This window comes from Coenobita brevimanus, chromosome 1 (assembly GCF_032717465.1).
Source record: "Coenobita brevimanus isolate Jiangsu-jjx chromosome 1, ASM3271746v2, whole genome shotgun sequence".
NCBI lineage: Eukaryota > Metazoa > Arthropoda > Malacostraca > Decapoda > Coenobitidae > Coenobita > Coenobita brevimanus.
This window is the reverse complement of record NC_136954.1, coordinates 415285-487373: the sequence shown is the minus strand read 5'-3', so window position 1 is coordinate 487373 and position 72089 is coordinate 415285. Positions and strand designations below refer to the sequence as shown.

The window sequence follows — 72089 nt, the reverse complement described above, 5'->3', positions numbered from 1 at the left end:
TTGTGAACCGCTCTTGAGGGGTGATCGTTGACTCCCGTACGCCGTCGTGCGGCGCTGTCTCCCAGCAGCCGTTTGTGAATCCCGGGCCAGCTCTCCACAGCAGCCGTACCAGCCGAGGGACGGGCCCGTCGTTTCTATCTGAGGGAGTGCCCTGGTCTGCCCACCAGGAGGTCGAGGCTCCTCCGCCCTAGACTACCCGGCCGACGACCCTCCCTCCGCCACGACCTGGACCGGGGCTGTGCCATCTGTGACGACCAAGACCGGGCTTCCCCTCTTGGGCTTCCACCTGCTGCTGCTGGAGAGCTGGGCGAGTCTTTTTCACCCTTTCCATCAGGGGCGTGGGGGTCGAGGGCAGCGTCGGGGCGTTTCCACCTGAGCTCGTCGACGCCTCCTCCATCGGAGCCGCGCTGTTTACCCGGCTCTAGTCCCGTCCTACCCTCTTTCGACCATCGTGCTGCCGGCCTCACCATCCACCGTCAAGCCCCGCCCTGACTCGTCGATCATCGGGCAGCCGATCTCACCACCAACCATCGCACCTTCCCCTGCCTCTGCCCCTTTCCCTCGTTCGCCAGTTTGCTGTCCCCGCTACGCTCTCATTGGAGAGCTTGTTCCTGCAGCTTCCCTGACGGGCTCTTTGGTTGGCCGTGCCCCAACAAATGCGGGGCGAATATTCCACAACAACAACAAGTGTCCAGGCCTTAAGCTATATACTAATCCCTCAACCTCGAGAAGTCCCCCCTCACTTTAATCACATCTGGTGATAGCAAGGAAATGAAGTTGGGGGCGTCCACACTTGAAAGCGTTAGAGGTGTTTGAGCCAGCAAGCTTCCTAATGTTGTATTTTAGCTAGTCAGCGATGTTCGTAGGTCGGCTGTAACGATAATTGCTTTCAAGGTAACTCAGCTTTCTGTTCTGCTTGGCTTTTTTCAGCAGTACACTGATGAATCTTAAAGAAGGGCACTCACTTAACACCTAGTATATTACCGTGAACTTTCTAACAATGTGTGTAGATCTGCTGTAGTTTTAATGGTTTCTGAGATAAACCGAGAATTGATGTGCTCCACCACCCTACTGTTTGGCTTAGTGTTCTCGCTCGGTTAGCTCAAACGAACAATGGTACCCAAGACGTTCTCGAGCTGAAGGGAAATCGTACATATTTAACAAGGACAATTACAGTAAAACGATGTTAACAGATGGCTCAACAAATATAAGATGTTCACCGACAAAGACAATTAAAGTATGAAAGTTTTCTTCCGTAACACCAAAGCAAACACAAAGCAGACTAAACAGCGATCATCCAGAACAAGTAAAAAGACATAAAACACGAGGACATCCCTATTCATTTTTATCTGATTAGCTTCCAGTGTTCCCATGTGAGGGATTGTGCCAGAAGGGTACTAAGCGTACTACCATCCGCCTATCAGCTCATATAGTCGCGAAGCTCATAGATCCCTACCCCGGGGTTCCTTTCTTTATGAGAAGCCGCGATAGCGAAACTGGTATTGTTTTCAGTTTGTGTGTGTGTGTGTGTGTGTGTGTGTGTGTGTGTGTGTGTGTGTGTCTGTTAGCACGATAACTTCGCAACCGCTCAAGATAACATCACAAAATTTTACAGGTGTGTAGTAGAGGAAAAAATCGATCACAGGTTCGAAACTGGTCCAAGTAACTCAAGGTCTGTCTGTCTGTTACCACGGTAACTTTGCAACAGCTCAAGATATCACCACAAAATTCAGGTGAGTAGTAGGGATGAAAATATCATAAGAGTATTGTTTTCAGTTTGTTTGTGTGTCTGTTACCACGATAACTTCGCAACCGCTCAAGATATCATCACAAAATATTAACAGGTGTGTAGTGGTGATGAAAATCTCCTACGAGTTCGAAATTGGTGAAAGTAGGTCAAGGTCAAGGTCATATTCCGAGCCGTGCTAGATATGTATGGGGTCGAGGTTGGTGTGATTCCCCCTTTGGGGGGGGGCTCTAGTTAACTTTTTAAAACACCCAGTACCATCCTATACTGAGGACGCTGGACGCATATGGGTTAACAAAACTGACATATCTGCCAGTACTTAACACATTAGCTCCCAGGGTTCCTGTGTAAAGGATGGTGTCGGAAGGGTACTGAGTGTACTGTCCGCTGCATATCGGCTCATAGTCGCGAAGCTCATAGGTCCCTACCTTGAGGTTCCCTTCTTTATTAACTTTTGAAAATGTCCAGTGTCGTCCTATTCTCAGGACACTGGGAGCAAGTGGGTTACACCAAAGAAGCAAACCTAACCTCTTAAACTCCAGGACGTCATTTGCAGGTTCTTTTATTGCTTATACTAGTCTAATATGCAGGTATTTGCCTCACGAGATCACCTCTGATGTTATGAGTTAATGAAAACCATATGAAATTCTTCCAATCCGAAAAGTCATTCCTAAGTAAATAGGCTTGTCTGAAGAGTGTTAGATGAAATGAAAAAGATGCCATCGTCAAACAGGAGGCAGGAAATATTAATGTCGTTAACTGCACAGGTATCGATAGACTATGAAGGAAAATATATACCGGTAACTAAAGCCGAATAGGGAAATAATAGAGGAAATAGCTGCAGATGAACAGGGAGGATTCTGGAAGAGAGTAGACTGTGTACATCATATATTTATCTTAAGGTGTTTAGGGGAAAAGTTTCTAGAGAAGGGAAAGAAATTGTATAATGCCTTCATGGATGTGGAGAAAGCATATGACAAAGTGGGTGGACAGGGAATGCGGAAAACATCAGAAATATATGGAGTAAATGGGAAGCCGTTGAATGCCGTGAAGAGTATGTATGAGGGCGCTAGGGCTGCAGTGCGTGTGAATGGTGAACTGGATGAATTTTTCAGCCTGAATGTTGGACTGAAACAAGGATATGCCATGTCGCCAAGGTTGTTTAATTTGTTAGTGGATGGAGTTACAAAAGAGATACTACGTATGGCAGTAAATGTTGGAGCAGCCCTAAATGAGAGAGGTTCAGCTTTTGGAAACTTCCTGTCTGGTTGTCTGCAGATGATACTGTATTGTTTAGTGAAGACGAAGGGAAACTGCAAGTTTTGGCGAATGAGTTTGGAAGAAAATGTAAGAAACGGAATCTAAATGTGAAGATAAGGAAGAGTAAAGTAGTTGTGGTGTTCAAGAAAAATGAAGCCAATGACTGCACAGTGAGGCTGGATAATAAGGAAGCGGAAAATGTGAGTGCATATAAGTACTTGGCTAGTGTGACAAGTAAGGATGGAAGTTTGAAGGATGAAGTGCTTGAAAAGGTACAGCAAGGAAGAATGGTTCCTGGTTTATTAAAAGTGGTAATACGAAACAGGGAATCGAGCATGGAAGTAAAAAAAAATAATAATAATTAAATTTAAAAAGTCTCTGCATGACGGTACGCCATTGCGGTCCCCACTCTAAAGTATGGAAGCAAAGGTTGGACCCTGTTAGAAGGACACAAGTCGCGAGAGCAATGGAAATGAGCTAGTTGAGAGGAGCATGTGGAGCTACATGGAGAGACAAGCCGGCAAAAAAGGAAATGAGGGAGCATTGTGGTGTGAACGTGGATGTGATAGAAAGCGTTAGGCGAAATGCAGTGAGGTGGTTTGGTCATATGGAGAAAATGAAGAGTGAGGGTGTATGTGAGTGAGGTGGAGGAGGGGAGAGGGACGGAGAGACCGAGAATGAGGTGGAGGGATGGAGGGGAGAGGGACGGAGAGACCGAGAATGAGATGAAGGGATGGAGTAGAGCGGTATATGAGAGAGGCGGGCGAAAGCTGGGGGGAGAGCAACGAAATGTGAGAGGATAGGGCGACATGGGGGCGATTTGTTTGTGGCCATACGGATTAAAGCGTCTGACAAAGAACTGAAGCCAACAGCCCAGATAAAGCATACTGTATAAGATATTTCCTCAAAAATAAATGAATAACGAAAAGTGGATTCTCCAGTGCAGTGCGGCCTCGTCTTCAATCTCAGGTACTCCAGTAAGGGCGACGCATCTCCGTTACCTCTCTTCATGCCTCCTACCTCGCCTCCCCTAAACTCCTTTCTCATTTTTGCCATTACCTACGCAAGGAACGTGAGACCACCAAGCAGAGTACATGCAGTATGCGCCACACATATCATCCCCTGTCCTTATCAAAGAATACTCAGAAAAGTGGCAATGTTTTGAAGTCGAATGATCGGTGAAGTTTTGCACACACACACACACACACACACACACACACACACACACACACACACACACACACACACACACACACACACACACACACACACACACACACACACACACAAACTGTATTTCCGTCTCTGGCCTCACCGTTACTCAAACATAAATAACTTTCAGGGCGTTAAGAAAATGTGTGATGTTTTAGTGATTATGTGATGAGAAGCATTCACAAATATCACACACAGCACCCTCCACTTTCACTTTCTACCAGTCACGTCACTCATTCCTTTGTTCTGCTGTATTTTACAATCCTCCACATTGCCTGATATCTCATTCTGGTTCTGTATCTATTGTCTGTCCATTCAGCTATTTCTCATCCCTTTCCTTTGGTGCCAAAGCTTTTTCACAACACTAATGATGTGAGGAAATCTTTGGTAATAATACTGTTGGGGTTCCCTGTACCAGCCCTAAGCCATTTTTACACCTTTCCTCTACTTCTGTTTCTATACCCTCTCAACCTGCTCCCATCTTCTTCACCCTCGTTGTTTTCTGCTTTTTTAGTAGGTCCTTCTAACGTTCATTGTTACCAAAGCGCCTTTGCCCCAAATGCAAGGACAAGCTTTGAGCCAGACTTGGGGTTTGAGTTGGTGTAAGTTGGACTTGAGAAGCGCCCACCAGAAACTGACATGCAGAAACAAGGTTTGAATCTCTCACATAGCCGCGTTTATGTGAGGACTTTTTAACACTTGCTTGATGATCCCAAGAATGGATTGTAGACCAGTTCCATCCTTAATGTGCCCCTACTGGCTGGAGAAGGAAGTGGGCGGAGTAATGACGGAATCAAAGAGAAAATAAGATGGTAATAAATCAAAATACCCATACATATCGTTGTTACTAGCGTACACAATAGGTGTTTGTACGCCATATAAAAGAAAATATGACAGCTTCCCAGAGTGTCACTATTAGAATTATGCTAATGAGTTGTCATAACACCATGAAGTGAGATAAATGTTCAGCTTACCTTTTCAGTCAAAAGATAACTAAAAACCGGAGGCAAAGGATGCAATACTCATTATTAAGAAATAATTACTGGGAAATAGTTGGAAGTACCATCTTTACCTTATAACAATCCATCGAGACTCACGGACTTTGAATTTCTTTCCGGACTGTTTTTTCTTCCTACTTCAGCCATAACTGATCATCTTTTTTTCAATTAAGGTTCAAACAAGCATTCAATTATATCATCGTTCTATGTCACTGTGACTTATCTGTGCGAAATTCTAATTTTAAAATATTATTTAACTTTCACTTTTGTCAGCCATCTTTGCAGTATCAGCTATTTACCCTGGACACAGGACACTCCACCCTGTCTCTGATGCCCAGTGTGACCGCGCATCCTTTGTGCGCAGGACTGGATAAGCCCAGTCCTGGCTCCAGGGCAGGACCGCTTGAGACTAATCATGACCGGTCTGACTTTCTGAAGCTATCTTGCCAGAACAGCCATGGGACTAGTCTTGACCGGTCTTCACCGGTCTGAAAGCCTCACGAAAACGTGGCTATGCCGAGCCAAAGCTCTCAAATCCAGGGTGCCTCTGAGTGGGCTTGAGTCGGACTTAAGCCTTGTGGACCTGTTATTTAACGATTTTGTTGGGTAGATTCGCTTCTAAAATGATAAGTACTTATCAACAAACCCCAGTACAAAAAGTGACAGTGTCTGCATAAGATCCTTAGCAAAGAATAATTTAAAGCTCTACAAAATATTTGGATGTCAGGAAAATATATAGGCTGCGATTTGTACACTGGTACAAATGTTAAAAAGATAATTTTCCATCGTTTGATGATACTACTGACGAGTGTTGCTGGCACTGCTTTATGATATCCATGCAAGTTATTCTATCGTACGGCTGGCAGCGCCTACGGGATGCTATCACCATTTTCAAACCCACAGAGTAATGACAGCATCACCGAAGCTTTTCGCCTTAATACAAGACCAAGATCTAAAGATCAACAGGTCTGCTCAGTTCCTCCTAGTACGCAGGTCAGTGACGTCACACGGCTGCGTAGGGATGAAAGGGGGTTACCTACAAACAAAACAGCAGTGAAAACGGGAAACTTTAAAAGAACTGATAAAGAAGTAAAGAAACTGTGCCAGGCTGAAATGTGCTTGGAAAAATGTTTTGGGAATATTGTATATCAGCACATTATGTGTGGATCTAGTAAGTACTGAAGGTGAGCTGAATTAGTCCACGTCGCATATTTCCCAGCTGTAAGCCATTCCTGCTAAGGTTTCATTCATTCATTCATTCATTGCCAGACGCCATAATCCCACACGGGGTGGCCAAGGACTTAGAGTTATTTGTTTTACAGGGAGGGGCACTAATCCTCCACCAACCCACTTGACACGTAGGGAGCATGTATGGTTTCGATACATGGATACCACCCAGCATTGTAAATGGTTTCTTGGCTTAGAGGAAGGACAAGCAGGCGAATCCTGTTGTCATAGGCGGTTGAGTAAGAATTTCCACTCATCCTCTGCCAGGAACTCTGAGTTATTTGTTTTACAGGGAGGGGTACTAATCCTCCACCACCCACTTGGCACGTAGGGAGCACGCATGGTTTGGATATATGGATATCACCCAGCGTTGTCTGTTATTGATCAATCTCGTGCAACTAGAATTGCCACTTATCCCTCTAAGAAGAAGTTGCGAACTGGACACCAATTAATGGAGATCCGTCGATTAGTTTATAAGCCAGAGTCTCGTTCGTTATCGGAATTAACCAGACAAATCGCTCCACCAACTAAGAACGCCCATGCACCACCACCCACCGAATCGAGAAAGAGCTCTCAATCTGTCAATCTTTCCGGTGTCCGGGCCTGGTGAGATTTCCCGTGTCCTGATGAGATTTCCCGCGTTGAGTCAAATTAAGCCGCAGGCTCCACTCCTGCTAAGGTTTCAATTCCCAGAATAAGTTCATTTACCGGTACTTCCATTAATACTCACCAAATTTTTAAAGCCTCATTTAACTAAGAGTAACCTGATATACTAATCTATTCAACATTACCCTGACCCTTGTGGAAAAAACAGTGTTCTCCTCGACTATAGTTCAGATATATGTGTCCGCGACCACTGCAACCATCACCGACCCATTAGATAATAGTGTCGGAGGCGATTATGTTATTTACACACGGGAGTTAATGACCACTTGGTGGGAATAGGAGCTGAATGGGGGTGGAGAGGCAAGGGGAGAGGGATGAATGAGAGGGTCGGAGAGAAAGGGACACGAGGAGGAGGAAGGAGAGAATCAGGAAACAGGAAAGGAAGACGAAATGGGGAAGTGAATGAGCGAATATAGGAAGAAAGGAGAGAAGGGAGAGGCAGGAAAAGACAATAAAAAGAGGGGGGAGAAGAGAAAACGGGGAGGAGAGAAGAGAAAGGGAAGGCAGGGAGGGAAGGAAAGAAAAACGATGGAAGGAGAGAAGGGAGAGTTGAGGGGTGGGATGGAAGGAAAAGAGGGTCAGGAAGGGATTTGTAGTTGGTGCAAATTGCGGGTGTTTATGACTGGTTGAACCCTTAACCCGTTCGGTAGTCAGTCCTTTTGTTTTCTTAAGTTTTGCTGCCAGCTAACATATTTTATTCGGCTTAGAGAGAATATTTCGTAGTGAAGGGTTTAACCGAGTCACTGAGATGACAATTATTATACCTGTTTTGACTACTTAGACCGGGTCCTATACCGTCAGCTTACACGATGTACTAAGTGATTCTGCACTTAATAACATGCCAAAGGATTTCTCGTAATCTATAAAAAAAAAAAAAATACTTTAGGCGATAAATATAACCAAATGTGCGTTTGCTGGGCGTTCCAGGCTGATGTGGCACATAAAGTTTTATGTCCGAAGGAGGGTTGGGGTTTATTACTCAGTGCCTCTCCCGGACGAACTGGTCACTCTTGCCTTAAATGTCTGGAGTAACCTGACCCCGGCCATGGTGGGGCAATAACGGTCAGGATGATAGATCCATGTTCTGTGTACCACATCTCATCAGCTCGCCTCCTCTCTCTGCTATCGCTGTTTCAGAGGTAACAAATCTACTGAACTGCCGGCTTGCATCACTCCTCCATTTTGACTGATGCGTAACACGCGTCTGGCGGATCAGTATCATTCTATTTCTACCCACCTCTCTAATGCAAGAGTTAATCGATGTTGTTGGTCCCTTATGCTGCAACATGTCAACTGTGGAACTGTCATCGTCAGTATCTCCCTATACCTATAAACTCTAGACTTTAGACATGTTCAGGCATTACGAAACGAAGAAATCTTAAATTTGATTCTGTTTATTTTATTATCTCATTTTATTGCTGGTTTCCAGCCTTACATTCTTTTCCCTGAGAAACTTTTTCTGTAAGAATATATATATATATATATATACATATATATATATATATATATATATATATATATATATATATATATATATATATATATATATATATACAGCTTGACCCAGGACTTGAGTCTACGACTGGTTTTAGTAAAAAAATATTACATCAACACGAGTCCAATTCTCAATTAACTATGGAGCCTCAGTTACTGACCACTTTACGGGTTATTTGCGAGGGAGACCATTTCCGCCCATGAGGTCATAAGTAACTAACTCAGTAACGGTTGACATTTGAATTCATGTTAATATAGCATTTTTACTCAGGGAAAGAGAAAGAAGTAGAACACCTCCTGAATTTAGTGCTGGAAGTCCCGGTACTCCCTGTACTCATATATGAGACCACCAAAGAATAGACAAGTTACTTCTTAGGTGTGTTGATGATTGTTCGGCGCAATAAATATCACTTATCACGGTATAAAAATGGTGATGTGAAAAGGAAGAAGGCAGAACATATATATTTAGTCAAACATTGTTTATAGATTTATATACTAGTATGTACAAAATGTTGTCTTCCTTTCAGTAGAAAATACCTGTATCGAGCATTTCCAAAGTTGTTACCATTTGTGATTTACATACTAATTTGGTCTCATAAAACTGTGAACAGATGGTGACTGAATCTATTCACCAAATGAATAAGCATCTTCAAAAACTTTGGAGGTGCCTGTCTGTTGAGCCTGTTTGCTAAGTCAAGCATGTGAAAGCCTGACAACTAATAGGCTACTAATGTTAGTAAAGCTAAGCCAAAATTGATTTTTATAAGTAAATAATAATTATTATCATATCATCATTACCGCAGTGTAAATAACGTTGTTACTGTTTCGCAGCAGCATGAAGCTTCCGCATGACGAAGTGCTGTCCATCCGAAACTCGGAGCAACGGATAAGCATCAGCTGCTGGATCTATCAACAGTGGTGTTCCTCAGGGCTCTGTCCTATCACCAACTCTCTTCCTTTTATTCATCAATGATCTCCTAAGCTGTACATCTAACCCTATCCACTCATACGCTGATGACTCCACCCTTCACCTTTCCATTCGGCTTCCGCAACGCCCATCTCAACAGTTACTTCAACAAACAAGGGATGAGGCTATGGCACACCTAATGTCTGACTTGGCTCGTATCTCTGACTGGGGTAAAAATAATATGATTGGTTTTAATGCATCTAAGACTCAGTTCTTACACCTATCAATTTGACAAAATCTTCCACAGGTATACCCACTAACGTTTAATAATATTCAGCTTAATCCTGCATCATCCTTGAACATGCTTGGGGTTTCATTTACTCGGGACTTATCTTCGAAAGATCATATTACATCTCTTGTAAAATCTGCTTCCAAGAGATTGGGTGTGCTAAGCCGACTCCGTTCTTTCTTTACCCCTGCACAATTGTTGGCTCTATACAGGGGTTTTATCCTCCCCTGTGTGGAGTACAACTCTCATGTGTGGGGAGGCTCCCCACATACAGCTCTTCTCAATAGGGTGGAGTCAAAGGCTTTTCGTCTCATTAACTCTCCTCCTCTTACTGACTCCCTTCAACCTCTGTCTCTTCGCCGCACTGTTGCATCTTTATCTCTTTTCTATCGCTACGTTAATGGTCACTGCTCCTCTGAATTGTCTGCTTGCATTCCTCCACCTCTACGACGAGCGCGTACCACCCATCTGGCAGCAAACTCTCATCCCTTTTCTGTCCAACTTTCTAATGCAAGAGTTAACCGTTACTCCCAGTCTTTCATTTATGCAACAGGTCAGCTCTGGAACTGTCTCCCTCTGTCTGTATTTCCTGCTGCCTATGATCTCCAGTCTTTCAAACGCAGTGTGTCCAGGCATCTCAAAATGATCGGATCTTGAATCTGGCTCTCTATTTTATTTTGTTTTTCTCTTGGAGGGAACTGTTTTACGGGCTCATGGCCTTTGGTTCCTTCTTCCTCGCATAAAAAAAAAAAAAAAGCAACCATACTGCTAATATAATCTCGTTGTTTGGCGAACTGCATTGCAATATGTAACAGTGTAAAACCAGCTTAATTATGTGTGATGCATTCATAGCGCACTTTACGCCTACAGTACTCTTAGACAAATGTAATAAACTGACTCAATAACCTTGATTCTACAAATGATTTAGTAGATGACATTTGATGACACAGACTAGATGACTCACGCATAGGGGTGGAAATTATAGTGATTTTCTTGCTTACAGAAGCCCTAGCTAGTCTTTTCTTCTCTCCTGCTCCTCCTTTCCTTGTTCCCTACAGTATCCAGCTGCCAACATCACCCTACTCTTTGCTTTCGCTCTTCCTTTTCATCTCCCTTTTTCATTCTAATCCCTTAACCCCCATCTCTTCCTCCAAGCCTCCCCTCCCATTCCACTCTTGCACTCCGACCCTTATCTCAATTAACGAGATTTATGGTTCACTGCAACATTAATTGCAAAGGGCTAGAATGGCCTGCATTGTGTCCGCAACGTGCCATAAGTGAGGGTGGGAGCGACAGGGAGATCGAGTTGGCAATGGGAGAAGGGGGCAAGGAAAGGGACTTACATTTTCACAGACAGTGAACGGTCATTATGATCTGCTTCCTTCCAGTCCTTCCCCCCAACTTCCCTTCCTCCCTCCGTCTCCTTTCTTACATAGGGGAGCTGGTGGTGTAAGTTAACACATCCAGCCTGGAAATAAAAAAAAAAAAAAGTGGATTTTCGGGTTTGTCATATCATGGACGAAGTTTGTTGCACTTATGTCACTGTACACTCAACAGAAAAATTAGACCTAGATGCAAAGTCGATTGTATCGTGTCGTATTCTAAAGGAAGAATGTAACTTGATGAAAATTAATTGCCTTATCCCGTCAACTGCGAAAGGTGGTGTGCAGAGGAGGGACCGTGATGCGGCATGTAAAGATGGCAAAGTAAGTGACCCTCAAGAAATTTGATTAAATGTACATCAAAGGCTTTGAAAATGCAATACACATTTACCTAATATTTTTTTCATAACTTCCCATGGTCTCGGAAATACTGTGGTCTGAAATTGCAATTATGGCGGGAAACCGACAACTTAGCTCCCATGATGGTGTGAAGGTTGGGGATGGGGCCTTAGCATGGACGATACCCAGGTGTCGTATTTTTTATTATTGATTTTTTTCACCTAATGTAACACCTAGGTAGGATGTAGTCATACTGAGGACAGCATACTTCGTTTTTAGAGTGGTATCAGTAATATTTACCTCGTTGATAAAATAAAAGCATAATAGCTCCGGAAGTTCAGCAACTTGTTGGGTTGAGGACGTGATGCCCCGCTCTAGTGATAATGTGTTTGCGTGCACTTCTAATACTTTGTTTTTCACGTAACTACAACACCTTGGTTGAATGTATTCATTACAGTAAACATCTTAATTCTTTGTTAGCATTGTAATCAGTACTATTTACCTAGCTGCGATTATATAAGCAACGTTAGCATGGATGGTGGGATATAGACTGGTGTGAGAACTTGGTCTCCAACAGCGATATAATTTGTTTAATTTATATGATGTACTTACAACGTATTTGTTTATGTTCGGGAGAGCGTTTTTTTTTTTTTTTTTTTTTTAAATAAGCTATGGAAATACAAGTATTAGTTTCCATGACAAGAGGGATGGGGGGGGGACTGGGTGATGGGCCAAAAAGTCGTCCTACAATGAATACTGCATTAAGTCCTGAGGTCCGTGTACAGTACAGTGAAATTTATTCATATAATAACTCTCCCGTCCCTTTGCTATAACCTTTACCTCATACCTTTTGTCTCCTCATCACTAACCTGCACCCACCACCTCACACCTGCACCCAAACCTTCACACAGACATCCCTCAACCAGCACTCTGTTCTTACTTCATTATTTCCTCTACCCTGCACCGCTCATCGAGACACGCCACCAAGAACATGGTAGTTAAGAAGGAAGGAGGAAGGACTAGAGAGCGAAGGAAAAAAGGTAGAAGGGAAAAATGGATCAAGCATGGAGAGTGTGGGGTGGTGATGGGAACTGCCACCTCCATATTTATTTATGAGGAAGAAGGAAGGGAGAGAGAGAAGGGGGAAAGACGGAGGTACGAAGAAAGTGGTCAAGGACGGAGGATGTGGATGGGATTGGGACTGCCACCTCCTCCGCATTTTTTTGTTTTTAAATCTTCCTAGTTACTATCTTGCATCCATTGTGCCACCTCTCCATGCCTTCCCCTATGCTACACGAACATCTGATAGCGCCAGTGACTTGACTATCACATTAATGTGATGGTTTGAATAGTAATGCACATATGACATAATATTTGTAGGTTTTTGCACGACATAATATTTGTAGGTTTAATGTAAAAAGATCTGTGTTCATATCCATGTACTTAATAGCATATAGAATTTCAGACCCAGAATTTTTAGATGATGAACTAAAAATGATTCAGAGTATTGGAAAGAAGCTAAAATATCCACAAAGCATACTAACCCAGTGCCACAATACAGCCAAGAAACGATTCCTTGAAGGGAAAACTAATAAGTCAGATCGCCAGAATATTCGAAGAACCCTTGTCCTCCCCTTCCATGAAAATTTTCTTGATGTTCGCATACTGAGGAAACTCAATGTACAAGTAGTATTCAAATATGAGAACACCATTAAAAAAAACCTCATCAAGAACAGCGCTTTCAGTAATTCAGGCGTTGTTTACAAAATCCCGTGTAAAAGCTGTAACCAGTTTTACATAGGACAATGTGGAAAAGATTTGGAAACTAGAATCTCACAACATAAATACAGTGTAAGGACAGCCCAACAGAGTAGTGGTTTATTTCAGCACAAAGCATCCAGTGATCACCATATTGACTGGACAGGCTCTAAGATTCTAGCAAGATCAAAAAGCTTCGACGAAAGAAATGTAATAGAATCTTGTCTAATTTCTGGCACATATGAAAAGAATGTAAACATGAGCTATGGTCATTTTAAGTGTGATAAATTGTTAACTGAATTAATTTTAAAGCAGTATCCCCCAGACTAACACGTGATTGTTCCCTGTCATCTCCTGGTGGTGTAGTCACACCTGTGTGGGACACACCAAGCATTAATCCTCTAGGTCTTAAGTTAAGCAGCAGTATTTATCCCTTCCTCCCTCCCCCCTCTCCCCTTCCCACTTCCCCTCCTCCCCTCCCCCTTCCCCCTCCCTCCCCCTTCCCCCTCCCTCCCCCTCCCCTTTCCTCCCCTCCTACTCCCCCCTCCTTTGTCACGTGCATCCCTAAGGTCATCCTTTGTTGTGTGCCACTTCCTGCTGCAGGTGACCATAAGTTAAGCCGCAGGTAAAAATTCGGATCATCCTTTGTTCTGTGTGCCACTCCCTGCTGCGGGTGTAAATAAAGGACATCTACCCTTTACGTTTCTGTCTCACTCTGTCTGAAGATGTAATATACGAAAGTACTCACCAGCGCTCCTTTCATTTCTCCTGTGGTTATTTTGCATACTCATCTTCACGGTGAAGTCTATGCATATATATATATATGTATATATATATATGCATATATATATATATGTATATATATATATATATATATATATATATATATATATATATATATATATATATATATATATATATATATATATATATATATATATATATATATATATATATATATATATATATATATATATATATATATATGTAATAAATTCACATTAGAGTCACTCTTTCAAAGTATTATTCCTACTGCTATATCCATCAGCACAAGCCTTGAGTTGTCGGGATATTTTCATCAGTAATGCATAGTAAGCAACTGCTGTCCTGTCAATGCGACCTTGCCACATACATGGGATGGCTGGAGGAGGGTGGATCACTACTTCAGACTGCAGCAGTAAATAACGACTCGTCCTGGGGCGTAATATGTGTGTGTCTAACCGGTCAGTAGTTGATAAGCCACTTTTTGTTGTTGTCCTTCATGTCTGTGTTGAAGATTTTAGTGATTAGTTTGCTTCGGGGGATGGCATGTGACTATAGTAATGTCTATAGTTGTGAAAAGTATAAATTGTGCGAGTTTCACGGAATTCATATTGTCAGCTGCGTGTTGTGTGAGATTGATTAGTAAGGTACTTGTGCAGTTTGGTCCACTAAAGCCATGTTGTGAGGGAGTTAGGGGGACATAAGGTGCGCTTAGTAAAGTATTAGGCATTCATTTTTCTTGGATGGTGCACAGAGTACTGCTATAAACTGTATGGAGGAGGGTTTGTTTGATCCTTGTCGGATTAAAGATGCTGTGATGATTGCTGCTTGTTTCTAGAAGTTGGGAATGTTACAATGTGCGCTATCAGTAGTTGCTGATGTTTGTCACTGCCTGGATGCCGTGTGGTCCTGAGTGTTACAAGTGCAAGTTGTTGATGTCATTCTTCCCTGCACTTCTGAGTTCTTTGTTTTCTTAACAATGTCACATGTCTCTTTTGGAGAGAAAGGGGTTACGTTGTGGTCGAGTGGAAAGGAAAGTCTATGCAGAGATTTTTTTTTCTTGACTCGGTGTGTGTTGATGTAATCTGACTTAGGTTTGCATATTGGTCTACGATTATATTTGTTTGTTCATATGAGAAGAGATGTGCCGGGTGTTGGTGGTGAAGGTAGCATGGGTCCTAGAGGTTCTTGTTTGTGATTTAATAATGTCATTAGGTGTTTTCAAGAGCCGGGAGAGGTCAGGGGAGTGATTGAGTGTTGCTACAAAGGGTTTCCAGTTTCCTGTTTTCTTTGTGTTAATGTTAATTTCACTGTTTAATTGCTGGTGCCTTGTGAAGATGTCTCATGTTTGAGGGAAAGGAGAGTTTTGTTGAAATGAGCTGCTGTACTGTATGTTGTATGAGGTGATCAATCTCCGGTGCTTCACAGCCTGCTACCAAGGCCCAGTAGTCCTCCTACATACCATACACCTCTTCATGTCACCACTTCGGTGCTAACACCCACCGTCCATACTGAATACATGCTAGGGCTCGTTTCGTCGTTTCGTTTTTAAAGACTCCAACATGCTTGCATGCATCGGCTTTGGTCACCTAATGGCGGCTTTCCATGCTGCACGATCCATTGCAGCCTCCCTGTTCAGTCCCTTAACCCTAAGGTCACACTTAATGACCTCATCTCATGTCTTTCTCTGTCGACCCCTCATAACCCCACCCCCAGTATTAACACTTCTCACCTTCCTCACCCAATTATCATCCCCCATCCTCTCCACATGTCCAAACCATCTCAATCTACCTCTCCTCATCACAACACCAATACACTCCAGTCCCATCCTACCTCTCAACTCTTTCATCGTAAACCCAGCCCCCCTGGACCTTGCACGCAGGGACACACTACACATCCACCTAATCATTGTCATTTCTGTACGTCTGAGCCGGCGAATATCCTCCTCCTTTACTGCCCAGGTCTCACTACCATACAGCATTACACTCCTAACACATGCTGCATACAAAGACCCCTTAGCAGGTAGGGAGAGCCCCCTCAATGTAAGAAGAGGCAAGAGCTCCCTGAACTTCTTCCAACCACTTCTCACCTTAACCACAGAGCTAGCTCCAGCCCCGCCTCCAGCTCACAACATATCTCCCAAATAACAAAACTCTTCCACACACTCAAGAGATTCACCAGCAAGTTCAATCCTTTCACGCCTGACAGTCTCCACCTGCTCTCCCCGACACGCCGTACACATAAAATCAGCATTATCTCGCAGTCTACCTCTGATACCACTACGTCTCTTGAGCACCCATTTATCACAAACGCCGCACTAGATAGAATTACTTCCCACGCCCTTGTGGCAAACTGCACATGGCCACTCTGCAGCGTCTTTGACAGTACCGCCACCAACCCTAGATATCATCACTTTTGTTTTATCTGCATTTACCCTTAAGCCCTTGTGCCCCATACCATCTCTTCACTTCCTAAACCTTTCCTCCGCCTCCCTTTCGTTCTCTGCAATCAACACCAAATCATCAGCATACAACATCTCCCACGGGAGTCCGTTTCTAAAGTCATGTGAGAGGGCTTCAAGTACCATGATAAACAACATGGGACTCAAAACTGACCCCTGATGCACACCAACATTCACGGAAGACTCATCACTCAAATCTCCATTTACTTTTACCTGGGTGTGAGCACCCACATACATAGCCATAACCACCCTAACCAGCCACTCCTCCAAGCCAAGCTTTCTCATTGCCCACTTCACCACCTCTCTAGGGACTCTGTCAAAGGCCTTTTCCAAATCAACAAAAACAAAATAAAAATCCCTTCTCCTACCAATATATTTTTCCTGAAACTGTCGAACAATGAATATGGCATCAGTGGTCCCCCTACCTGGCATAAACTCAAACTGCATCTCATCAATATTCACTCTTTCTCTAATCATACCTTCTAAAACTCTCTCCATTACCTTCATTATCTGATCTAAAAGCTTTATACCTCTATAATTTCCTCTTTCCAGGACATCACCCTTCCCTTTATACACATTTGCAATTACATTCTTCAGCCAATCATCTGGGACAACACACTCGTAAATGATCCTATTTATCAGGTCAGTGACTAACCTCACCCTTATATCTCCTGAGGCCTTCAACATTTCAGCAGTCAACCCAGACACACCTGCTGGCTTCCCCACCTTCATCCTGCCTATTGCCTCACTCACAGTAGCAGCAGCAATCAAAGGCCAAGGGCCAGACACTGGATCTGCTGGCTCCAAACCTTCCCTGTCCCAGTCAAACTCCTCATTCAACAACCGGCTATAATGCACCTTCCATGCATCCTTAAATATCCCCACTGTTCACCACTACCCTTCCTTCATCATTCTTCACACACTGCTCACTTATATTATCCTGATTATCCCTCTTCATCTGATTTGCCGCCTTAAATATCATATTTTTCCTTTCCCCATGATTTAGGTTATCAAGTAAAAGTCTCTGACTCAGACTTCGCCCTGTATACCTCTCTTCTAGCCCTACGCTTGGCAGCCAAATATTCCTCTTTGCTACCACCCTTCTTCCATTCCCGGAAAAGCCTTCTTTTCTCCTTAACTGCAGCTTCTACACCCTCATCCCACCACCAAGTTACTTTATGTCTTAGTGGTTCTCTTGTTCAACCGCATGTTACATCAGTAACTCTCAAGAGATTGTTCTTGAGGGCTCTGTACTGTTCATTAACGCCTCTGTCTGCAGCTCCCTGTTCAGCCACAACTCTCCTCAACTCGCTATAGAAGGCATCCCTTACTACTTGGTTTTTCAGCTTCCATATTTTCCTCCTAGGTACATAAGTCCTCTTTTTCATCACTCGTTCTTTAAGCACCACATCACAAATCAATAGTTTGTGCTGCTGCACACATTCCTCACTTCCTATAACTAAAACATCCCTCACCAACATCCTATCAGCCCTCATAACCAGGAAATAATCTATCTGACTGCTATTTCCTTCAGACTCATACGTAATTAACCTACTGTCTCTTTTCCTAAAATATGTGTTTCACATAATCATCTCCACTGCCTCCCCAAACTCGAGTATCCTTTCCCCTTCCGCATTCCTTATACCATACGCATATCCCCCATGTACTCCTTCATAACCTTGTGCTGCTTCACCTACATAACAATTTAAGTCCCCTCCCAAAACCACTGTCTCATCATCCCGCATACCACCTACTATACGTATTAAATCATCCCAAAATCTCTCTGCTTCATCCAATCCTGCCTGTAGAGCATATGCCGATATAACTGCAGCTATCTTTCTACCGAATAGAATTTTCACTACCAATGTCCTATCGCATACTTATATAACATTCATAACATATTCCACCCATTTCTCTGCAACCATCACACCAACACCCCCATATCCGTCTGTCCCGCCCTGCCAAAACAAGTTATATGAAGTCCAGTGGCTGTCTCATACAAGACTGGTGTATTGGTATTAGCGGGGGTAATTTTACGACATGAAGGCGGGACTTCTGGTAGATCAGGAAAGTCTGTTTTTATGAAATTCAAATCCTTCAACTGTTCCCTGCCCCAGCGGGGGATTTGAACCTGGGTCCGGTAGGACTGCAGGCCACCTCTTTTCCGCCTGAGCCTCGGAAACATGTCGCTGATTTGCCTTTACTATGAGCTTGTTAAATTTCATAAAGTGCATGTTGATGATGATGGGTGTGATTTTCAGTGGAATGAAGTAATGTTCTGTTCTATGGGCGAATAGCCTGCATTCTTGTAGTTTGGGTAAGTGGTGTGTGCTCACTCTGGTTTGGAGTGAATTCTTGTGGCAATGATGACGAAGGTGGTCTGAAGGGAGTTTGAGTTCCATTCGACAAGTGGCGGCGTGTAAATATTTGGGCGAACCCAGTGTGTGTCGGAGGAGGAGCAAGAGAGCAGTGCACTAGTGTAATGTGAGGCGTCCTTGAGAATATATATGATGTTGTTGACTTGTAATGTCCAGGCCTCAGATGTTTTCTTGCCCGAAAGTGAAAGTAGTGTAGGGTGTAAACTCATAAACAGCAAACAAATGTCTTTTTTTTTCTTTTCTTTTTTTTTTAAGCCATTACCACTTTAGTTGTAATACCGTGGCAGTCTTCATAATATCATATCTAAAAAAAAAACATCTTTGCCCTCTAAAGAGTTAACTGAGTAAGGAATATTCTATTGGAAGTAAACACAGTACTCACAGACTGTGTACTGTACACAAATTTGTGTTGTGATAAGAACCTCCAGGTTATCCCACAGATTCAGCTAAAAAAAAAAAAAAAAAAAAATGAGGTCATTGGAGTTTTAATTTACTGTTAATTCACAAAGCACAGATGTTTCGCTTTAGTGATTCTGGCTAAAGCCACACGATTTTATACAGTTTAGAGAACTTTACGTTTCAAAAGGTATTCTCATTTCTATTATAGTGTGAGTTTTACGCCAGGTACCCCTTTTTTGGATAAGGGCTATGGCGTTGCCCCTGGGTAGAGGACTTTTGGTTTGGAGCGTGTAGCATTTTATGACCGGATGCCCTTCCTGATGTCTACCAATGACCCTTGGGTGGATTCGATCCTCCGACCCTTCGGTCAGAACGGAGCGCTCTAACCCACTGAGCCACGGCTGCTACACTGCTTTATTTTGGTTACGTTGAACACTTCTTTATATATATGTAGCAAAAGAGAGGATGTCAGAATAAAGGAGGATCATAATATAACTTACGTCGGCACATGCATCTTCAGCTGAAAATACATCCTGTAACTTTTAAAGCATAACAACTAAGAAAATGAATGGATCGCTAAATTCAGGTCATTAAAGGAATAACATTTCTTTTTACGTTTTATTACAACAATATCTGCAAAACAAAGAAAGCATATTCTCACAAAAATCAAACCTTGCGAGGTTTCCAAAAGTTGCCTGAGCATGTAACTCTTTCAGCTACTTTTTTCATAAAAAGTTTTGAATTTCTTATAAGAATCATGCTATCCTTATTTGCAGAATAATTATATTAACACCTCTCCAGAGCTTAAGTTTGAAAAAAAATGAGGTGTTTGTGCGTGCATTCCGTTAGAATTAAAAAAACTGAAGCAGCGATACAATGCAATAGGTAAAGTGAAGAATCTCAGAGTTCCTCCCTCTCTCTGTATGGCCCTTTGCGGTAAGTTTCCGGCACCTCTTCATCCTCCGTAGTTTTCCTATAGAAGCCTTTCTTGAACATGAGCTCGTTGCACTCATCCCGAGTCAGCTCTGCCAGGCGGATGCGTTCAACAGCCTGTGGGTGTTTGACAAACATCAGCTTTGCCTCGGGAACAGCGGGAAATATCGAATAATTGACGCTAACTTTACTGGGATAAGATTGTCGTCAGGAGCAACTGTTCTAGACCATTAAAAATATAAATGTCCTGTTCTTAGTTTTTAGAGAAAAGATATAATAAAAATGTATCACACCCTCGTCAGGTCTACTATGGAAATCAGTACAGGAACAAATGTATTAATACCACTTATGAACGAACCTCATCATCTTTGTTCAGCAGCAGCAACTCAGGCGGCGCACCAGGCACATGCTTGAAGTCGACATTGTGGCTGAAGTTTAGTTAAGGAAAACTTTGGAACTTCAGATCTGGGTCTTGTGCCTATCTGGAGCTATAGACGAAGAGGTGAGTGCGTCTGAAATGAAAGAGGGCTGAATGATTAACTCTTTCGGATCAATAACATGTTTCATCTATTTTTTTTTTTTTTGCCACCTCCAGACGATTATAATTCTTTTAGAGGGGATTTTTTGTACTGAAGAGGTTAATGACAGCTTTACCTAACCTTCCCAGCTCGAAAAAATCTCATGAGTTGAATATAATACTGTATTTAGGAGACACAAATATGATATGAAAAATCTGTCGAATAACTGAAGTGTAATAGAACAGATTGTATTGCTAGGTGGGTTCAAGAAAAAAAATATATATAATGTGGCGACTGCACAAAACGATGACGAATAGGAATAAATTTTATGACTGGAAAGTCGTCTGTGCGTATGGGGAGTGAGGGTTAGCGTAAGATCAACTATGCTTATCTGAAAGGACAGCAGAATAGGTGTAACCCCAGGTTCATCTGAAATGTGAACCCAGAAGACTGCAGGGTGAAGCTGCCCCTCCCCCCCTCTTGCAGCTCACCATCCCCCTTTCAGGGAATAGAGAGGGAGATGAGAAATGTTTTCATAACCAGGCCAGAGGAACTGCTTAACAATGCCAGTGCCACCGCGTTAAGGCGTCCCTCTCCAGCGCCTGTCTGAAAGCATAAAGCTCATTTAATAGTTTTATAAGCACACTGTGATGAAGCTATTGTAAATTAAACAAATTCAGGAATATTATTTCCCGAGAGATCAAACTCATGCCAAAGGGTTAGAAGGTAATGGGATGGGCAGTCTATCTGGTTAAGTAAATCTTGGCCTGATATAAAAGGGGTTATGATAAGTTGGGTAACAATGGATACTGACTGAATCATGAGTACAAAGGAGTGAGGTCAGGATAAAAATATCGACTGAATTAAAACATACTGAAAGATCCTCAGTCGTGTGTGAAGCAAAGTTGGTACTATTATCCAAGAGGATATGATCACACTACAGTAGCAAGTACAGTGAAACAGAGCTAAGGTTCAACGAAAGTGTGAAACCGTGTAATGTTGAATGGATAGAGGAGTCGCTGAAGGACGAAGTAGTACTGGAAGAATTAGCAGACTTAAACGTACTTAAGCCCTTCAGTCTGGTAACGTCTTTATATCATTCCTGTTGTTAATTGACACGTTCATGAATTACTGTGAACCCTCCAGCAGTGAATGGTTTACAAAATCTATATCTACTCTTCTAGTCCGAAAAGCCATGTAATGTTAATTAAATCATCTGGAGTTTGCAAGAACAAACTACTAGAAATTACAGCAGCGTTCGAACAGAACTAAGATATGGAATACTTCTGCACTCTTTGGTTAGAAATATTTAGGATGTGCGCAGTTGGACGAATGGCATGATAAGATAGGGAAGTGGGGCAGATTCGGTGAAAGTGATTGATATGGATGCATGAGAATTTCCGACGATGTACGCAAAAAAAGTGAAAGATTATCAAAAGACTAAAATCATATTATTAGCAAATATGAAGCTGCTTTCGAAAACACACAACACTGGAGAAGTGATGGAAGAAATAAGCGTGCATATTATGTACCTGAAAGAAAAAAAATCTAATAAACTGATAGAGAAATAACAGACCGACAAATATTTTCCAATTCAAGGCTGCACAAAACTGTGCGTGTCTCATAACAAAGTACTCTCTAACAGAGAGACTTTAGCTTCAGAATGTAAGTGGGCTATGGGAGTGGCACTGATACAACCACTGCTAGGTTTGTTAGGTTGTGTACTGGGTGTTAGATAGGATGTGCACCCATGCCTGGCAGGCATAAGAAATCACTGACCTCATACATTCTTTGTATTGTTGGGAGAGCGTTTCTTTTTGTTGTCCAAAGTCTGTCCTTGCAAGTGCTATAAGTGCGTCAAGTCAAGGGCTGCATTACCTTTTCATGTCATATGTATGTGGTTCCTGAAGGTGTGTTCAGTGCCATATGTCACTCCGAAGATCTTATTGAAGGAAGTATGAGGCATATGTTTAGCGTTAATTGTGATGTTAGCGAAGTATCTGTTCTGATGACTGTAAACGGTGATGAGTATGGTGTGGACCTGGCTGGAGGACTCTTCAGCCTGTTGCCTTCAATCCATGCCTGTGTGTAATGAGATCATTTTGTTGCAGTGTGCGGGTTTTGTCTGTGATGTGTTTTGTAGATGTAATGGTAATATCATCTGTATATGAAGCAATGTTGGTATGCACTTGTGGTGTGAGAATATCATGCATGTATACACTGAAGGGCGTAGAGGAAAGAATGCAGTCCTGGGAACCCCATTAGGGATGTTCCGTGTTCTTGATGACTTGTCCAGGAATGTAACGTGTGCATGTCTGCCTGATAAATCGTTGGCAAACAAGCGTTTGTTCCCCATGTCTGTGTTGAAGATCTTGTTCATCACTTGACGTCGGAGGACGACATCAAAGACTTTGATAATGGTTATTGTTGTAAGAAGTGTATATTGTGCTGGCCTTGAGGAGTTGATGCTAGTCAGATAATGACTGTTTCGTGAGGTAGGTTATACTCTGAAGTCGTGTTGTGAGGGAGCAGGGGAAATATGAGGTGTGACTTGGTTTAACACAAGACACTCAGTTATCTTCAATGGTGTGCTGGGTAGTGTTATGGGTCTGTATGAAGAAGGATGTGCTGGGCATTCATTTGGTTCATGTATGGTGATGATCGTTCCATGTTTCCTAAAGATTGGAATGCTACAATGTGTATGCGAGTGGTTGCTAATGTTCGAGATAGTCTGTAGGCCGCGTGGTTCTAAATGTTTCAAGTGTAGACTGTTAAAGCCAGCCACCCAACCTAGTGCTAGTATAATTCCTTCTTTATTTTTTTTAATTACTTTGTGTGTCCGTTCCGGAGTGAAAGGAGTTGTGTTATGTATCAGTGGAAAAGACTGTCTAAGCAGAGAAGATCGTTTTTCTGACTCAGTGTGTCTTGATGCTAGCATAATGATACACTAGTAGTTTGTTCTTTGTATGAGGGGTTATGTTGAGTGTTGAAGGTGATGGCAGCATTGATCTTGAAGGTACTTGTTTGTGATCAATTGATACTGTTAAATCTTCTGTAAAGCCGAGAGCGATCTGTGGAGTGAACGAATGTTATAAAAGCTTCCAACTTCTCCGCTGTCTTCATTCTTATTTTATCGCCCATTTTTTTTTTTTTTTAATTGTTGGAACTTTATAATTGTGTCGTGTGTTTGTGTGTGGGAGAGTGGAGTTGTGCTTCAGTGTGTCGCGTTATATGAAGTGAGCAACCTCTGGTGTAAGTTTGGGTTGCAGTGTTTTCAATTGCCTTTTGGAATGTGGTCTTTTGAACGTCGAAGGATGTTCTTGAATTTATAAATGTCTGTCATTGTTAGTGATGGGAGTGTTGTTTGGCGCGATGTAGTGTTGTTCCATCTCTTTGGTGAATTTTGTCCAGTCTGCTTTCTTGTAGTTTGTGTGATATATGATTGCTCTGGTTTAGGGTGTATCCATATGGTGTCAGTGATAGCGCGGTGATCTGTATGGAACTGTGATGCAGTACCAAGACCTGGTCGGTGGTTTTAGCTGTTTCCGTACCAGTCAGTGTTTTTTCCACTGAAGTCCCGAGCAATGATAGTGTTAGGAGTCTGGGTTGGAGGGAGAATTGAGGTTTGTACTACAATGGTACAGCATGAGAGGTAGCACAGGTATACATTGAAACAGTATACATTATTTCATATCATTTGTATATATTTTTGGGCAATGAATTTAAAACCGAAAACAATTTTTCTCCATCACGTAGGGTAACATTTTTCACAAAACACCTTTTTTAGTTTTCAAATATATATATATATATATATATATATATATATATATATATTATAATCACATCGCACTGTATAATTATTAACATATGGAAGCTTTATTACAATGATGATGTGTTTGAATTTAGTATTTTCCAATATTAAAATCACTGTTTAAAACAAAACAGTTACTTTATTTGATATTATGCCAGAATATTGCTGGAACGCAACACAGTGATGAGTCATACCAGTATCTTAGTGCAGCAAACATATCTCAGTGTGACTCGGCTAGCTAGTGCACTTGTAAATTACCTTCAGTGGAGTATTTCTCTTTTTCCGTGATATTTATTGAAAATAGTGGCTTATTACACTGATCATCGGTTTATCGCACTGACGTAAGTGGTTTGCTGCTGAAACTTGGCAGAGATTATAACGTAGATGGATGGAGACCATTTATAAACTCATCTAAAAAAGCCTGAAAGGGCTACATCGTCATAATGGTAATACATATGCATCAATACCTGTTGTTCATTCTGTGAATTTAAAAGAAACGTACCAGAATTGGCAAATCCTCTCGAGAAAATCAACTACAGTGAACACGGCTGGTTTATATGTGGGAACCTGGAAGTTCTGTATAACTTACTGGGTCAGCAGTCATGGTATACAAAATTTCCATGTTTTCTCTGTGGTTGGGACAGCAGAGCCAAGAATTTCCATTGGGTTTAGAAGAAATGGCCAAACAGAAAAAATCAACAACTTGGTGCCAAAAACATCATCAGACCTAGCTTGGTGAATCCAGATAAAGTGCCGCTACCACCATTTCATTGAAGCCTGGCTTAATGAAGCAGTTTGTCAAAGCCCTATCAAAAGATGGAACGTGTTTTTTGTATATGTGCCAAAAGTTTCCTGTTTTTTCTGAGGCTAAATTGAAAGAGGGCATTCTTACTGACCTGATATTAGAGAACCGATTTCTGATGCAGAATCTGATGGTGCGACGAAGTGGCCTGGAATGGGAGGCTTGGGTATCATTCAAAGAAATAATTTCTAGGTTTTTACATAACAATAAAGATCCAAATAACAAAGAAATTGTTAAAGTTTTGCTGGTCAAGTTTAAGGAGCTGGGTTGCAACATGAATCTCAAAGTTCACTTTTTGGATTCGCATTTGGAATTTTTCCCTGAAAATCTTGGAGCGGTGAGTGAAGAACACCGTGAATATTCCATCAGGATATGAAGGACAGGGAAAGAAAGTACCAGGGACGTTGGAATGTCAGTATGATGGCGTACTACTGTTGGGCAATTCATAGGGAAGCATCAGAAAAAGTGTAGAAATGACTGGACACCAAACGAAGTTTTGGAGGAAAAAAAAAAAAACTGATTTACAAAGACCAGAGAAGTTATATGCGTGTCATGGGATATATAATGTTGTTTCCGTAGTGTATATGTTGAAAAAATTACGTTGACTATATATTTTCATTTTCAGTCAATTTAGAACAATGTTGTTTAGATTAACTGATGTTTGTAACTTACTATATTTTAATCAAAATTCTTTTTAATTTTGTGTTATAATGCGATGTGATGGAAACATTTTAAATGCATTGTTTATTGTGTTCGTAAGTCCATTAAAAAGGAAATACCTAGAATCAAAAAAAAATTTAATGACTAACTTTGTAGGCCTGTGAAATTGTAAACTTTGAGAATGGGAAGAGAAGAATAATCATGTACTATACGAATGACTGAAGACGAGCATTTAGTAGTGCAAAATTTTTATTTGGTCGTAGTGACGGTGGAAAAAGATGAGAAATATGTACTGGAAGAAGAGTGCGAGTACTAATAATGGGGCTTAGGATTATAAGTCTTTTAGAAATATTAAAAGAGCAGAATCTGGTAGATAATAACATGGGGCAGGCAATATCCACTCACCACTCAGACATGATAGTACCATGCTGTGAAATTTATGATAAATGGAGAGCAATATAGTCTGATGTTGAGGAATATGTGTACTATGCTGTCTACAATTGTTCCAGAAAAGAAAGTTTGCTAGATGTGATCCTGTAATATTCTGACAGCAAAAGTTAGATGATACAGGCTCTATCAGGAGCATTCAGGGTAAAAACCGTGTGCAAAGGATACAAGAGAGGGATGTCCTCGAAGATGAATTTCTTCACTTCGGGGTAGGAATTCAGTCGTCATCCCTTGCAGCTCTGTGGACAAAAACAGCCATTAACTGGATGAAATACAGAAATAAATGTAAGTACTGAACATACATTAGCATTTCATGTACTTTCAATTCATATTACATAGTACACCATTCTAGCGATAACAACCACAACAAAATCGGTACACACATTTCCTGTCCGTGCAAGTGAAAGTGAACCACTACTATGCTAAATCTGGCACTGTAGATAAATTGGGTAGTTACTTTCTTTTCAAAGCGGGTTCAAGTTAGGTTAGTGTAAATCTGATTAGGCTGTTAAATTAAATTAGTTACCCGAGGTGGATGGCAAGGTGGTGACAGGGAGAACTGGAGACCCCGTTTCACCAGCCCTCAGGATCTGTTCTTGACCATCTCCCTTTGCTGAACCTTTTCAGTGTGTTCATTAACAAAGAGAGAGTAGGCCAGCACACCCTTATAAACTTCTACCTCCAACTTTTTTTTTTTTCTTATGCAAGGAAAGAGGAACCAAAGGCCAGGAGCCAGCAAACTCTTCCTTCCAAGAAAAAAGAAAAAAAAAACAGTGCAAAAAGGAGCCAAATTCAAGATCCATTCATTTCGAGATGCCTGGACACACTGCGTTTTCAAGACTGGAGATCAAAGGATGTAGGAAATACAGACAGAAGGAGACACTTCCAGAGTTGGCCTGTTGCATAAATGAAGGACTGGAAGTAACGGTTAACTCTTGCATTGAAGTGCTAGTCAGAAAAGGGATGAGAGTTTGTTTGTTTGTTTGTTTGTTAAGTTAACTCTTGCTCATTAGATATCACACCATCTGTCTCCACCTCCCGTTACTTTTATTAATGGAGGACACCTTTACTCTGGGTATGGATTTTTTTTTTTTTTTTTTTTTCCTTCCTCTGTTCATCTTCTGTTTAAAAAAATGTTGAAGTTGCATTAAAATAAGATAATAAATGTTTTATGCAATAGTAGTAGTAGTAGTAGTAGTAGTGGTAGTGGTAATAGTAGTAGTAGTGGTAGTAGTAGTAGTGGTAGTAGTAGTAGTGGTGGTGGTAGTGGTGGTGGTAGTAGTAGTAATGATGATTATAATAAAATGAAAATAATAACAACAACAGCAACAACAACAATAATAATAATAATAATAATAATAATAATAATAATAATAATAATAATAACAATAATAATAATACCGGTAATAATAATAATAATAATAATAATAATAATAATAATAATAATACCGGTAATAATAATAATAATAATAATAGTAATAATAATAATAATAATAACAACAACAACAGACTGCAAGCCTGCAAAAACTTGCCATTCATAGAAAAAAATGTCAAGATCCGTTCATTTTCAGATGTCTCGAGGAAAATACATATTGCGGAAATTAGTTAAAGTTTTAAACTGGTGCATGCATAAAGGAGTACCAGGTAAATTTAGCATGAAAATTTGCCGAAAAATGGGGGACAGCATTCCCAAACAGACTAGTACTACACACTGATCGATACCTGATGGGATCCACGCAAACGTTTCAGAAGAACAGTGATCAGTGAAAGAGATTTTAGAGGGAAACAGATGCAGCACCGCACCCTGAAGCGAGACACTGAAAGGAGTCAGTAAATGGACAGGAGCTGAGACAATAAGCCTTTCACTCTTCCTTGCATAGAAAAGCTGTATGTAGTGAGCCCCACCGCGTTTAGGAGGGGTATTGTACTTCACACAGGGGCGAATATGGCCCCTCTACAAAGTCGGCGACTGAGCATGGCTGAAGAATGCATGGAGTCGGTTCAGCACATCTATCACTGGAATGCGAAATATGCCAGGAAGTAATGTTATCTCGGACGTCCAGGGAGGAGGTTTTACGGCATGTTGTTTAAATAGTTCACATTTTCAAAATTGGCCCAGAACAAGACCACAAGTCTCCTGTACGCGTAATCCAGTTATTCCGATCTTATATTTCATCTGAATCAGACTACCGCTAAATGACTGTATTCATCTTAAGAAGGACGTGAAGTAAACAAACTATAAAGTATCTGCATCTAACTCCACCAGTTCAAAAGTCCTTCAAGCGGGATAAGAGTGTTTGGCTGCAGCAAGAATGAAATAAAAATACGACTCTGTAAAGTGATTAATGACGCGGAACATAAGGACGGACAACCACCACAGACTACTGTACCGGTAAAGTAAGCCTCATGAGCGCGTGACGAGCGAGCGAGCGAGCGTTTGTACATTCACATATCATCATAATTTCATCTTGGTGTAATCTTTCAACATTTCTTGTGAGGTAGCTGCACAATAACAAGAATAACTGAGCTAAAAAAAAAAAAAAAAATTCTCTCTCTCTCTCTCTCTCTCTCTCTCTCTCTCTCTCTCTCTCTCTCTCACACACACACACACACACACACACACACACAGTAAAGCCTTAAGAACGATAACAACGAAGACCGAAAGTATAGAGCACTTGATTTAAAGCACAAAAACATTTCGAATCGAATACCATATGAATCTGGGAAACACACTTTGCCTCAGTCAACAACATCCATCACTTTAACTTCATGTCACATCACCCCTCCCCACAAAGAAACAAGAAACGAACGACTACCCAACAAGACATAAAGCATCCTAGCAACATCCCCCTTATCTATCCAGCACCACACATCACAAACACATTCATATACACTGACATCACAGCTACCTAAAACCTTCAACTAAACTGCATACTTCAGGAACATCCCCCAGCTACACTCTCGTCAGAACTATCCTACCCAGAGAGAGAAGAGTTCATCTACCCAGACTGCGATGAGGTCACCAGCTACTACAATCATCATCATCATCATCATCATCACCATCATCAGTCATTGCAAGGCTACTGTTGAACAAAGGCCTCCCCAGCCTTCACGAATTCCTTGACTGAGCCAATAGCTGCCAGGTTTTTCCTACATACTTCTCAATCTCTTCTGACCTCCTCCAGTTTGACCTTTTTCTGCTGCGTTTGCAATCTCTTGGAGTCCAGTCAGTCAGCCTATTGCTCCATTGGTTATCTATTATTCTTGGTACATGACATGCCCACCTCCGTTTCTGTTCTTTTATAACTTCTATCATCTCTGTGACTTTGGTCTGCTCTCTCTCCCAAGCTTATCTCTTCCTGCCTCTCAAAGATATTCCCAACCTCGACCTTTACATTGTTCATTGAAAACAGAATAGTTTGTTTTCCATTGATCTGTCAGTTTTCAGGTCCCACAACCGTAAATCATTGCTGGAATTACACATTCGTACAGTAATATAATTTTCGTTTCATACATACTGGCAAGGAAGGAAGAGATATAAGAACTAGCACCAAGCCATGATATGACTATATGACACACTAAGGCTGAAGGGAGTGGGGAAATTATTGTATGAAATGTATAATGTGCGGTGCAGTAAGAAAACTGATGATAATGGCAATAGAAACAGGAGGAGAATCATCAAGGAAATCAGTAACCTGTGGGAGCCGACGTAATGAAGAAAGGAAGGGGAAAGCTGAGAGACTGTGTTGAAGAGTGGACAAGCAGTCAAGAAAAATGTGACGGACAGTCATAGGGCAGTTACAGTGTGAAAAAAGGGGCTGAGGGTCATGGCTCATTAAATGATCATGAGTGTAGCGAGTATGGCCCAAGCGACGACGAGCAAGGATAGTCTGCCATCGACGATCGGGGTGGGCTGATATGTACCAAGGAAGAACTGAAAGTTTCGCAGTATGAAGTTTGTTGTGAACATGTAGGTTCTATGAGGATTTTTAGGGTTCACGGAAGACATGGGTCAGAAGAGGAAAACAATCAAGCGCAGGAATGGGATGGAAAGAGGACCTAGAGGAGAAAGTAGCAGTGCTTGTTCATTACCTTTAATCGTGTTGTGGCTAGGAACCCAGCTGAAGCGAAATGACTTTCTCCGAACAAAAATATGGAACAGTAACTCCTGAATTGGGGTGATTAGAGGATAAGAGGAAAGCGTGGTGTGTACGGAAGTGAGTGCACTGAGGGAAATGGATAAGGTAACAGAGGTGGAGGAAGAGAACCTAGGAAGAGACTTCAGAGCAAAAAGAATAGCATACAATTCTGCAGTGAGAATATTTGCAGCGGAAAGAAGTCTCCTTTCGGAAGGAGAAGTAAGAGAACACAACAGCAAACCCAGCACCATGGCAAGATTTGGAGCCGTCAGTAAACATATGCTTGACAGAAGAGTAATAGGACATATGTTCGAGAAAAAGGAAGCGAAGAGCATCTGGAAGATAGACTTAAAACAAGGTAGAAACGAAAGGCAGTCAGGTGCAGAAGGCAGGTGCCAAGGTGGGAAGGAAACTGGACGAAGTGGAAGAATAGGAGGAAAGGTGAAATCAGTAACTTGAAGAAGAGTGGAGATCCGAAAGGGCAGCAGAAGGAAATGGGAGACCAAGTTGAAAGAGCGTTGGAGTAGGTTGGGAGGACGGAGGTGGGAAAGTGAAGGAGACGTGCCTAGGACATGAGAGTGAGAAGAGAACGACGATAAGTGAGGTGAGGAATGCCTGATTCACCACGAAGTCTTGTAGCGGTAGTTGACCGAAAAATACCAATAGCTAAACAAAGACCAATATGATGAACGAAATCCAGCTTTGAAGGAATGCGAGTGGAGGCATTAGAACAGACTTGGCAAACATAATCGAGTTCAGAAAGAATAAGAACAGAGCACAAAGGGAGTACAAAGGAAATCAAACAGCAACAGACCTGTTGGTCCTTTCGTGCCTGTTTGGTATTGGGAAGGTCATAACTAACAAAATTAATCTATCAGCTAAAGACAAGGACAGAAAAGCAGGAAGGGTCCCCCCCACCCACCAAACCCTCCAGGTGAAGCCGGCAGGAAATAATGGTAAGGACCACCATGCAGCATAGAAAAACTGTCATGGAAATTTCATAGGAAAGAGGGAAAGGAAATTTTATTCCACACTATCTACCTGCCATTAAGTCATCGGTATTTACCGATGTTCTTCAGCAGTTGTATCTACCAGGCTTTGAAAAAGAAGAAACATACACCACAGAAATGTGTTGCTCAGGAGTGAAAATACTTAGCTGGGGGTCAGCTGACAGATACTTCTCCAAGCCATTTTTAAAGATTAGTACTGTATCACAGTTTACTACATTTGAGGGCAATTGTTTCATATATTTACAACTCCGTTACAGAAAAAATGCTTAGCTTCAAGTGACTGGATTTGTTTGCCAATAATTTTAAGCACATTGCCTCTAGTACAGTTTTAGCAATCAACTGTGAAATATTTATCGATGGCCATATTAAAGTGTCCTTTGAATATTTTGAATACTTGAACTAAATCTCGTAACCTAGGTTTAGTTAGAGTTAAGAGACTCATGATTTCTAAACGTTCCTCGTATGTTCTCAATCTAGGTGTCATCTTCGCTGTACTCTTTCAAGTTTCTCTATATCCTTTTTATAATACGGAGATCAAAATTAAACGCATTACTCCACGTGCGGGTGTATTAAGGAATTATACAAAGTGGGGGCGATATCATCGCGACGATAATATCGGATTAATATTCAAATGCACTACCTATGAATCCAATCAAGTTATTGGCTTCTTTTATTTACAGCTTATGCACAATGTTTGCTTGGTTCCAAATCATTTGTTATTATAACTCCTAAGTCTTTTTCATGTTTTACCCTATCAAGTTGGACATTATTCATATTATAACTAACTCTTACATTTTTACTGCCAGTGTTTAGCACGTTAAATTTATTAATATTGAAATCTATTTGCCATGTTTGGACCCAGTTAAACAGTTGCTCGAGATCTCACTAAATTGCCTGCCTCTGCAATGCTGTAATTGCTTTTACCCATTTTAGTATCGTCAGCATATTTTGAAACTTACAACATAATCCTTCATCGGTATAATTTACATATATTTAAAAAGAACAGGACCTAACACTGAACCCTGCAGCACTCTACTTGTAACGTTTATTGAGTCTTACTCTTTTCCATTTATTACAACTCTTTGTTTTCATCCGGTAGGCCAATCTTCAACCAACCCGAGCACAGTGCCACTGAAACCATGTGCATTTAGCTTCTAAAGAATTCTTTTGTGTGGAACTTTGTCAAAAGCCTTTTGAAAATCGAGGTAGACAACATCAGCAGACTTAAGGCCAGTCCAGACGATCGAGCAATGCCCGCGGGCACAAGCGAGCAGTTTGCCTGTTGACGGGCTCACCGCTTGTGCCCGCGGGCAAATGTGTAAATTGCCACGGGCAATTTACGCATTTGCCCGCGGGCACAAGCGGTGAGCCCGTCAACAGGCAAACTGCTCGCTTGTGCCCGCGGGCATTGCTCGATCGTCTGGACGGGACTTTAGTCTCGTCGTACATGTTCAATACATCGTTGAAAAAGTCCAACAGATCCGTGAGGCAAGAGCGATTATTTCGAAAACCATGTTGCGAATATTTGATGAGATTGTTTCTTGGTGATTCACAAACTTGTCTCTGATAATAGCTTCAAGCAATTTGCAAACCAATGACATTAAACTAATTGGACGGTAGTTCTCAGGTTCTGCTCTGTTGCCCTTCTTGAATATTGGGGTTACGTTTGCAAGCGTCCATTAGTGTGGCACCTTACTGCTCTTTAGTGTTAAGTTAAAAAGTTCGGATAAAGGCTTTGATATTTCATTCTGCAGCTCCTTTAATACACGTGGTGCCATTTTCTCCGGTATTCTCTTTAATTTGCTTACCGCACCTAGTACATCGCAATCACTAACTGTAATAGCATTGATTATACTGCCGTCTCCTATAGGAATTGGGGAAACTGCAGGAATCTTATGTATGTTTTCTATTGTAAATACTGACGCGAAGAAATTATTAACAATTTTCGCCATCATAGTTTCATTCTCAGTGTGTTCTCCGTTATCTGTGATTAAGGGCCCGATTGTTGGAGCTATTACCTCTTTACTTTTTACCTAACTGAAAAATTCTTTGGGATCTGATTTACTGATACCGGCAATATGCAACTCAAAGCCTTTCTTACCGCGTTTAGTTAATTTTTTATCTTTCCGTCAAAGAGCATCGTATCTGTTTTTATCACTTTGACTGTTTGTGGTACTATGATTTTTATATGAAATATTTACGGTTACCAGACAATTTTTAATATCGGAGTTCCACCACTAAGGTGTCGAATTTTTGGCAGGCCTTCTGTTGCGCATCGGAATACATAACCTGACTGCACTGTCGGGCGTTTCTGTATAAAAAAAAAAAAAAAAAAAAAAAAAAAAAAAAATCCATGCATCATTGATATCCAGTGTTTTGACAATGGGATGCCAGTCACTTGCACTTACAATTGTCTTTATTAAAATTTGCTCTCTTACAGTCGGGCACATTCTTGCAACTGGCCCTGACACTGTCTTCACTGAATTTCATGTTAAATGTAACTGTGCGACAATCACTTGTACTAAATTCTTCTCCTACAACAACATTACTCACTAAATTTTCTGCTGTGGCTTAGACAAGATCTAGCGTGTTAGCTCCACGCGCTGGATGATTTACAGACTGCTGCAACGAACTTTCCTGCAAGTTTGTATATAGGTCTAACTCTGTGTGTGAGGATAGCGCTTCCCCCCATTTCGGAACTGGTAAATTAAATCACCAACTATTACGGTGATTTGCATGCAAGAGATTTCGGCAATTTGATTGTTGTCAGTGTTTAGTGGCTGACTGGGTGGACGTTAATTTAAGACAATTGTGATTTTATAAGATTCTTTTCTAACTTGACTATAAATAGTGTCAATGTTTTCAGTACTTGGCTTGGTAATTACGACTGGATGAAATCCTGATTTAATATATAACAACACACCGCCCCCTGATCTATTCTTCTTTTCATTACTGAAAAGTGATAGCCTGGTAAATTAAACTCCGCTAGAAAATCTCTTTGCTCAGTATTTAGCCACGAGTCTGTTATACCAACTACATCATAATCTTCAGTAAAGACAAGGGCCTCTAAATCAGAATTAGATTTATTATGCGGGCTATGCGCATTTACAACTAGAGCTTTGATGTGTTTACCTTTCCGATGCGGGAAGCTTTTATTGCTTGCTGGTTTTTCGGATCGTATGATATCTACGTTCGCCTCCCATGATGCTTGTTTTTCTCTGGACAAAACTTACTTTAGCACTAAGCAAGCGACCGAGAAAAGCAGCACCAACGGCATTTAAGAGAAAACCATCATTCGCAAACAACGTTCACTGCTCGTAAAACTGGCTCCACTTGTCGATGAACTCAACGCCTTCCTGCCACCAGAGTGGTGGTGGTGAACAGACAAGGAAAGTAAGCTCCCAAACATTCCCCCGGAATACGACACGCAACCGTCGATTTTACATCCGGGTACCTATTTTTAGTTCTAGGTACGAACAGGCTAGGGCAAAGGAGACCGTGCCTAAAGGTCTCGTGGTCGACCCGGGAATCGAACCCGGGAACTCTCGCTTGCGAGGAGAGTGTGCTACCGTTACAGACGTAGGTGTACACGGTGGGTGGATATTACAGCGCAACATGCGGACGTAGGTGTACACCGTGGGTGGATGCAGTGCAACATGTGGACGTGGGTGTACACCGTGGGTGGATAATTTACTTCAAACGTCACTCATCGTTTTACAGAACTTCATAATCAGCTTTAATTTTCTTTGATAACAGTAAACTTTTCTAGTTAATTTTGGCCTCTTTAGCTTCGGAAATTTCCATATTTAAACTTGCTGCTTATACTGCAGGCAACTTAAAAATATAAATATACTGCAGGCAACTTAAAAATATAAATAAGTGTGTTAAAATAAGAAGAGTTGTAGATTTACATCATCGGCGGCCAATCAGCAGCCGCGGATCAAACACACCCTACTCGCCCCATACATCTCAGCTGCACAGGTCAGTCAAATTGAGTATCATGATGATCACAGTCACCCCATAGGAGGCCACCAAGAAAAAGAGTCAGACGAGGAATGGAATGAAGGAGCGAGGCAAAGTTTGGAAAATCACCAGGAACAGAAGGACAGGAATAGACAGAGCTAACAGTGATCCACTGACGGAAAGAGACACGAGCAGAAGTATGACAGATAGATGAAAGGAAGAGAGGTTCAAAGGGAACATCATTGCGGATGAAGAGAAGATCATTGCGGATAATGAGGGGAGTGTCATAGAAAGAAGGAGAATCAAGAGAGGTATAGCCAAGAAAAGGAACCGGGGAAGTACAAAGAAATGTTTCTCGAAGGAAGAGAAAACGAGAATTATGGGAGGAAATACGGAGACAAAGGTCTACGATGGGGGGAGGGGGAAGCCTCTAACAATGCACTGAAGAAGTACCATGACAAAGGAAAGATTCAGGTCTGGGAGGAGCGCAGAGAATGCTTCCAGCGTTGAGGGAGAGAGTATCCAGGAAACACTGGTAACTCAAGAACAGAAGAGATCTGGGAAGACAGGGAGGGCGGAGTGATCACGGAGGAGGGTGGCTGGATAGAGGAAGAGGGAAAAAGAAGTGGGGGAGGAGGAGGCTCGGGGGAAGTAGGATGAATGGGAGTAGAAGGGAGTGCTCATCCTAGGACTCACAAATTCTCCTGCGGACAAAATCAACCAGCATAGAAACCAGCTAACTTAAAAAAAAAAAAAAAAAAAAGTTTATATGGGTCGGACACGTGTTCCGCACGCCTGAGCACCGCCTTTCCCGCCAGGTTCTGTTTAACCAACACCCTGTGGCACGTCGCAACCCAGGGGGGATATAAAGATCATAAGGACGGCTCTGAAGAAATGCATCACCATACCAAATGATTCTGATACCAACGCCTCTGACAAAACAATGGCGAGCCCTCTGCAGCGAAAGAATCAGTCATCTCAAAGAAGCTCGGAACCTGGCCAGAGAAGAGCGTAGACACACCCAACACAGAGTTCTCCCATCAAGCTTGGACTTAACATGCCGACTGTGTGGCAAAGTTGGCGGATCCAGGACTGGTCTGCACCTTGGCACCAAAGGCAATGAGAAACACACCAACCTTGTCGATATAACAGGCATCGTCTTCTGCTGCAGCTTTAAGCAAGTGTGTGTGTGTGTGTGTGTGTGTGTGTGTGTGTGTGTGTGTGTGTGTGTGTGTGTGTGTGTGTGTGTGTGTGTGCGTGCGTGTGCGTGTGTGTGTGTGTGTGTGTGTGTGTGTGTGTGTGTGTGTGTGTGTGTGTGTGTGTGTGTGTGTGTGTGAGAGAGAGAGAGAGAGAGATAGTGTGTGTGTGTGTGTGTGTGTGTGTGTGTGTGTGTGTGTGTGTGTGTGTGTGTGTGTGTGTGTGTGTGTGTGTGTGTGTGTGTGTGTGTGTGATAGAGAGAGAGAGAGATAGTGTGTGTGTGTGTGTGTGTGTGTGTGTGTGTGTGTGTGTGTGTGTGTGTGTGTGTGTGTGTGTGTGTGTGTGTGTGTGTGTGTGTGTGTGTGGCCACCTGGAACCAGATTGACACACTTGCTCAAATTCCTCTTGGATCTGAGATTTCTGTTAGCAGGAAGAATAACAAACATGAGAAGTTTCTGCTTTTTCCTTCCTTGTCTACCATAGAAAAACCTGAGTATGATAAGTTTCATCTAATTAAGACTTTTCTTTTTTTTTTTGCAGAAAGAACGAGATGCAACGTGAGTCTTCATTGTCCTAGTCCTTCCTGCAGTAACAAATCAAGAGGGAGTCGATCGAATGCTTTAGCTTTTTTTATTTATTTTTTTCCCAGAAGTGGGCCGTTTCTATTATTGATTAAGTTACAGTCGCAATAAACTTGATGAGCTTCATTTAAGGGGAAGGATTGAGTCTTCATCGTTTCCACAGCCAGTTTGTGTTTACTGGACAGAACTAAGCCACACTCACAGCTGTACTATGTTGTGGTTGCAGGTATTGTGGTGATACTTAGTAATGAGGTAGGAATGATTTTTAGGTTACCACTCAAGTATAATTTCAGTGTTACTGCACTTGGCCATCAACTAAGAGGGTTTATGGATATACGTCATATTAGAACGAACGCGTTAGAGTGGATCCGGACGCAGGCAATTATGGAACATGTGTGGGCTCAACAGGTGTTTTACATGAATATTACCCCAAACAAATTGATCTTAAGCATGTAAGCGCTATCAGACATATTAACTTCATACGCAAATTTTCTCATACCTAATATGTTTGTTTACAGTATCATTTTCCACGAAATATTCTTAAATGACCGTCTTAAACCAAAGAAATAATTCCCTGTAATCCGATGACCACTTACTTCATGCTTACTAGCTTGAGGTAGATATTTTCCGACTGGAGAAGTTTTGGTACACCTTCGTTATATATTAACTTTTTACAGGTGTTTTACATGAACATTACCCCAAACAAATTGATCTTAATCATGTGAACGGTCAAATATATTAACTTTATACGTAAATTTTCTCAGAACTAATGTTTGTGTACAGTATCATTTTCCACGAAATATTCTTAAAAGACTGGCTTAAACCAAAGAAAATAATTCCCTGCAATCCGATGGCCCCTTATTTCATGCTTACTAGCTTGGGGTAGATATTATTCCGATTGCAAGAAGATTTGGTACACCTTCGTTAACCAGTTTTCTACGAGAGGCCATGCCCATGTCAAAGGAAGTCTCAAAATAATAATAATAATAATAATAATAATAATAATAATAATAACTAGCGAATCAATGGCTGGTTGGTTGTATTTCAAAAGTTCTTCCAGTAAATTCTTTCTGCAGCACTGTCAACAATATCAGTTTTCATGAAAAGCAATGTTTTTGAGTAGTTTCCAAAAATGACTCATAATGACTTTTCTACTACGTCATAGTAATAAAGGAATTACCTAATATTCATTTATGGATTGGAGAGAGAGCTCTATTGAAACCACCTGCAAGGGAAGAGTTCAAGCCAGGCACTCTTCATGTTGCACTTGCTTCTCACAATTCCCCATTTCACTCTAATGTTTATTTATCTATGTTATTTCCTCACAGTTATTCTGTATATATATACATACATACATACGTCCACATACATATATATACAGATAGACAGATAGATATTATGATGTAATATAAAAGTTTTCATGCATCAAACACTTCACAAGCTTCACCAGCCAGTTTCCTGGGGCTGAGCTATCCCCTACTTATCATACACCTCCACGAATCAGCACTTCGGCGCCAACATCCATCGTCTATACATGCTAGGTACTGTCTCGTACAGGACTGGTATATTGGTATAAACGGGGGTATTTTTACGATATGACAGAGGATCTTACAATAGAGCAGTAGTTTCTTTTTTTTTTAATTATCATCAATAAACTATTCCCTTTCCCAGTCGGGAGTCGAACAGTGCGTGTGTGTGTGTGTGTGTGTGTGTGTGTGTGTGTATTATCTACTTACGTCCATAACCTAGGGTCTTTAGCAGTCACAAAATACAAATTTTTATTAATCTACAATGATACAATAGAGAATTTTCGAACATTACTGCTATTTTTTAAATGATGAATTCTCTATATATGGTACAAGGAAATTTAGCATAGGCTAAATGGATGAGGGAGGTGGAGGGTGGATTCCAACTCCCGGGACCCTTAGACCTCCATTTCTGAATCATTTTGGTATTGATGAGAAGTATGCAACGTGGCAGAGGTAACAAAGTTGGGACTGGCTGAAACACCTGCCAAGATCAGTTTACCAACCACACCTGTTAACACAAGTGTTCATGCATACATTTACTCAAATGCATCGTTCGAGTCTAGTTCCGCTAACAACATGCAACAGTGGTACAAGATCCCAGCATGGGTACTACTGGTAACATATGAACATGGTACAGTACAAGAGTGTATCTTGGGTTTGGCTGTTTGTACCCCTGCATCCCGTGACTTCTTCACGCGTTTGATGTGTTCCGGAGGATGATTGTATGGACTGACGATTGATGGTTAAAACTGACACGCCGCTACGATGATTTAGCGGCCACGACCCATGAAACTCATCTCGTCTCATGGTGGAGTGGCCAACGTTTCGCCTGCATTACGTTCTTCTGAAGGATATCAATTAAATTCATATTTTGAGTACGACAGACCTGGAGTAGGCCCACATTACCATGAGTTCTGATGAGTGACAAAATTCTTCTTTTACGTATCTGGTATTTGATAGTTATATAGAAAGTACGATAATTTTTGAGGTTTGATACGATAATCTAAACAACGAAAAATAGCATCTTTTTATCTACTGTACAAGGAAGCGGGAGAGGAGCATCTCGTCAACCTACTAAAATTATCTGGTTCTCATTTTCCAGACATAAGTTGCGTTCATACCAACTACTATAATTCGGATGGGTCTCGTTACCCCCGGAAAACTTTAAATTACCCCCGATGGAGTAATTTACCCCTAATTGCCGACCCCTGCATTTGTCCAACAGGGCGCTCTGAGGAAAGGAGTAAATAATGGGGAAGTCACTAGGCTAAGCTCTACTAAGTCGCTGTCTCTCGGAAAGGTATTTGCTTAAGTACAAAATCAGATGGATGTAATACACTGGATGTGTTGATATTTCAGCCAAATTTTGTATTGATATGGTTAAACATATTTGAAAGAGAGATTTTATTTCCATTAGGAGAGGTTCAAAGACAATATATCACATAATATGCAATAATTTTGATACCGGTATACTGATTATGATGGCACAGTTCAACCAAATATTTCATCCAAAAGACTGCTCAAAGTATAAAACTTGTAATATATGTCCTAATGATAAAAACAACGTAAGCTGACCATATTATCATTTCATCAGCTCGATCTACACTGCGTATGACTTTTGCATGTCGTAATTTGTCGCAGTTGTGTCCCATTGGAAACAAGCGCACCATCTTGTAAACACGGTGAAGACAGCCTCCCATTCACCCTCCAACTCACCTTTCCAATGCATCCTAGTTGAAGTGCGACTGATCACTGTGGTCTTGAGTGGCAGCTGGAGATGTAGCTGTCATTCTTGCGCTGGGGATCGAATCTTCCAGAGAACTGAAGGGCTTTCGATTATATGAAATGATACCAGGATAGGTGCGTCGTTTATGTTTTCATGAGTATGCAGTCTGTAGCTCTGTACGTTGGGGATTACGGATGAGCCTGTATAACACATACAAAGGTTTATTGGTTAATCCATCTCCAGAACAAATGGGCCACCATCATCATCAGCCGCAGGAGCAATCTATGACGGACTACTGGAGGAAGGAAGGCTCTCCCAACCGTAACCCAATGGATTTTTTTTTTTAACGTAACAGGCTCTGGGCATAGGGTCAAGAACCCGTTTCCTGAGGCCCTGCACCACTTCGGCACTGACACCCACCTTCCAGTTTAAAGCTGTCTCATACAGAAGTGATGACTTAACATTAGTGGGGGGTTTTACATGCTGGCAGGTTTTATGGTGAATAATTAGAGTCTGTTTTTAACGAAATTCAGACTCACATATTGTTCCCTGCGCCAACCGGGATTCGAACCCGCATCCATTGGAACAGCAGACCACTTCTCTACCAACTCTGCCACCGCCTCCTCCATTCAGTCCTAGTAAACTGGCAATTTCCATGTCCCTGCAGAGTTCTGTCGTCTCATCCTCTCACTCCATCTGCAGGTTTCAACTCTGACCTTCCTTTGCTCTCTTCTACAAAAATCAATAAATAAATAAATAAAAATAAAAAGGACCGGCCCATATCCATTTCAGCCTCATTATTCTGATGATCATGTCGCGCACCGTTTGTATTAATTCTTTTGGATCAGATACAGATTATTAGACATTGAATTTACCTACTCCATCCATCCATCCATCATCCAATCCTATGTCACCCCATGAGAAGCGTAGGAGCCCGGCGCTAGGCAAGTTGGTCCTGACATTTAAGATGAGAGTGACCAGCCTCACTCATCCCTGAGTGGCATTACGTGAGCAATAAACCCCAACCATCCCTTGGATATAAACCTACACAGGCTCAATCCGCTTGCAGCACCTTAATTACCCACTAAACCACCATTCGCCTTAATATGATTATATGGTTACCACCCAGCGTAGTAAATGATTTCTTGGTGTACAGGGAACCATTTGGCTTGTCACTCAGTGTAGTCACCCACTGGCAGAAGGAAGAGGAGAGAAAGGAAAGACACAAGAGGGAGTCTAAAGTCACCCGCCTGGAAGAAAGAGGAAAGAATGAAGGAAAGGAAGACAGAAGAGGAAGGAAAGAAGGGACGAAAGGGCAGACACCCAAAGCAGCACTACATCGAGTGAGTGGAAGGTGAGCGCCTCCACCTACCTTCTCACATGTTTAATTTCATGACACCGCATCAATGACATTTAGGGCGCTTTTTTTTTTTTTTTTTTTTTTACCAAAAGACGTAAAACTAATGCTTTGTTTTTTTTCCACCGTGTATTTGTTAATACAGTTTAGTATTCATACTCCACAGATGGGTAGTAACAGTGTTCGTGTGTTTTTTATACACGACGCTACCTTCTTTGATATTCACCCTTCCCTTCACGTTACAGAATGTTGCCAAAGTATTTGCATGGCTACGGTATAATTAATGACAGTGCTTTAACTTAGAAAGCACATTTCATATTATGCAACCTAACTACATATGAATACAGTGACTGTCTAGCAGAAAAAGTAATTATGGCAATTATGAAACAAGGTAAATCCAGTGCTTTCTAAGCCTGCTGTAGAATCCAGTGCTTTCTAAGCCTGCTGTATAATCCAGTGCTTTCTAAGCCTGCTGTAGAGAGATGGTATGGGGCAAAAGGGTTTAAGGGTAAATGCAGATAACACAAAAGTGATGATATCTAGGGTTGGTGGCGGTACTGTCAAAGACGCTGCAGAGTGGCCATGTGCAGTTTGCCACAAGGGCGTGGGAAGTAATTCCATCTTGTGCGGTGTGTGTGATAAATGGGTGCGTAAGAGATGTAGTGGTATCAGAGGTAGACTGCGAGATAATGCTGATTTTATGTGTACGGCGTGCCGGGGTGAGCAGGTGGAGATCGTCAGACGTGAAAGGATTGAACTTGCTGGTGAATCTCTTGAGTGTGTGGAAGAGTTTTGTTATTTAGGAGACATGTTGTGTGCTGGAGGCGGGGCTGGAGCTAGCTCTGTGGCTAGGGTGAGAAGTGGTTGGAAGAAGTTCAGGGAGCTCTTGCCTCTCCTGACATTGAGAGGGCTCTCCCTACGTGCTAAGGGGTCTTTGTATGCAGCATGTGTTAGGAGTGTAATGCTGTATGGCAGTGAGACCTGGGCAGTGAGGGAGGAAGACATTCGCCGGCTCAGACGTACAGAAATGACAATGATTAGGTGGATGTGTAGTGCGTCCCTGCGTCCAAGGCCTGGAGGAGCTGGGTTTACAATGGAGGAGTTGAGAGGTAGGATGGGACTGGAGTGTATTGGTGTTGTGATGAGGAGAGGTAGATTGAGGTGGTTTGGACATGTGGAGAGGATGGGGGATGATAATTGGGTGAGGAAGGTGAGAAGTGTTAATATTGGGGGTGGGGTTACGAGGGATAGACCGAGAAAGACATGTGACGAGGTCATTAAGTGTGACCTTTGGGTTAAGGGACTGAACAGGGAGGCTGCAATGGATCGTGCAGCGTGGAGAGCCGCCATTAGGTGACCAAGGCCGACACATGCAAGCGTGTTGGAGCCTTTAAAAACGAAACGAAACGAACATAACATACAGCTATAAACTATTAGGTGCCTAATATGTAGTCCACCCACCAACTGTGTCAATCACAGCCTGCATAGAAAATACGAGATCATACATCATACCAGGTCTTTCCCTAAACACATCCCACACCTTGCCCACGAGCTGCCTTAGTTATTGTCATCCTTCCTCTTCTTCTTCTTATGAGTCCACCATGTTGCCTCACAGGCTTTCGATGGGGGTTCATATCACACCACCAACTCTGCCAGTACAGTAGTTCCAGGCTGGGGTGTCCGTCAAACCATGTGTGGACGATGTAAGCTGTAAGCAATTGGTCTCCGCCCAGGGAAAGGGTAGTCCCTCTCACCGAGTGAAGGTAGAAATTCCTCTTAGAGAATTTCGAGATGCTGCTGTGAAGCGTCCGTCAGTGTGAGAGACAACCCACGCCATGGAGACATAACCATCACCACACGTTACACGTGACGTGGCCAATACGTGCTTCTTCACTGATGTGTTGGTGGATTCATATCTCTTATTGGGAAATCGGAGCAAATATTGTTACACCTGTGCGCGTTACGCTTGGCTCACATGGTTCACCTGTCTGCCCTTTCTTTTGTGGCAATATCATGGAAATCCTACTGAACAGAATATCATGTGGAATATATTGAACATTAAGCGGAACAGTTGCTGCATTATCGACGAATAAGGTCACAGCTCCAAGGCATGGTCTTTTTTTTCTTTTCTTTTTTTTCACCAGCATTGACCGAATGTTGTAAAAAGGTTGAGGGTCAGCCTAGGATGAAGTGAATTATATTTTATAATCGTTGTGCAAAGGTAAGAGACACGCTGCAATGGCAATGATTTGGTCCTTTGTCTTAGCTTTCAGTTCGATTTGTACAAAGGCTGGAAGGGGTTAAGGTCAGACAAGGATGAAGGACTTTTAATTCAAGGACAATTAAAAGGTCAGTGTCACAAAACAAGGAAAATATAAACATTTTTAATCAAATTAGATCAATATTCGTAGAATGGTTGAGAGTCGGGAATTCGTTTAATAACAGGATTTTATGATACTCGGTCGAAGGTAAAGATTACGAGTACAGAGTAGGGTTAAAAGTTACAACAGGAGAAAAATTGCACGGCGCGGATGTTGCACTCTCATCTCTCCAAATTGTTTACTTTCAAACCAACTTTACATGTACTTGGAAAATGTCTTGATTTACACGACAGTTTCGGGTGTTGTATTTAATACCTAAGTGGGATGCATACGTTTTACTTGTATATAAACAGCTAGTGCGATAACTTCTGTAATATCACACCTGCTGTCATATCTCCTCCAGCAATGTATCTTCCCGCGTGTTGTTGAGACAAATGTCTGTTTTCGTCAGTGAATGTTACAGGAGCCCAGTAATCAAGAGTTTCCATCATGCGATACACTCCAAATCTTCGTCTGCCCTCACAGTGCCAAGGAGTTATTGGCTGTTTTTGGTCGGTGTTTTCTGGCAAATACCATCGGGATGCAATCATCGTCGCATAGTCAAAGGTCCGTCTCCCATATTCAAATTCATCTTCGAGAACGGCCCCGATCATCACGATCTTACCCTCGAGGTATGATCTTGGTGAAATGCCATATCATACCTCAAACGGCAGGCCTAAACGGCCATTTCACGAAACAGTCACGTTAGTGCTAAGACACACAAAGACATTGCTACGACATCCCACGACACCCTACAGAAGCGTTACGTTATCCTAACGACACACGACGATCATCCCTCAGTTCAAAAATAACGGTCACTTTGACTCCACATCACGCCAAGACACCGTCACGTAGCGTGTCGTAAGTTGTTGTAGCCTGTCTTAGGTATAACTCTGCCTGTCGTAGGTATAACTTCGTGTGTCGTGGCAGGTCTTCGGGATCCGATCTCCAAGTTATTGCTACGACACGTCAAGTTACACCTACGCGACAAGCTACGACAACCTACGTCCTACGACATGCTAGGACACGCCAAGTCACAGCTAAGGCAAATGACGTTACCATCACGTCACGTTCTCCTCCTTGTCGGCGCCCACACAAACAATTTTTGAACATTCCAAAAATTGTCGCAGCGTGCCAAGAACAGCAAAGAATGACCAAGTTCTCCACGTCAGCGCTACGTCATCACTAAGTCACGCCACGTTACGCATGAGTCATGACGACATGCGGCGACACACGAGGACGTGAAGATCGTGGCGTGTCGCGGGAAAGTTCCTGACAGTGGGACATAGGCTTAAGCAGTCACTTCTCATATGGTCGTCGCGTTAAAAGTTTTGCAAATCCATTCTGACCTATGACGCCATTAATATTTACTTTTTCTAACCTCATGATGTTATTCAGTGACAGAAGCCCTCAAGCAGTGAGGCGTTAATTAAAGCTGTATCGAACTCGCCAGTCCGTAAAGTCCCCTTGTAGTCAAAACTACTTAAAGTCATGAGTCATATTACACAATTTATCCATCTGATTATTATTACATATAAACAAATAGCTATCATAGAGACTGCGACTTAGTGCTTAGTGACTCCCCTGCTATCCCCACCTCCCCTCGGAGCGCCCTGTGGCACTGAGGACTGGCGACACATAGCGGTGGGCTGAGAGAGAGAGAGAGAGAGAGAGAGAGAGAGACAGACAGACAGACAGACAGACAGACAGAGACAGAGACAGACAGACAGACAGAGAGGGGGGGATATATGTCACTAAGAATGGCTTATCAATCGCAGTAGCGTCATTGAAGCAGATAACCACTATGGGTTTAATATGTAAGGAGGGTAGATTCGGCAGATTCTGGGACCTCCATCGCCCTTAGTTGGAAGAGTGGGGTGGGCGGGGGGAGGAGGAGAGGAACTGGGTGTTGAGAGGAAGAAGAGGAGGGTGAGAGGAGTAAGGGGTCCTCGAAAGGGAGTGGGGAGGGGGAAGATGACAGTGAGTTTCCAGCAATGGAAGAGTTGACAGAAAGGGAAGGAAAGGATCTTGTTTTGTGAAGGCGGGATGAAAAGTGTTTCTTCAGCATCTGGCAACGCAAGACAAGAGTGATTTTATGGTGAGTGAGCACCCACTAAATCAGTTTATGATAAGGAATTCTCTTAATATCATTTGATTAATATTGCAGCCGAAGTTACTTATCAAGGAAAAGAGGTATGATAGTAATGGAAAACACCCGTACGAAAGTCTCTCTCTCTCTCTCTCTCTCTCTCTCTCTCTCTCTCTCTCTGTGCGTGTGTGTGTGTGTGTGTGTGTGTGTGTGTGTGTGTGTGTGTGTCAGTTTTAATTAGTAACTAGCAACCGATACATTCATCCTCCTAGACACAACAAACGTGTGACAACGTCACAGGTTCCAGGTGTACCAACAGCCAAATCTAAGTTACACTGTTATACTGTACCAGATTCACGTGTTGCCAAAAGTACAGTGTACGTAATTAGGTATAATAATACTGAAATCAAAGACTCGTCTCCTAAACATCGAAACTGAAAGAAGAAAGTGTTAATTACGCTAAAATACAAAACCTTTATATATGCACCAAAATGACATTAATACAAAAACAATAAGGGAAAAAAAATGACTTTCCAAGGATTTCCGTGTCTACCTGAAAATTAATAATACCTTGACCATCACTGGCGACATAAAAAAAAAAAAAAAAATCAAGCAATTTTTCCAGTATCAAAACCAAATGACAAAATACAGAATATCAAATTGCCATCACGGAAAACAGCCAACTTATATTTGTTGCATAATGCTACGCGTAAGGCCCTTCAGGCGAAGCCCGGAATAATTCGTTGCCTTGTTTAGAGGCTTCTTTGTGATGTTATGTTGTCAGGTTTTGCGGCCACTGTTAATGTGATTCTTTAACCGAAGGTATTAGGCTGAGAATTGTTCCTTACGAATATAAAGGATGAACTTTCTCGTATCTTTTCCTTACTTCTCTACCTCCCTTCCTTCTTACTTTTTTATCTGTTGTACCTCTCTGCCTACCTATCTCCTTCGCTATATCTCTCTATACTCCTCTCAGCGCCACTGTCCTGCCTGCCTACCTAATTCCCTACCTACTTACATCTTTACCTACCTCCCTACCCAATCCACCTCCCTGTATACCTACGTGCCTATCCAACTTCCAATCTCTGCCTATTTAACTTCCTACCAACCGTACATCCCTACCTACTGATCTCCCCGCTTACCTACCTTCCTCCCTGCCTACCTGCATACCTGCCTTCCTGCCGGCCCCCCTCCCTGGCTACTTCTTTACAGACTTAAACAGAGCAGAGGAGATTGTCCATTTCCCTGTGGAGTTAGCGTGCGACCAGAGATTAACACACTTGGTTAGCACTACTGACATTCAAAAGAGAGACTGCGATAAAGTTTTTTTTTTTTTCCTAGAACAATTACTAACGAAACCTTTTATCCAGCAACAGTCAGGAACCCTAGACAGGGTGTACTCCTAGGGTTTTATCTTGAGCTGTTAGGATATGTTTGGAGGAGTATTTGCAAGAAGAGAATGATAACATCTGTAAGACTTTGTATCTCTATATATTGCCTGACGCCTCAATCCCGTAAGGGATGGCCACAAGTAAATCGGCTCCATGTCGCCCTGTCCAGTGCCACTTCACTGCCTTGCTCCCAGCTCACACACCCCTCTCTCATATACTTCTCCACTCCATCCCTAAATCTCATCCTCGGCCTCCCTCTCTCCCCCCCTCCACCTTACTCGCATACACTTTCCTCGTTAGACTCTCGCTCATCCTCGCCACACGGCCAAACCACCTCAGTGTATTTATCCTAACGCTTTCTGTCACATCCACATCCACACCACAGCACTCCTTCACTTCCTCATTTGTCAGTCTGTATCTCCATGTAACTCTACATGCTCCTCTCAGATAACTCATTTCCACTGCTCTCACTGTTGACTCTTGTCCTTCCAACAACGTCCAAGCTTCACTTCCATACGTTAGGGTTGGTATCACAATACTGTCATGCAGTGACTTTTTTACTTCCATGCTCACTTCTCTGCTCCTTATCACTGTTTCCAAAGAACCAACAAACTTTCTTCCCTGTTCTACCCTTTCAAGCACTTCACCCTCTGAACTTCGTTCTTTATTTTCACTGACTTAAACACCATCCCTACTTCATCCTTTGAGCAAGCAAAAAGTCCATAGCAGTTAACCAGATAAAAGATTGTTCTAAAAAACTCAATGTCGCAAAATGTTCTCGCATAATGTAACTGGAACAGAAGTAGTGACAACTACCTCTGTATGACTGCGAGTTGGTAATGGGTTGGGGGAGGCGGTTGACAAGGAGAGCCTAAGCTGGAAGTTTTTCGTGTACCGTGTAAAGAATGAACTATCATATGTAGAAGAAACATTCTGAAGAATAGAAAAAAATGAAAAAGTCTCTAAATATGAAGCTACGGAATTTAATAATGCTTCTTCTTCCTCTTCCTCCACAGCCTTGCCCATGTTAGTATGAGGTCGCTGTTTCTGACTAGTCGTCTCTATTCTACTCCATGTCCAAATACATCCCCTGCTATATACTTCTCTCTCATATCTCGCTGCAAACAGTTCATCCATCATCTCCTCGGGCGAGCCTTTCTCCGTCTACCCTCCACTTCCATGCCCATCACTGTTCTAACCACACAGTCCTCATTCTTTCTCACTACCTGTCCAAACCATTATACATTTAATAATCTAATTCAATAATGCACATGTTAAAAACAAGTTGGATACTGGCGTGAATAAACAGGGGGAAAGTTCTTCATCAGATACGGAAATGATGCATGCAAAATGTACCTACAGTAGAATCTCTGTTTTGAGGGATTTGATTATTTAACCAAAAGAAAGGATTTTTTTTCTTTTTAAGTTTGTAAAATCACTGGCATTCTTGGTAACAAACAAGAATCCCGAAAAGGCCAACTTACGTATCATATGCATTGTTGATAACGTTTACCTGTCAGTGCTGCCCGAGACCTTAATTACAAGTATTTTAAGTCGCTTCTTGCTACCACTATTATTATTACTATTATTGTTATTATTATTATTATTATTATTATTATTAAAAACAGAGGAAGACGACAACTCTGACCTTGAAGGTATTAATTGGTTCTGGTTTGGCTTGAATTGCTCGAGTCAAAGGTAAAGCAAGGTCAGTGTAGGTTAATGCCTAAAACGGATGGTTGTTATCCACCCGTTTTTCATAAAATTTCCATATTTCCACCTACTGGAGAGAGAGAGAGAGAGAGAGAGAGAGAGAGAATGGGGGAGGGGAGACAAAATTATGTTAGTAATTCGTTTTCCCTTGATTTTGGTTTGATTCATGCAATTTTTAGCTCTATATCCGTCGGAAATTACCACTTTCCCCCCGTTCTCTTCCATCCACTGGTCCCCCCCCCCCTCCCCAGATTTCTAGGGAGTTTAAGAAGAGCACCTCAAATAGTGTAATTTCTGACGGGAATGAAGCCGTTACGCTAAGGGCGGGGAAAAACTCGCTGTGTTGGGGGGAATTTTTCCCCGCTCAGCTGATGGTCGCTTTGGCCAATCACAACGCAGGATGCTTCTCTGCCTAGACGCTTCAGCCAATCATCGTGTTTGGTGACACTGACTCTCGGCCGAGAAGAACTCAAAAACAAAACCGAGGACATGCTTGAATGAAATATATGAAGTGTTTGTCAGTTTGGGAAGTGTAGTGAGCAGAAAGCATTACTCACAATATTACCAGCATAACTACTGCTGCATGTTGTGCAGCAGTACTGTACATTACTATCAGACAATAATGTACGAGTATATTACCTTCAGTATACTGTACAGACTAAATTGCTCTTAATATTTAACATTTCAGCTGTACAACACTATTACGACAGTAATGTGCGTTGTGCAAAACTAAACTGACACTGCTGTGCACTGTACAGTACTGTACCTGACATTTTATGTCGAACAAAAGCAACCTATAAAAAGCACCCTGGGATAAAAGCTCTAGCAAACAAAATTAATTTGTGTAGTTTTTCATTTTATTTTATTATTATTATTATTATTTGCTATCCTGGCCTAACAACCTAAAGTAACCTGCCCTAAGGTAACTGAACAGCCTATGCTAAGCCAACCAGCCTAACCTAACCAAACCTTAACCAAACAACTTGACCTTACCTAACAACATAACCTTAACTAACAACATAACCTTAACTAACAACATAACCTTAACTAACAACATAACCTTAACTAACAACATAACCATACCTAACTAATAACCTAACCTAACAGAACTTAGCTGAACAAACATAAGAGCCACATAGAACAAGCTAACCTAAGCCAGCAAAAATAATAATAATAATAATGATAATAATAATAATAATAATAATCTGACCTAACAAGCTAAATTTATCTAGCCTTAACCTTGGTCTGAGATTCACATATATACTGTTCTCAGTCATTCCTCACTTTTGCCAGAATATACTGAATAATTCCTTTCTAACTCCGAAGAGAGGATTCTATCCCTCCTTGGAAGTTTTTGAATAAATATATAATCGAGTTAATCTTATATTTTTATGCATGGAATTTAGTGGTTTTAGTGAAATTTTTGGTATATTCGGTTTATATTACGATTTTGTACTTTTATGTGGCCATAACAGTTATGTGAGGATCCAAATTTTGTCCTTACTCTTAGAAGGCACAAAGCAAAAACCAAAAACCATCAAAACCATCAAATATAACCAACATAACAGGCTTTTATGACCGTTTTGTTTTTTAAATTAATTGCCCTCTTGAAATGTCAAAATTCCCCTTGCCCTCTTCATCCAACTATAATATGCTAACTCAACATAACCCTAAACTTGCCTAATAAATTAAACTAATTTTAACCCACCCCAGTCCAGTAATAAACTACCCTAACTTAAATAACCTAAATTTAAAATAATAAGTTTAAGCTAAAAGTAACCAAAGCTTAACCCAATTCTTAAACTAACCTAATCTCACCTAACCTTAAAACAGCCTAACCTAATCATTACTCAATCCAAAAATAAACAAATCTTACCTAACAAAAATAAACCTAATCTAACCAACATTTAACCTAACCTAACCTAATTCTTAAATTAACCTAACCTAACCCAGTGCTAACCTAACCTTACATGAGGCCAAATTAAACTAAGCTAACCTTACAATAATCCAATCCACAAAATAAACAAACCTAACCTAACAAAAATTAACCTAGTCAAAAATAACTTAATCTTGATTTTAAATTAACCTATCTTGAAACTATATTAGAAAGGGGATTTTGTTCTAGGTGCTTGACCTATTAGGCTATTCTCCTAGAGGATCATGTCCTGACGGTGTACACTACTGCACAACAGAACATATTATACTACTCTACAGCACTACACCTTACACTATTTCTCACTAACATTGCTGTACTTTATTACTGACTACATTGAAGCACACTATAATTTTCTACCAACCTAAAGCATAGGTTCATACTGTAAAACACTAATTTATAGTACTACACAACACTGATGAGCATATAATACAATAGAACACTAATGAACACTAATACTGAAACCACTAATTTACACTAATGTACAAATCAGCACACTATATTGTTGTACAGCACCTCTATTAACTACCCAGTATAGTTAAACAATTCGTTCACACGAGAGTGCTTAATTCAATTTATTTTCGGGTGGCTGAAAGATACGGGAGACGTTAAGGGCGCTCGGGCCCACCTTTAACGGCGATCGTAACACCGGCTCCCGTAAGGTCTCCGAAAGTGTTCGTCGCCGCTCCCTTTTCCCCCGCCCGTAGCGAGTTACGGGACCGCAAGCGCGTTAGTGCATCCGGCCCCAGGACCGCAACTGCGTTAGAGTATCCGGCCTGAATGACAACGTGATGTTGGTATAACAAACCTCTAATATGTATTAAATATGAACAGTGCAACAGATGGTATCAATTATTAAGGCAGACCTATTTTGATTTAAGTGTCGGGACGTTAAATAGTTAAGGCAGTTAAACATCAGCAAATGCTCATAAATAACCAAGATCAACTGTATACGATTAACATAAATGTCTTTGAAGTTTCTTAACATTTCAGTGTCTGGAATGTTAGTAGGTGTCATGTGCCTTGAAACTAATTGGGTCAATAACTTTCTGTAATGATGATACCGCCAGGTGGGTGCATCTAGAAGGCATTCTACTTTTTTTTAAAGACATTATTATAAATGAACTCTGCATATTCAGCGGTTTAACTAGTACTCCAATAACATTACATATTAATGACTTTACTTAAAAAAAAAAAAAAAACGATTTAGTGTGGAAATATTTTACACACTGGTGTGGATTGATGTCCGCTTCGTTCACGTCATGTCCATCGCTCATTTATTTTTCCACACTAGCAGACGGAATTCCACGTAATGACAAACTGAAACATTTTAATTATGATACTCTCGGCCACTCAAATAGATGGAGTTACTGTGAAAAGTTCCGAAAAAATAGTCGTCACAGTATAGGCTCAGGCAAGCTACCAAAGGAAAGTGCCATTTTTTACAATACAGTTCATTAAAGTAATGACTCAGAGTTTAAGTGCGCAGTACAAAGGGAACAATTCAAAATTCTGGAGAGAAATTCATATATATAGTGATCTAACGTTATCCCTATTAATCTTTAGAAAATATTTTTTTTTTAGCTTCAGTTGAAGCATTTTGACTTTTATGGTCATTAATATCCTCGGGAGTCATTTCCAACGCAGGTGTAATAGAAAATAAACATTAACATATAAACCGATAATGTTTCAAAATCGCTGAACTACAACTGTGTCATCTATTAAATATAACCCAACAATTTCACTGTCAAACGCACCCAAGCATTTATACTGGCTAACCTTTTCGATCAAAATGCTGAGTTATCAAAAAGATAAAGCTGAAAACTATACACTGAAAATTTTGTCAGTGGCAGTCGTACCTGTATTTAACATGCGAATGATGACAATACCAATGCATAAGAACAGCTGCACTCGTAAAACAATGAAACATTTGTAGGGTGAAGTTTTAACAGCTGCCAATAATGTTAAGTGGTATTTATATACAATCCTTACCTCAACCCTAGCCCCTACAACATCAGTATCCTTGACGTCTTCCTCCGCAGGCGACAGCACAAGAGCACCCAAAATGACAGCCAAGCGTAGCATTCCGCTGGCCATGGTGGTGGCAAATCAACTGTTCCCGCTCTGCCACGCTCACTGCTTCACTCCCCGCCGCCTAACCTCCGCATCACCTGTCTCTCCCTAAACAGCACCTGGGAACGTATTCATAAACTTTCCTTGGCTTAAGTTGTGCATATGATTATTTTTATATTCGTTTACCTTACTCTGACTTATTTTTTCCCAAGCTGTAATGAATATTAGAGTAACCAGATAAGAAAGACTGTTCACTGATATTAGGTAACTGCTATGGAAATTTGTCTGTACTAAAAACATATAAAATCTTTATAAATACAGCAACGATACCTGACTAAACCACGGCACGCTCACGTCAGTTACATTTACTCTCCCTCGCGTTCCACTATGAAACCACCTATTTACTGGGCTTTTTTTTTTTTTTTCTTGAAACTGTTTATTATTTTCGTATGAATTATATCAATACCATGTACTAAGAAAGAAATATTGCCGGGTACTGTATCTCATTCAGTGACACAATGCACCACTTTCTTCTCAGCGCTATAGATGGCACTGAAGTCGCTGCATCGTGTCGGATTAAAGTTTTTACACGTGTCAGGAAGGGAACACGGCGGCAGAATCGAACACATCTTCCGACAACATGTGCTGCTTAATTTGAAAAGGTGTTAGCTGCTTAAGCAGAAAGAACAAGTTAGATTTTTTTTTTCCTAAATCTCAGAAATCACGAATTCATCTAGAATGCAAAACTTTGTTTCGCATTCATTTCCTTGTTTCATGATCGTAATATTTTGGAGTTCAAACGAAATAGAGCATCATATGGAAGTGGTCATAGTGTAGCGGCCGCCGCACCTTGTAGGCGCTCCTCGCATCCACAGCTTCCAGGTTTTTTTTTTTTTTTCGCAGAACAGGAAAGAAAAACAAATAAAATAAATAATCCATACGTCAGATTACTGGTGTCCTCCATTCATAAAAAGTCTGTAACAGTTGGACTTGAACACCCGCAGGTTGAAGAGTGGTGGAGAACCACTCTGGGGAAGCGACTTCCAAAGAGATGCAGTTCGGGGAATAAAAGAATTCTGATAGGTGTAAGTTCTGCAATATGGCAGTGTGACAGTCCAGTCATCAGCGCTACCAGATGCCCATGAAGCGCGTGGGAAGGCAAGGAAATGTGGCACAATGGATGCAAGTTCGTCTGAGCATTTGCCATAAAGGTATCTAAAATAATGCAAGAGAGGCAACATTCCTAACTTGTAGAGAAGATAGTTCATAATTATGTAATAATAGGGCTATTAATCATTCTAACAGCTTTATTCTGAATTTTGTCTGCTTGTTTGTGCAACTTCTCCATATCCATTCCACAAGGGAGAGCAATATTCCAGCTGAGAGTGCACATGACTTATAAATTATGGCTAGCTGCTCGTCAGTGAAAAAGTTACAGACTCTATACAATATTCCAAGTTTCTTTGAGACGGTTTTAGCAAGTGATCTAACATGAGCGGTCCAGCAGAGGGCATTGTTAAGTGAAACACCGAGAATTTCAATACGTTTAGAGATAGGAATATTAGTAGCACTGAAGGTAATATTGGAATTCGATAAGATCTGTCTATTAGTAAAGTGTTTATATTTGGTTTTACAGCATCAAATGAGACAATGTTATTTTGTCCCCATTTTGTGATCTTAGATAAGTCTTGATTTATGGAGATTGCTGTAGTGAGTTGTGAGTTAAAGATACTGAACTCTGTGAATGGGTGTTTAAGTGTCAATGAACTGTGAAGTGATGTGTCATCTTCCTATGAAGGGATGGGATAATGAGTGACGGATAAGAGATCATTAATATCAATTAGTAATAGGGTTGAAGTTAGATTCTTGTGGCACGCCAGCATTAATCGAATGGAAATTGGAATATACATCATCCACTGTAACTCTTATCTTTCTGTCGCTGAGATATGGAGAAACTGGAGGAAAAAAAGGACGTTAGGGAGTTTGGATAGCAAGGAACGGTGCCACACTCCGTCAAAAGCTTTAGAAATATCAAGGGCTACAGCATGAGTTTCTTCATGTTAGTCAATTGACTGATGGATGGTATGAGTCAGGAGATTTAGTATATCAATAGTGGCTCTTTCTCGACGAAAACCATACTACCTGTCACTAATTAAGTTGTTGGATTCAGGATGTTTGCTTATTAATTATAGTCTCAAATACTTTACCAAGAGATGACGTGATAGCTATTGGTCTGTAATGAGAGGGGTCAAAGGAGTTTCCTTTCTTCGGAACTGAGTGGATATTGGCTTTTTTCTGAGAAATAGGGAATGAAGAAGTACGTATGCATAGTCTGAATAATTTAGCTTTATGGGAGAAAGTTTGGGAGAACACTTTTTCAAAACAATTGGAGGACTCCCATCAGAACCTGGAGCTTTGTCGGTTGGTAAATTGTCTAGAAGGGATTTTTCATATGTAGTATGTACCTATGTGGAGCAAATACTTGAAAGTCAAGTTCTAGTGCAGGGACGTTCTGACTGACTTCCTCTAAAGTAGAATTACTAGCAAATGTATTGGCAAGGATGTTCGCTTTACCAAGCGGGTCATTAATGTTACCATCTGAAGATTTTAGTGGGGGGATGGGTGATGACTTGTTGAAGTTATTATTGAAAAAACCGAGAACTGACCAGAATATTTTGTCATTAGGACTGTTTGCTAATTTAGATGTTTGGTTGTTAAGAAAATTTGATTTAGAGAGTTATTACTGCTTTTGCATGGTTTCTAGCAATCATAAACTGACTAGGCGATTCAGATTTTTTATTTTTTAAGTAAAAGTTATGTGCTAATTACTTTTGGGCCGCTGCTCTGGCGCAAATGCTATCAAACTGTTTTGAGAAGTCTAATCTTTTAGTGACCTGTATGAACAATTCCATACCAACCTGAATTAAACCATTAATGTGGGACTGGGTACACTTGATGTCACTGGAGAAGAAATTTTCCTCCGCATTAAAAACACGGATGACGCAGAAAAAGAGGACATGGCCAATGAAGATTTCCAACAGAAATTGACATTGATGGAACAAAGCAAATAAAAAATGAAAATGCGTTTTATTTTACTGGTATGAATCATAAGAACACAATAATACAGAAAATGCAAGTGCACCGAGATATTAATGATGCATAATTCGGTACACAACATCGTTCATTTATTAAAAGCAACATTGGAATACTGAGAAGGACACGCCCTCCCCGCCAAATCCGTGCCTGGTTGAACACATTAATACAAACAAGGTACTACAAATGAGGCCATTCCAGTCTGGATCTCATTTGAAGAAAATTGGTTGCCTATTTTGACTATTTTTAAGGCCGCCTCACACTGGATGCAATGCCTGGCTACGATGCGGACGCACGTGTGCGATGCTAAATAAATTATGTGACTTTTCACACCGGAAGCGATGTCAGCGAGTTACGTCGCGGATATTGCTATCATTTGAATCACTGGAGCCATGAAAGACAGTACCGAGTGGTTCTATAAGGAAGAAGAGGAGCTATTATTGCTCACCCTAAGCCATTTCCAAGAAAATGAAAAAGAAATAGGTACACGTGACAAATGTGAAAGGACCATTTGGGAGAATTCCATCACCTTATTCAAGAACTTTCAGGTGACGAGGAAATTTTCAGACAATATTTTAGACTGTCTCCCACTCATTTCAGTGAAGTCTTGTCAATGATTGAACGAGGCATTCGGAAACAAGATACAAACTACAGGCAATCCATTAGCTACAAAAGGAAAACCTGACCATTACCTTAAGGCAAATTAAATCACAACAAGAAGCGGTGCCAAGGCACACCAAACCCGTCGCCGGAAGGCATTTTAGTGCTGACGTATAAACACAAGAGGATATATAGTCAAAAGTGTCACATATCAAATTTGGAGTTAATCGGGAGAAAAGTGACGATTTTATGCCCATCTGAAAGTTTAGGCCAGACCCACCTGACATTCACCCTCCCTCCAACTAACTGGGGGGCGACCCCCCTGATGTAATGAGGCATGTTATAGGATGCAGATTTGAAAGATGCACCTTTAGGTTTTGGTTTCATGTCGATATCAAGAATCTGAAAGAAATTATAACGAAAAACGATTTTTTTTTCTTACATTTTTGGGGCCTACAGCTTGGGCCTTGGCCCAAGTTGGCCCAAAAGTTATTTAGCTGATCAGAAGGTCATAGTCCATCATCCCTGCAATTTTAGTAGTTTTCGCGTAAAGTTGTTAATAGACAGGCAGACAGTAGTTTTCACGTAAAGTTGTCAATAGACAGGCAGACAGTAGTTTTCGCGTAAAGTTGTTAATGGGCAGGCAGAGAGACATACAGACAAAGAAACAAACAGACAAACCAAGCGAAAACAGTACCTTCCCGGACCCCCTCCGAGGCGGGGGCGGGTAAAAATGCACTTGCTGGAAAAGCTTATTTAAGTAGGAACAAGTTAATGTGTATCTCCATATGAAAATGGTACCGGAGAGCGTGTTTAAGATAATGGGGTGGGTGTACATGGTGCTGGGGAGAACATGTAAGGTACTGGGGAGGGAATGTAAGCTCCTAAGGAGAGCGTATAAAGTCCTGAGGAGGGTGTGTAAGGTCCTAAGGAGGGTGTGTAAAATACTTGGGATACCGTGTGTCCGAACATTTCAAATTCTTCCTGCTCCTGTACCCCCCCCCCCCATGATGTCTAGAATGTCTTTCTTCACCGTTTTGAAGCCAGCGAGACAGCTTTCTAGTGGACTTGCATGCGCTGATAAAGAAATGATCTAATTCATCTTTCTGTGTGGCGTTTTCTCGCTTCTTGAAGTGATTACCTTGGTGGGAGGCCTCGACTTTCGTTTTACTTTATGAGCCCTACATTTATCTACTTCATCCGCTTCTGTAGATGCAGTCATATGAGTCTGCATTTCGGTCGCTGATTTGCAGTTACTTCACATACTGATAAAGTATCGTTATCATCTTCTCCATGGCCTCGATGCATCTACTCGTCCTGAAAGATATTAAAGTATAGTGAGACCTATATTTCCTGTACTGAAATATAAACGGGAGAAGGAACCTTTTTTTTTTTTTTTTTTTTAATAATGTTTTCTTTCCACTAAATATTCGACCTCAGAGGTTGTGTTAAGGTTAACGCCGTACGAGTGTTCTCAGTTCTATGACCTTACCTGGCGTTTTAGAACTAATCGTTCTGGATACATTCGTATTTGGGTGTTACAATTTTAGCGAAATTAGTAGATTCGTTATTAATATATAAGATAATTATTATTTTTTTATATTATTTCTCCGCACACTCTGCCAAATTTAACGGTAAGGTGAAATTAACTTGCTCCCTTGGAACCATAAATAGAATTACACATTCCACTTCCTTCTCATAGCGTCAAGCATTGCTGATCGTAGCTGCCTGGCCACTTGATGCCCTTTGCGAGCAAGTACTTGACAAAAGCAGTCCCAGAGCTTTCTCCATTCATCGGATGACCTTGGCTTCAGATAATGAAAAATAAATAAATATAGAGATAAAAAGAACCCAGCATAAAATAACTAACAACAACAATAAGTATACTTTTCTGTAAATAATCGTTTTCGTTCCTAATATTTCAGGCATTTGTCACCAGGTAAGACAATTCGTACGACTGGCTGCAGTTAATAAATGGGGATGTTCAACGGCCTCGCAATTCGTGTGTGACGCTGCATGGAAAAACATGCAGTCTCTTTCCATGTCTGAGCCCGATCTCAGCACATGGATCAACACTGAGAAGAATTTCTGAGTGAAATGGCATTTCCCTAATTATATTTGTGCACTTGATAGCAAACGTATAAATATCAGGGCACCTCCACACTCAGGTTTACAGTTTTTCAATTGTAAGAAGCAATTCTCAGTTGCTATTCTAGTCTTAGTGGATGCAAGCTACAAATTCACCATCACCGACACAGGTTTGTATGAGAAAAAAAAAAAAAAGTGATGGCAGCATATTCAACAACAGTGTAATGAGTAAGCGGCTCATGGATAACACCCTAGGTGTTCCGCTAGACAAGACACTAATAAATACCACTGTGGTGCACGTCAAAATTAGCGACGATGCATTTCCTTTGAAGTGGTATTTGATGCTCCCATTTCCAAGAGAAAACTTGAACCGGGCACAGCGTACGTATCTTCAGTTACAGGCTTTCTAGATAGGGGTACCTGAGAACGCGTTTGGAATCTACGCTTCACAATGGCAGGTATTCTAACGCCCATTCCAGTGTAAAGTAGAGGGGCATTCACTGGAGCGCATTTCTCCAACAAGGGCAACGAAAATTCCAAACCACTCTTCATTATGGGTTAGGTTTTCTCATCACTGATCAAGGTTTCACCAAAAAATGCTTTCCGGATCCAGAGTCTGTGATACGATCCGGATCGGCCCCAAAAGTTAATCAATTGTTCCCTGGGACACGGACTATCTACCCACCAAATTTGGTCCAAATCTCTCTTTTAGTTTTTTATTAATCCTGCTAAGACAAACAAACAAACAAACAAATAGGGGTGAAAACATACTCTCTTCGTTGGAGAGAACTACAACCGACAGAGAAAACTGTCAAAGCAAGAGGTGTACTTCATAATTTCCTTAGATTATTTGTACAAGAATCTTATCCCAATAATTTTACTTCTCAGGATGACGATAAATGTAGTCATGCTTTGTCAAGGATGAGGAGCAATAAATGCTGCCAGGGAGGCTTTTGAAACACGAAACTCATTCATGGAGAGCATCACATAAGAAGGATGTGTACCCAGACAGACAGATTATGGGCTGTCGTCGCTAGAGAGAGAGAGAGAGACGATGGAACTATTTCGTTTCCCTAAGAGGATTTAGTTTATTTATGGTAATGTAAGAAATTTTACTTGGTTTATGTTAAAGTTTATGATCAGGAATACAAGCATGGGCGACTGTGTGTGTATATGTGCCTACGGAAAACCGTCAAAGCAGAGTGAACGAAGAGTTCTGGACAAATATTTGAGTGGAGAAGAGAGGTATGAATGGAAAAATTGAGTATGTGAAGATGGATGGAATAGTTGGTTAGTGAGGCGTGCCTGCAGAAGTGGATGAGAATGGTAGTGCTCTAGTGGACATTTGCGCAGGGAGGGGGTTTGTAATAGTCAGTATCTTCTTTAGGCATAAAACGATCTGCAGGTATACGTGGCGAGTGATGAGAAGGATTGGTGGTGAACTGATTGAACGGAAAGCAATGATCGATTATGGTTGTTTGGATGAGAGAATGTGAAGGTATGTGCTGGATGCAAGAGCATGCAGAGGATGAGAGAGTGGACTTTCTGACTTGGTGGTGATGAAAGTCAAGGTACAAATGCTATGGATGAATAGTAGGAGAGAAGGGCACGAGGAAGTAGTCCATACAAGGAGGCTGGAAAAGTTGCAAGAGGATGAAAAAAGGTAGAAGGTAAGAGACAAGTGGAGGAGCGATTAAGTAAATATGACTGGGAGTACATGGGGGAGATGAAAGAGATGTGCATGATATTCACAGAAGAAATCTGTGCAACATGTGAGGTGGTGTGGGGGGGGGGGGGAAGAAGACGAAAGAGGGTGCAAGAAACTACATGATGGAATGATGAGGTGAGACAAGCTATGGTGCAAATGAAGAAGGCATATAATGATTGGATGGGAAACAGAGGCATGGAGGAAGTTGAGAGACGAAATAGAGAGTTATATGTAGAGAGGAAGAGAGAGGTGAAAAGATTAATATGAGAGAGTGAGAAGAGAATGGATGAGGATTTGGGAGGATTTTAAGTGTAAAGTGGATGGAATGTAAGAAAATGTTCTGGAAAGAGGTAAAAAGAGTCAGACACGTGATAAAGAAGGTAGTAGGGGAGTGAAAGATTATGGTTGACTGATGGCAGAGAAGAGAGAAAACGTGTGCAGATGGAAAGAACACTTTAAGGTGAGCCTCGTGCCTAATAATGAGGTCACAGAATACTTTGTGATGTTCGAATGTTTTGTGGTGTTGGCTATATACGTCAAGGGGTGAAGATTTATCGGTTTTACACATATGTTTTCATGATGGTAGTGAGGCATATGTAAGGGTAAATGGGTATCTAAGTGAATAGTTCATGATCACTGTGGGCGTGCGACAAGGTTGTGCAATGTCCCCATGGTTGTTCGGTATATATAGCCTATGGACAGGTGATCAGAGAAGAAAATACCCATGTAATGTAGAGAGGGATGGGGTTGATAATGTATGGTGATGGATGGAATACCTCAAATTTGTTTTATGCTGATGATGCAGAGCTACTTGCAAATACCAGACAAGAGCTTGGTAGACTAGTGCAGAGTTTTGTACATGTTTGTGAGCGTCGTGTCTTGACAGTAAATGTAGAAGAGTATAAAGTGATGGTTACTTAGAGAGAAGGTGACTCCTAGTGTGATGTTTCAGTGAATGGAGAGAGACTGGAATTGGTGAGAGTTCAAATATCTGGGTATAGTGACAGAAAAGAGAGGAAAATGTGCAAAAGAAGTTGAAAGTAGAGTGACACAAGTAAGGAAAGTAGCTGGTGCTATGAAGGCCTGGATAAGTAAACAGAGACTTAAGTGCTGCAGCTGCGCGAGCCTTACATGAAGGAGTGTTAGTGCGAACTTTAACATATGAATGTGAGAATATGGTGTGGCATGAAAATGAAAAGCCAAGAGTAAAAGCAGTGGAGATGGGACTGCTGAGGAATGTGTGTGGGGTACAGAGAGTGGATAGGATACAGAATACTGTGATTCGTGAAAGGTGCAGAGTGAGGAAGTCTGTGGACACCAGAATCGAAGGGAGTGTACTGAGGTGGTATGGTCATGTGGAGAGAAGGATAACAACAGAGTGGTGAAAAAGGTATATCTGAGCGAATGTGAAGAAGGGAGGATGCGAGATAGGCCAAGGAGAAGGTGGAGAAATATGGTGGATGAGCGTATGAGGAAGAGAGGTATGGAAGTTGGTGAGACTTAAGGAACTGTCAAGCCATCAAGCTAGTGGTGTAACATTAGGTACAGTTAAGGCTTGCATCAAAGAAAGTCTACAGAACTAGCATGTGTGGACTGTGTCAGGTTTGGCTGCAAACGTTTTCTTAATATATGCCCTTTTTTATGACAATATATATCCTTGTTGGCAGAAATAAAGTTTCTTTATTCACTTTTTGTGTGTGTGTGTGTGTGTGTGTGTGTGTGTGTGTGTGTGTGTGTGTGTGTGTGTGTGTGTGTGTGTGTGTGTGTGTGTGACTTGCAAAGCTTAAGTCGGTGAATATGCTGTATTATCAGATGATAAGTACTGTACTTTAGTTTTGTGTCAAATAGACAGAACACTAGAATTCAGTGCATATAAATTTGATAGAAAACCCTGAGTTAAGCAATAACGCTTATAAATCTAACAGATGATGTAGTACTAAATACCAACTGCTTAATCTGATTTAATTTTTTGCTGCAGTAAGGTCCCGGCTCTGTTCACTGGGTTACACTGCTGCATAAACACTGTCTGCCCACTACCCAATTTAAGATTCATTTACTCTTACTTAGATTGTGTAGATTCCCCTAGGTTTTGCTCGCAGGTAAAGCTCCAGAAGGTCAGGTCAGAATTTGATTTAGTTAGGTCTAGTGATAGTTTGTGTTAGTTTGGTCTAGTGGCAGTCTGTGTTAGGTCTAGAGGCAGTCTGTGTTAGGTCGTGGCAGTCTGTGTTAGTTTGGTCTAGTGCATGTGTTAGGTCTAGTAGCAGTCTGTGTTAGGTCTAGTGGCAGTCTGTGTTAGGTCTAGTGGCAGTCTGTGTTTGTCAATCAGAATTTGATTTGGCTAGGTTAGCACCAACAGTAGTCTAGATTAGTCACCTAGGTTAATTTAGCTTGGTTAGATTAGGTTAAGTAGCAGACTAGCAGTCTGATGAATAATTGCTATAGTCAGTGCTATCATGAGTACTGCATTCTACTTTAGAAGGTATACAGCTCCTCCATACAGTTTTACCAAGAGTTTTGCATAACATCCAGGACATGCTGGTATTTACTGTATTCCAATATCTTACTCGTTGAAACATAAATTTGCCCTTTTTGTATTTTGTCTGCACCCTGGAACTCTTTTTTGCCACCTTTACTGCTGAATGGAAGAACAATTTTGAAGACCTTTTCTGGTATTATGCTAAATTAAATATAAAAAAAATCTGCTAAACTGAGGGTGTGAAGAAATACCGAATCGGCGTTCATTTACCGAATCGGCAGCGAATCGGCATTTTCAATTGGAAAATATAATTTGTATCACCATATAGGTTCATACACACCAAATTATCTGAAATCCGGTCAAACTTTTGCGTTTAACTATCAATAAAATACCAGGATTCAGAGCAAAAACATGCTGGAGTTGGCAGAAATATTTTGCCTTAGCTTGACGCGACGACCACTGAGCTCTATGCTATGGAGGGGCTTACTCATTGGCAGCGCCTCGAAGTTTGTGTGCCCACCGCCAGGGCCCCAGGGCGACGCTGATGTAGTGGCACCCACGTTTATGCACCACGTCTTGACGCCTGCGCTATTTGAAATCAGCTGATGAATCCGAAAAATGTAGTGTCATGGACCACAGCGCAGCTTACGGATGCAACAAAGAAACAGAGACAGCAAGCTAAGAACAATGTGCCAATTTCACTGCCATGGTGGAGGCGACGAGTGTGGTGTTTCAATATAGCGGCCAAAGTCACATACTTACTGCTGAGATAGCCCCTCCAAATTAGAGAGCTCAGTGTCGACAACTCGCCTTGACAGACTTCTGTCTATCTATCTATCTATCTATAGCCCGACGCCCTAATCCCGCAAAGGTGGCCGCAGACAAAACGCCTCCAAGTGGCTCTTTCACTCACCATTTGACCACCCTCCTCCCAACTCACTCCCCCCTCCCTCATATACCTCTCAATTCCATCCCTCCACCTCATCCTCGGTCTTCCCCTCCCTCTCCCTCCCCCCACCTCACCTACATAGACCCTCTTAGTCAGTCTTTCATTCTCCATTCTCTCCACATGTCCAAACCACCTCAGTGTATTTCTCCTAATCTTCTCAACCACATCCACATCCACCCCACAACGTTCCTTCACTTCTTCATTCGTCAACCTGTCCCTCCATGTCACTCCACATGCTCCTCTCAAGTAACTCATTTCCACTGCTCTCACTCTTGACTTGTTCCCCTTTTGCAAGGTCCACGCCTCGCTTCCATACGTCAGGGTAGGGATCACAATACTATCATGCAGTGACTTCTTAACTTTCATACTCACCTCCCTGTTTCTTATCGCTGCTTTCAGTGAACCAACAACCTTCCTTCCCTGCTGTACCCTTTCATGCACTTCATCCCCCAAAGTTCCATCCTTACTCATCACACTACCCAAGTACTTGAATGCACACACATTCTCCATATCCTCACCATCCAACCTCACTGTACACTCTGTGACTTCATTCCTCTCAAACACCATAACTTTATACTCTTGTTTACATTAACTTTCAGATTCCTCTTCCTATACACTGTCCCAAATTCATTCACCAAACCTTGCAACTCCCATTCATCTTCACTCAACAATACTGTATCATCATCAAACAGCAACACCGGAATCTTCCAAATCTCACCCTCATTCATTAGAGCCACCCCCACATCCACTGCCCTACCTTGCACCTCCTTTACAACCCCATTCATGTATATATTAAACAGCCATGGAGACATCACACAACCCTGTTTCAGTCCCACATTGAGATCAAAGAACTCACTCAGCTCACCATCCACTCGCAGCGTAGCTCTAGCTCCTTCGTAAATACTCTTCACAGCATTCAACAATTTCCCCTCCACTCCATATATTCTTAATACCTTCCACATACCTTGCCTATCTATTCTGTCATAAGCTTTCTCCAAGTCCATGAAGGCAGCATACACTTTCTTTCCCTTCTCTAAATACTTCTCCACTAAACATCTTAAAACAAATGTCTGATCTACACACCCTTTTCCCTTCCTAAATTCCCCTTGTTCTTCTCCAACTAGCTCCAATGTTGTATGCTTAACCCTATCAATGAGTATTCTACCATATATTTTTCCAGTCACACTAAGAAGGCAAATACCCCTATGGTTACCACATACTTCTCTCTCCCCTTTTCCTTTGCATAAAGGAACAATTGTACCTGATTTCCAGTCCTCTGGAACCCTTCCCTCTTCCCAAGCCAATCTACACAACTTCCATATCCACTCCACAACAATCTCACCCCCATACCTCAGCATTTCACCACACACTCCATCAATTCCATGGGCCTCTCCCATCTTGATCTTCTTCATCGTTTCCACTACTTCCGCCCTGCTGATCTCTTCCTCCCTCCTCTCATCTCATCTTCTCCCAGCCATTCCCCAACCACTTATACTTGCACCGCTCTCACTCTCTACATTCAACAAATCCTCAAAGTGCTCCTTCCAACTCCTCAATTTCTCTCTCTTCTCCACCAACAATTCATTATTCCTATCTTTCACTCCCCTACTGTTCCCCTTTCACACTGCCTTGCTTTCTTTACCTCCTTCCAAAACAAAGTCTTGCTCGTCCTCCATTTCACACTCAGATTCCTCCCAAACTCTTCATCCACTTTCTTCTTACTCTCCTTCACCAATCTCTTCACCCCCCTTCTCCTACTCACATATACCTCTCTCTTCGTCTCTCATCTTCTTCCCTACCTCTACTAGCTAGCCATTCACTGCATACCTTCTTTTGTTCCACAGCTCGTTTCACCTCATCATTCCACCATGCTGTCCCTTGCACCCCCCTGCATCTCCTCCTCACTCCACAAACCCTCTCACACGCTGGGCCTATCTCTTCCGTGAATGTATTACATACGTCTTCCACCCTTTCCATTTGCTCTAACTCATACCTTCCCAGTCTTTGTTCCACTATGCTCTTATACTCGGCCATTTTCTCACTATCTTGCAACTTCTACTTTGTATAAGTATTGATTTAATATGCAAAAACAGACTTGTGCTTTGTATAAATATTGATTTAATATGCAAAAACATTAATTTTCACTGTAAATCAGTATTCATGCAAAATGGGTCTGTCATGGCTTGTTGGCGATCTAAATGGGAATATCCGCTAACTTTAGCAGGTTTTCGCTCTGAATCCTGATATTTTTATTAACAGTTTAATTAAGCGCAATTTTTGACCAGATTTCAGATACGTAGGTGTGTATGAGCCTATATGGTGAATATATATATATATATATATATATATATATATATATATATATATATATATATATATATATATTCATTAAAATTGTCCATTCGGTGCCGATTAGGTAAATGACCGATCGATTTTGTATTTCATCGCACCGTTAAACTGAAATCCCTGCATAAAGAATCTTCCTGCCTGCAGTAATAAAGTCTATCTATCTATCTATTGCCAGACGCCTCAATCCCGTTTGGGGTGGCCACAAACAAATCGCCTCCAAGTCGCCCTGTCCCCCGCCATTTCACCACCCTGCTCCCAACTCACACCCCCCTCTCTCATATACCTCTCCACCCCATCCCTCCATCTCATCCTCGGTCTCCCCCTCCCTCTTCCACCCTCCACCTCACTCACATACACTCTCTTCGTCAGTCTTTCACCCTCCATCCTCTCCACATGGCCAAACCACCTCAGTGTGTTCCTCACAACGCTCCCTATCACATCCACATCAACACCACAACGCTCCTTTATATCCTCATTCGTCAGCCTGTCTCTCCATGTGACTCCACAAGCTCCTCTTAAATAACTCATTTCCACTGCTCTCACTCTTGACTTGTGTCCTTCCAACAACGTCCAAGCTTCACTTCCGTACGTTAGAGTTGGTATCACAATACTGTCATGTAGTAACTTTTTTACTTCCATGCTCACTTCCCTGTTTCTTATCACTGCTTTCAAGGAACCAGCAACCTTTCTTCTTTGGACGAATAGACCAAAAGTAAAACTGCCAGTAAACTGCGTCAGTATTTTTGAAGCTCCAGTTGACCATAATTTTGTTTTGTTTTTATAGATAGAGAGATGATGCTTAAAACATAAGTAAAGTTCATTGTACTATAATATACTGTAGCTCATTGCTCATCCTATGAGTGGATATTGGCCTGTTTCCGCAAACCTTCCTGATGGTACCACTACATGGATAATCCCTAGGAGTGAGTTGGCTTCAAGCTGCCCTGTATAAAAATGGTGTTTTATATCAAACAATACAGGCGCAAGCCTTTCAGCCAGACTACTCCGTATGAAGGTATGAAGGTAATACGGGTTTGAGCTGATAATATAACGTTTTCTTTCATAGGAGGCCATCAATAATTAAAGAAAATAACCATGATGGAGTAACTAAAGCAAGGATAGTGTGTGGAAATTTTTACTCGAAAATCAGCTGAGAGGAAAGTAACATAACAAAAGGAAAGGGAGATATGAGTGATCGAGGAAGAAGTGTCCCGGACTGAATAGGGGAGAGCACGGGTATGAAGAAAATATTGAGCACATACAAAGAGGGAGGGACAACAACGCTGGACCAGATGAGGACTCGGAGGCAGCGGTGGGGGATTTGTGTGGAATCTGCAACAAGAAGGTGAGAGGTGGCCAATTTGCACTGAAATATGACCATTGCAGAACATTGTTCCCTAACAGATGTTCCAAAGTGTCTGTTGAAGAATATAGAACGCCTGACCCGCTTGGTGACAAAGCCATACGGTACAAGATGTTCCGTCCCCGTCCCACACTGCCACAGGCTCGAGCACCGATAGTACAGTAAACCTATAGGAAGGACGTTGTCCATTGAGTTGTACTTCGCAGAGACAGCCTTTCGGTGTACAACAACACAGATCACGGTCATTGAATGTAAGCAAGTTTCTCACTTTCGTTGCCTTTATTTTCCAAATAATTACACTTAATGTTTGCCAACTTCACTGTTTCCACAAGTACCGGAGCTATACAAACTGCACTGAACTAAACTCAGACTGAATTGGAAAAAACTCTAGTCCCTTCTCCATGCTTATATAAGCTGCCTGTATACTAGAATTATCTACTATATTCTCGGGGAAGCAAGAGTTACCAACTCGGAGACATCCAAAATATTCCTGAGTTTCATATACTGGATGACACTCTAAATTATTTAGCATACAAACTGAGATAAAATTACATAATTTAACAGTCATATAAATAAAACATTATAGAGAAAAAGAGCACAAAAATTAATATGCAACTTACACAATACCTCCGCTCACAAATAGCAGGCTAACTGTTAACTCTGACACGTAGCGGAAAAATTCGAGAATCGTCGGGAATACTCAAGGCTACCCAACTGGTAAATTCTGCTTCTCAACAGTACCCCCCTCCTTAGTCCTTTTGTCATCTCAACAAAACTACACAATGTATACAAACATAATCCTTAATCCAAACTAAACATTTAATTATACACAAACTAATCCTTCAACTTATCAGTTCTTCTCCTATGCCACTTCAGACGACGTCCCTGCTTCTCCACAAAATCCACTCCTCCTGGAATGTCTTGGTCCTCTTCCTGATGCACTTTTTCTCTTGGGAAACTGTCACCATCCTCTTGTACTTCAACTCCTTGGTCCTCCTCAACATCTTTGGCCGCAGGCGAGCACGATTCCTCGAAGACTGTCCTGGCCCATGGTCCTGCCACAGATGATTCACGTGTATCACCTTTGGGCGAGACTTCCTGCGTCCCCGAATCCGGTACATTACATTTGATAAACGGTCCAACACAGTGTAAGGCCCGCCCCACGGGCTCTACAGCTTTGGTGACTGTCCCTTCTTCCACTGAGGATTGTATAACGAAACAGTGTCACCATCCTTGAGGTTCACCTCACTTGCCTTGGCATCATACTCACACTTCATCTTTTCGCCTGAAAACTTAAGAGCTCCATCGCACCTGATGATGTACCTCAGCAAGCCTTCCTGAAGATATTCTGCATAGCTGGAAGTGTCTGTAGGCAGTTTTTCACCAGGTGGTCTTCCCATTAACAAGCCAACAGGTAAACGTAAGTCGTGGCCCAGCATCAGTTTTGCAGGGGTGTAGCTGGTAGACTCATGGGATGCATACCGATATGCCATTAGCAACGCAGGTGATTATTGGTCCCATTCTGTTTGTCCCTGTACTCATTACTTGGCCACTTCATGTCCCAGCGCCCAGTGGAATTTCTCCATCATCTCATCTGACTATGGCCTTAGTGGTGTCGTCGTGGTCTTCTTGATCCCCAGTAACTTGTAGCACTCATGGACAACAGCAGACTCGAAGTTTCTACCTGGGTCTGAATGTGGCTCTTGCGGCATGCCACAACGACAGAAAAACTGGTCAGCCAACACCTGAGCAACAGTCGCAGCCTCTTGATTGGGGATGGCATAGGCTCCTGGCCACTTTGTGATGTAGTCCATGGCAACACATATATGCCGGTTTCCTCTTCCAGTGAGTGGCAGAGGTCCAGCAATGTCCACCGTGACTCTTTCAGTCGGTGCACCCACTTGGTACAGCTGGAGAGGAGCGCCTCCACGTTTCTTGGGCCCCTTCTTAGCACAACATACATCGCAGGCCCGACACCACTCTTCAACATCCTGATGCATGCCAGTCCAATGGAACCTCTGTCACAGCCGTTTTCTTCACTCCCAGGTGCCCACTGGTGATCTGGTTATGAGACTCATCCAAGATCTCGGACCTCATTTTATTTGGATCCACCAGCTGCCAATACTTGCTGAGGCCATTGGGTGTCTCCTACTGACGCTCCGGTAGTCCATTGTTCAAACGAAAAAGGTCCCATTGACTCCAGTAGCTCTTAATTGCAGGGCTAAACCTGGAAACCTCTTCCTAAGATGGTCACACTGTACTCCACTGCAGCCACTCTAGCACTGGTTGTAAATCTGCATCCTCCATCTGCATCCTCTTCAGGTCTTCTTCAGCTGACACTGGCCCTGTCACTACAGTTCAGCGGCATTTCTTGCTAAGATTCCTATTTCTACTACGCTGCTTGCCGTCTGTTCTTCCGCCTTCTCACACACTATCAATCAAGGTTCTCTTGCATTTCCTCAGTGGTGGGGCTTCTTGGGAAAGACTAGCTGGTTGTTGCCTCTTGTCACCAACCTTTACTAATTTACCCCTCATCCTTCTCGTCTTCTGCAGCCTTCTTCTTGTCGTCCATCTCATATGGACAATGATAGCTGAAGTGTCCCACCTCAACACATGTCCAACAACCGTTTGTTGCAATCTTGGGTTTCCTTGCACTGTTCCGTTCTTGCTCCTTCTTACATTTGTAATAATCCACCTTCTTGTGTCCTGGCTTCTCGCAGAACCAGCAACCTCCTCTGATCTTCTCCTGTTCTCTCTTCCACTTGTTGCAATCCACTTTCCGATGTCCTGGCTTCTCACAGTACCAACAACTTCCCCTGATCTGCTCCTGTTCCCTCTTCCACTTGTAACGGTCCTCTTTCCTATGTCCTGCCTTTCACAGTACCAGCAACTTCCTTCAAATTTTTCCTCTTCTCGTACCTGCCCCTTTCTTGCCTTGAATCCCACATTATGACCTGCCTCAAAAGTGGACGTACTGGACCTGACATAGGACTCAAATTCTAGAGCCTTGGCTATTGCTTCATGTGTGCTTCTTAGTTGTGCCTGCTTCACTTGCACTTTCAGCTCTTTCACTGTCACGAGCATCGATGAACGGGTCCCTCAGAAGAATAGCCAACAGGTTAGGTGCTGCTCCAGGGTACGCCTTGTATGCCATATTCTCCAGATCATGAGCAAGCTGCTGTAGGGATTCACCTCGAGCCTGTACACGGCTCCTGAATCTTGCTCTGTAAACCTCAGTCTGGTACATGGTCCCATAACTGAGCTCCAGTACTTCTACTAAGGACTGACAACTGTTCCTCTTTTGTACTGCCATCTGGCCCAGAATTTCCACTGCGGCACCCTTGAGGCTAAAGCAAGCTGCACTGCCCTCTGCCTATCATCCAAATCATTCTGATCAGCAAGTAGCTCAAACTGTGCGCGGTAAGCTTCCCAAGATACTCTACCATCAAATTCCTGAGGTTTCTTTTTAACCGGACCCTCATTATAGCAATGCACTTCACTGGTTTGGGGCCTAAAAGCTGGTGCATCATAATTAAGTCCAGGACTTAAATCTCCTACATTCTGATTATTCAGCCCTGTAATGCTATCTTTAGATGCTTGGGATCAGTCAAGATTCACCATACGCTGTCTATTTTTTTTGCATGTGCTCCCTGTACACTAACCTGAGGCTCAGCAGTGCACCATTTCACTATAGCCTCAATTCTCCCACTATTTATCTTCAAATGGTCGTCTACATGCTTCAGCTGGTCATTTACATGCTGTCTGCACTCCATAACATTATTGCTTACCTCATACTTCCGCTGCTCTAGCTTGTCATCTACGTCCTCCTTGAACTGTTGGTGTTCTTCCTTCATTTCCCCATGAAAGCATCTAGCTGTCCTTGCATCCTCAGTTGTAATTCCCTCTGTTGCTCCTGTAATGCCTCCTGAAGCCGTTCATATCATTCTTTCTG

At 41.8% G+C, this 72089-nt stretch overlaps 1 pseudogene across 1 annotated transcript; it reads right to left on the bottom strand.

Annotated features, from left to right (window-relative positions):
* Positions 1–19883: 19883 nt before the first annotated feature.
* LOC145389450 (selenoprotein M-like) lies at positions 19884–53569 on the bottom strand (annotated as a pseudogene). The gene is made up of 4 exons (XR_013896190.1): positions 53431–53569; positions 26619–26689; positions 20571–20640; positions 19884–20329 (listed from the first exon to the last, which is right to left on the bottom strand). The product of XR_013896190.1 is annotated as a selenoprotein M-like (transcript).
* Between the last annotated feature and the right edge of the window lie 18520 nt (positions 53570–72089).